The sequence below is a fragment of the Mytilus galloprovincialis genome, chromosome 4 (assembly GCF_965363235.1).
Source record: "Mytilus galloprovincialis chromosome 4, xbMytGall1.hap1.1, whole genome shotgun sequence".
NCBI lineage: Eukaryota > Metazoa > Mollusca > Bivalvia > Mytilida > Mytilidae > Mytilus > Mytilus galloprovincialis.
The window spans coordinates 18,933,014-18,993,961 of NC_134841.1; the positions used below are offsets into that span (position 1 = coordinate 18,933,014).

A 60,948-nucleotide genomic window follows, 5' to 3' on the forward strand; every position below is an offset into this window, starting at 1 on the left:
TGGAGAAGGATTTGGTTACCCTTCTTGCGGACGAAAGGTATAATACTACATTTTTATTCCTTGTAACACGAGCATGAAACAAGCTGAACGAGCTTTATATATAGTATTATCAATGTTATTATCAAATTGATTGGACAGTTGCAATACATTTTTATCTCCGTTTTTTTTATCGTTTGCTTTTTATTCTTATGTCTTAACTAATTCTTTAGAAGTATGTGACACGACGTAAAGTTAAAGTGAACAGATCGGAGGATAACATCGATTACCAGAAACCATGAAACTCATTTGTTAATATTTTTTTTAAATCAGTTACCTTTCCTTGGCGACCGAGATCAAATCCGGTATTTGGTTGGGTTCGTTTTACTAAGAACGTTTTTCACTATCTGGTATTATGTAGAATTTTGTCATTTTGTTGCCGTTTATCTTTTGACTTGTATTTTTTCTTTTATGTCCCTTTGATATCTTTTTAAAAAAACACAATGTACAAATTTTAAGTAATATCTAATTAAAGGTAACATCAGTATACCGATGTAATCAAATATAATTGAACATTAATAATTTGTGTTAAGTGTGTTTATTTATGACTATACATTGAAAGACGAAAACTACAAGTATTTGATGAACGTTTTATAACAAACGAAGTATAGATTAGCTGCTGCTTATTTTGTGTTTTCTATTTGTGTCATGACAGTCCTGTATTTACCAGTGGAAGTTGACAGGAAATTTATAACTAGATTTAAGCTAGCTCAGTATATTTGCATCTCATTTTCTAAACAGTTTTAAAGTGTTTGATTTCAGATTCTGGTTACGTCAATTTGTACTATATGTCATTTGTATTATAGATAAAATGAAGTAGGGCTATCAAAGTACATTTGAGTGCTTTAAAAAAAATTGACTGTTATTAAAAATGAAGAATACAGAGTCTTCATGTGAAAAACCACAACCTCTCATCATATCTTTTTATGGAAAAAAGCTTTTAAAATATAGAGAAATACTTGGAACAAAAAAAATCTTTATTGGTAGAAAAATTACAATCATAATGGAACAGGAAAAGACCAGCAACAGCCCATATAACATTCAAAGAATACTAAAAATTAAGTAGCATAAACTTAATTGAAATTCTGGAAACACTTGCGGTCATTAACATTTCAAGCACAATTTTTATACGCTAGCTCTGAATTCAAAATACTGGATTTGATGTTTCGAGCTCTAAATTCAAAATACTAACACTAATTTTGTACTCAAAGTACAGAGTTTTATGAGAGGGACAAGATGTTTCTGATTCACTAGAAAAGTAACCATTGTTGTTCAGATACTTCAAAAAGCCAATACGATTTAACACCGTTGCAGCATGATATGATAGTCTAGTCTTAAACAAAGTTATTGAAATTATTAGAATAGATGAATGGTCTTACCCTAACACATGTCAAGATGTAACATTTTGAAATAAAAACGCTCAAAGTATTAAGGTCAGTAAATAAAAAAGAGTTTCGACCTTTGTGAAATACACATTAGATAATAAATACAAAACACTGCAAACTTTTGTTTATGAATTCAACTGAAAAAGAATGATGATAATTTCCTGCTTCTTTATTTGTTCACGTCTAATTGCTTATGACAAGTAAATATTCAGTGATCAAAGACAAACAGACAAATATTATTTAGTAATTCTTAATCAATGTTCCTGCACTACCGTATGTCAATATTCCACTTACGCCCCTTCTTATTCTAGTTTTTTTTCAGTTTGCCCCAACTTACTCTATACGTTTTCGATGCTTTGCTATGCATATAATTTAGTTGATTGTTTAGGAACTCAGTAAGATGTTCAATGAGATCAACCCTTCGTCTATTTAAATTTGTTTTATCACTAGCTTGTTAAACTAATTGTTCTAATGCAGAAGCGATTTCCTTAAACTTATTGCATTTTAACGACGATGGTGAGTTAATTGATGCCATTATGCATATTATAATAATGTCATGACAACAAACAAATGAGGAAATGCTCTTTCATATCAATTCGTCAACACACAATAGAATATATAATTGTATTCCAATACGACAGTACTCGTAAGCTCGCAACACTTTTGTTCTAGGTTTCACAAATCTTTTCAAGTTGATGTGATTCTATTTTCTACAGAATGAAGACCCAAAACTCAATATCTGAAGAAATCGATGATTTAAACAAAAATCTCCGGGATTGAGAAATTCGAGAAATGTATTAGTATATATGAATTAAAGTAATAATAAACCCGAGAATAATCGGTAAATGGTGTTTGAAGGTACATCACTTGATTCAGAAAAGATTACTATAATTGACTTTTCATGACAATTTAAAATGTATTGATTTTGATTTCATTTTACTGTAGATGCGCACTTTTTTTTATTGAAAAAAAAAATAAAAGTGTTGTTTGGTGGTGAGGCAATAACATCAGAGGGGCACTAGTTACGAGATGTATAAAAAAAATGTAAAGTATGATTTATATCTATTTTATATATAAATATTTATGTTTATATCGCTATTTGACCATTGGAGGTTTGTGGATATAACCTCGATAGTTACATATAACTAGATGGCGTCAAGACTAAACCACACACAAAACAAAGCTACATATTATCGAGCCCATGCCCCTTTAAATAGTTTATTTTAGACTTTTTATAATTTGGATAAATGAATGTTTTATACGGTTTCAAAATCAAATATAAGAATTTTAGTCAAATCGGTGAACATGAATTTGAAGCTAGTGCCCCTTTAACAAGTTAAGGTTTGTACAAATTTGATATCATACTTTTAGTGTAATATTTATTTGTTATTCCAGCAGGAGTATTATTCAAGTGTTGCATCTTAATTCTTACTTCCGTAGTGAGTTTTTATATCAACGAAAAAAATGATGCATGACTCACTTTACCCAAACAATACTTTCATGAGTCTGTACGCCGTGATGACATTTGAATCTAGAAATGAATTGTGAATCAATTGAACTTAATCGGATTAGACAATATAAGACCAGTTGTCTGTCAAACCCTGACAACATTGTTGATGGTGTTTCGTCAAAAACAAATTGTGAATGCAGAAATTAAAACCAATTAGCTCATGGTCATTGTAATGAGAAAAATAAATAATCGAATAATTCAGGTATCGAAAAACATTCAAATCGTGACCATTGACACTTATAATAAACCAAAGCACTATGCGCATTCATGAACTATTGTGTTGTTTGATAACACGTTGAATAATTTTTCATAATTCTTCAATTAGTTATTTGTTTTTGTAAATACTTCATTATTGATATATGAATTAATAGGTTCGTGTTGCTTAGTCTTTTGTTTTCAATGTTGTGTCTTGTGTACTATTGTTTCTCTGTTTGTCTGTTTCTTTTTAGCCATGGCGTTGTCAGTTTATTCTCGATATATGTCTGTCCCTCTGCTATCTTTCGTCCCTCTTTTAAAACAACAACATTTCATTAAGCTGGAGACAGTACAACAAGCATTCTAAACCTTTCATATCTTTCTACAAAGAGTTTAAAGAGTATACAGATTTTAAGGAGAATCTCAAATAATTCTGATTTTATTTTCATTGAACTCTTCAGCATGTCAACGATTATATACAAGGGGTATATCATAAATTGTGTTGCAATCCATTTTAATCAGCCTGATTCCAATAGATTTCATTCCGTAAAGGTATTTTCGTGTTAAAAACATACCTTATTTAATTAAGCAATGGATGAATAGTTAAATTCGTGGTTAAGATTAATTTATAATGATACAATCTGTACACCTGATTTAAGTTCATCACTAGAGAAAAAACTTTCTCTATTTGAAGTAGACCCGATTATCTCGTCAGAAAATGGACACAGAGATGAACTTTTACAATAAAGTGTGTCAAAGGAGTCAAAATTAAAGTAGATAAAATGTTTGGCAATAGAAATCATGTGACATTGCGGATTAGAGCGATCGTCGCATTTGATAATTATATTTAATTTGTAATAAAGAAACCAGATTGAAATACAATATAATTTTTTTTCTAACTAAGAGTCATATAATGTAACGTAACGTAACACAGTTATGAAATTAAATTAATTTTAATCGAAATAAACTAATGTGTGCATTTAAATGAATAGTGAGAAGAAAAATAGTATAACAAAAATACCTAACTCCAAGGATAAATACCAAGGTCCTGAGGTATCGTATCTTTGAGAGAAAAAAACATATTTCTACGATAGATAACTCGAAAGCCATATTGGTTTACACAAATTAGGTACCAAATTAGAAATTATCATGGTATACATCAAGAAACTTTTGACTGTTAAGAACTAGTTTCAATCTCCTAATGAGGACAACACTTTTCAGAAAATATTAGAAGCAATGAAAAATCGGTATACAAGAACTTGACATATATTGGCAAAACCATTTTTATGAAAAAAAAATTTGGCTTTTCAACTTTTGCTAACAATACTTCAAAATTCTCCAGTTCAGGTTAATGAAATAAATACAAGCAATTGTCATCAAATGATTATGAAATAGAAAACCAGACGAAATAAAAAGCAAGGTTAGTATATCTACTTAGGATAAAATTGAGAATGGAGATGGACAACAACCCGATCACTGAGCAGATAACAGCCGAAGATAACCAATGCAACAAGAAATTTGGCACCAGGAGCTTTGCTAGCATGACGGAAATTTAAAATATTTCAATATATAAAGTCTGTGTTTGTCCTTTAAAATATCATGGCTTTAAAAAAAGCTTGATCCCATTAACTTTTCCTCTTGGAATATTCATAAAAAATATTATAGCAACTGACAATAGATATAATTAAAAATAATATTGAAAACAAATGAAAATGATACAAAAAAAATAAAAATACTTTTATCAATTATTCCTTGACAATATTTAAGAACATCAGAGGATTTATGTATCAAAATTTCAGATTTGGGGAAAATCTTCTACACTGCATTTCAAGCAATAAAATCACTAAATTTCAAAATTCTCTGAATTAGTCTTTATTCAAAAGAATAATATTTTAGGTTATCTCCCCTGAAAACTTATCAATAGCATATTGTTATTTCACACATATTTTACTGAATATATGATGTTTTATTTAAAATGATATCTGATTCTTATAAATATAGAATACTTTTAGAAAGAAAAACTATATGAAAGCTTAGTTTGGACAATTTTATAGCAATTCAAAATAAACAGTTCCTCTTCAGCATGGAAATGACTATAATATAACTATACAAACTGACAAACTAATTTTGTCACAACATCATTAAAGTGGAGTTAAAGTCTTATAGGAATGTGTGTATATTTTATTTTATCACCTTGCACTTTCACATTTTGACTGAAGAATTTGTTCAATATTCTGACCAGTTGAACAATTTGGTTTAATAAAATTTGAATGAGTTGCAATTGGTGGAGAGCAACACTAACAGTCAAGTCACTGTAACACAAAAATCATTAAGTATAAATACACAAACATTTTTCGATAATCGTCATACATTTGCTATTTAAAGACTTCAATTAAACATATTTACGTGTGAAAAAAATTAAAAGATATGACAGCATGAACCTCATAACTTGTAATTTAGGTGGCTTTGCATTAAGAGCAAACAATACATATTGTTTCACATCTAGAAATAAACAATGAGGGTCGGTTGAAAACAAAAGAAATACGAGAACAGTGATGATTTCACTTTCACAATTATGAACTTTCCATTTCTATGTAGCAACATGCCAGCAGCACCTGCATACGAAGTTCATATCTCCAAATTGTAAAGATTTTCAAACAATGTAAAAAAAAGCGGGGGTACAGAAATCGAAATGGTGTTAAACTCTTAACACTATAAAAACAAAATATGTATAGATGTCAGCAAAGAAAAAAAGGGCACATTAGCAAAAGCAAAAGACAATAATAATGAAATTTAACATAGCACAGTAACGGGATGCATTAGTACCGATCCACTTCAAATGGATATTTAACAAAATATACTAAACGGTAAAAGAAATAATTTACAAAGACAAGTTAACTTATAACTGGGATTGTCCAAATATGAGCTGTACAACGAGTGCCAAACGTTGAGTAAGATTTGGTTATCCTTCTTGCGCACCTGAGATCACCCCTATTTTTTTTGTGGGGTTTGTGAGGCTAAGTCTTTTGATTTTTATGTTATGTTAAAAAATTGAAAACAACACGTTTGATAATTTCTTGCGTCCGAAGCGCTTTTCTGGGTTTACCTTCATCAGGAACGCTCAAAGCCAAACATTTGAAATCAAAAGATGTATAAGTACCGAAACCGTTTTAAGAGCTATATGTCAAAAATACCTAAAATAAATAGCCAAATTCATCTAAAGCCAACTTTGCCTGAGGGAGTTGAAACCTTAGTTTAAGTGTGTTTTAGTTTGTACCCTCTCAGACATATTTTCAATTCTAAGTTAATATAGATAGATATCCCACCAAATTTGGAAAGTTCAGCGAAATTGCAGTTCTTTTTTATTGACACTCAAAATTTAATTTTAAAATGATGTACATTTGTTGGTAAAAAGTAAAATCACAAAAATACTGAACTCCGAGGAAAATTCAAATGGAAAGTCCCAAAATCAAATGGCAAAATCAAATGATAAACCTCATCAAACGAATGGACAACAACTGTCATTTTCCTGACTTGGTACTCACAGTTTTAATTGTAGAAAAAGGGTGATTGAATCTGGTTTTATAGTGCTAAACCTCTCACTTGTATGACAGTCGCATCATATTCCATTATATTTACAACGATGCGTGAACAAAACAGACATTATAGGTAAAATAATCAAAATAGGGGTACAGGTGTCATCACCGTTTCATAATTTCAATTAGAACAAAAACAAACAAAAATTTTACAAAGAAGTACAAAAAAACATATATCATATTTAACAACCGCATTCATTGCTTACTCATATATGTATTTTAAATCAACCCATAAAAGATTGAAATATTGATTGAATGCAAAGTTTACACCAACTCTAGTGTAGAGTCGCGTTTATGACGTCAGAATGTAAACGTCACACAGGAAGAGATAATATTTTGTCGTTCAAACAATCCTACCAAATACACCGTATAGAACGCCACATGCGGGGTGTCGGCTATGTTTGACACGGGTGGCAATTTCGAAGCAAAGAAAAACTAGCAAAGTAAGTTCAAGTATCAAAATCTGTTTTTTTTAGATTTCTTAGTACCATATAATGAATTGCACGGAAGGAACTGAAACACAATCTGTTTCCTGAAAACAGAAGCAGTCGATTTCAGTGCATTGTTTTCTCAAACACCTCTCCCTAGTTTTCCGTGTTGAAGATTTTGTGGCTTCATATGCAAATTTCTGGATAAAAAACTATTTTAGACGAATTTCACCCGTATCATTTATATAGAATTGAATTCACATCATAAAGTTAATCCAAATACCATCTTCTTACTTACAATTATTTGGCTTTAACACTAGTTTTCATAAAAATATAAAGTGTCGCTCGGGGTGTCAGATTTTGCATCTCAAGGGGTAGAGGCTTTTAATAGAAAATAGAATAGATTTGCATATAAACTGGTCTTTATCTGATACTTTTTAACTCAAAATCATCTACTATACTAGTATTATGATTACACATTAAAAACTGAAAGTACTTATTTTTGCCTTTTTTTCTAGTTTTATAAACATGTGCTTTTGATTTCACAAAGAGTAAAACATGACTCGAAATATTTTGTTTTTAAGCTGGGCTGGAAAATGATTTCTCTTCCCTTTCATTCACTATCATGGTTGAAAAAAGTCACGGCTGTGGCTCAATGCACCGTAACATAGAGGAAAATTACATAGACTTCTATATAAGATTTGGCCGAAGCTCCGTCATTAATATCAAATTTATTTAACAGGTTCCCCTCAAAAGCACTCGTGCACGCCGCAAAAGTAATCTCCAATATGAATTCGATTATTCTCTCCAATGAAACACTCACCGGCATCTTTATCATCATATGACAATACAGCTTTAAGGAGACCTGAAGACGACGACACTACTATTCTTAACGATTTCAAAACAGGGATTCAAAATCTTAAAACAACTTAATCAGGCTGTTGATTTTCTATTTTTTTTTTTATCTAATTGGTAAAAGAAAATAGATTTCCTTTAGACAATATTTCTCATCTCCTTTGCTGAAGACGGTCAGATTTATGTTAAGGATAATAACATCTGAGATGTGTGCTATCGGGAAACAACAAAAAGGTTTTTGAAAACTGGTTGCAGACTTTTCAAGGTAATTTTTTATATTTATTGGTGGACCAAAAAGTATTGTACACATAACAGAAAACTTGTGTGAGCGCAGAATAGCAGATCCCAATGACGCAGGAATTAATTTTGAAGTTCCAAGCCAAAAGATGATTTAAGACTTTATCGCCATGGAACTTGATTTGGGATATATATACTCCGTATGCAGGCGCTGCTAGAATGTTGCTACATAGATTAGAAATGGAAAGTTCATAATTAGGAAGCCGAAATCATCTCGTCTGTCGTAAAGATTTGTTTTCAACCAACCCTCATTGTCAAATTCTAGGTGTTAGTCAAGATATGAGGCCTCATAATAATTAAGAAACAAGCCGGACGGAAGAGAGGCACAATTGGTTTCTATTTGAATAGCGACAGTATGTTGAAAAACACGTCCTCCAAAAGTAAAAAAATATGGTGTCAATCAATAAAACAAGCATCTTGATAATTTCGATTTCAGAGATTTTATAAGCTGTATTGGCATTTGATGATAAAAATCGCGGTGAGTGTTTCATTGGAGAGAGTTATCGAATTCATTTTGGAGAGAGTGCTTTACGAGGCGTGCACGAGTGCTTTTGAGAGGATTCCTGGTGATGAACCTTGATGGAGTTTTACTGTTGGTGGCTTCGGCCAAATGTTATATGGAGGTCTGCACTGTGATTTCCCTGTATATTTCGGTGAATTGAGCCATGATAGTGATTGAAAGGGAAAAGAAATCATTTTCCAACTCCAAAACAAAATATTTTGGGCAATTTTTTACTTTTTATGAAATCAAAAGCACATGTCTTATAAAACTAAAAAGGCAAAAGAAGTACCTTCAGTTTGTAATGTGTAATCATAATATAGTAGATGTGTCTGAGTTAAAAAGTATCAGATAAAGACCAGTTTATATGCAAATCTATTCTATTTTCCAAAAGCCTCTATCCCTTGATATACACAATCTGACACACCGAGCGATACTTTATATTTTTATGAAAAACTAGTGTTAAAACCAACTTTAAGTAAGAAGCTGGTATTTGAATGAATTCCAATATATGAATTCAATTCTATATAAATGATACGGGGTATTCGTCTAAATTATTTTTATCCAGAAATTTGCATATGAAGCCTCAAAATCTTCAACACGGAAAACTAGGGAGAGGTGTTTGAGAAAACAGAGCACTGAAATCGACTGATTCTGCTGGCAGAAAATAGATTGTGTTTCAGTTCCTTCTGTGCAATACATTATATGGTACTAAGAGTTCTAAAGAAAGAGATTTTGATACTTGAACTAATTTGATAGTTTTTCATCGCTTCGAAATTGCCACACCGTGTCAAACATAGCCGACACCTCGCATGTGGCGTTCTACACGGTGAAATATATAAGCATTTTTTTCAAACTAAAACAGCTTCATAGAGTATGTGTTCACAATATATTATTAAGTAACAAAAGTCCGAAAAATGGTCAAAGTCCCATAACTTTTTTAAAACTTCAACTCAAGCTGTCGGTATAGTATGTCCAAAGAATAGGATATAACAAATAATCTATATATTAAATTCAAGCTTTCATTTCATCGTCTTGTATTCTTGTGATTCAGACTGACGGACGGAAAGTCTGATTAACGAGCGGAAGGACGGACTAAAGGTATAATACTAGATGTAAATTCCTTGCGAAACGAGCATGAAACAAGCTGAACAAGCTGAACAATCTTTATATATAGTATAATCAATATTATAATCACATTGATTGGAAATTTCTGATACATTTTTATCTCCGTTTTATGTTCGTTTACCTTTTACATTAATGTCTAGCCAGTTCTTCAGAAGTATGTGACATGGTGTAATATTAATATGAAAAGATCTTCGGATAACATCGATAACCCTAACCCATGAAACTCATTTGTCGATATTTTTTAAACAATCAGTTATCCTTCCTTGGCTAATGAGAACATCTCCGGTTTTTTTGGTTGTGTTCGTTTTACTCGGAACGTTTTTCACTATCTGAATTTGTTATTTTGTTGTCGTTTAACTTTTGCCTTGGCAGTTTTTAATACCCCTTTAATATCTTATAAAATAAAACCAATGTGCAAATTTTAAGTAATATGTAAATAAAAAACATCAGTTGTATATCGGTGTAAACAAATATATTAAACATGTTAAAACATAAATAATATTTGTTTAACGTGTTTATATATGACTATACGTTAAAAAATGAATGCTACAAATATTTGATGAATGTAGTCACTGTGTATCATCGCCACCGGAAATTTGGTACTAACGAAGCGGAGAGAAATAGAAAAAAAAGTAAATAAGTTAAGCATGTTCAGAATTCATTCAATTTAAAGCATTTCCACTCATTTGATGAGGGTGCCGCTTAATAAACGATGTTCTGATATATAATTCTTTAAATTATTACGCTGATAATTGCAAAATAAAGACAAGATTTTGTGTTATACTTCAAAACTTGCCACTTAGTACCGGAATATTTCTAGGTCGATCGTCCTCTGTCGCCCCATTCTCAAGATATTGAACTGTTTTTCATTATTTTTTCCAGACACGTTTTTAGATTATTATAGTGTGGCATCATATTTACTGATTTTTTTTGTCAAAAAGATGTTTTTTTACAGAATATAGACCATATAAAATAAAGTCTAGGGTACGGCAACTTGCTCGTGTTGACATATCTACTGTATGGCAACTTGTTTTCAACTGTATGCCAGTATGGCAACTTGCTAATTTTAGAATATTTATTTGCCGTCCTTTCAAAGAAAATAAAGTATAAAGTCCAAATATCAAATCATGCATTAGATAAAAATACCATCCGCTTCACAGAATTTAAGTTGTATACACAATCTAAGGTCAGCAGCGGACTTAGGCGGGGGCTTGGCGGGCGTGAGGCCCCCCCCCCCCTAAAATTTGCAAGGCATGGATTGTCTGAAACTTATTTGAGTATCAGAAGAGACCATTCCATCTTTTTTCACATTCAAAGAATAAAAAAAACAGCCAGTTAAACAGAATCAACGTGATTACTTATCAACTGACCTACGATTTATTAAAGTTCTATAAATATTATATACTTCAAAGGAAGGTGTCACACCCGGAGCTGTCACAGCGTTTGTTGAAAAAAAAAGGATTTTATTAGTTAAAGTACAAACAATTGTTACATTGTATTTGCAGTTTTTATAATCAATTTATTTGATAATCTAAGTTCCAAAACATCCCTAGAAAATAAATATAACTTCGTAAATGCATCTCATTCTGATTTCAGTGGTTTGTGCAACACCACAGTAATGTAAAGTCTGTTACGACCTCCGAAAATGAAAAAAAGTAGAAACAGATATTATGAAAGGACATTAAAAAATCACGGCAAAAAGTAGAAATTTTCGTTCGAAAAATCTAATACTAGTATTGGTCAGGTGAGCTGTTGTGATCTGTCTCGTCTCACCTTGCTTCCGTCGGTCCGCTCGTCTCTCTGTCAACTCTTCACATTTCCATCGTCTCAAGTTAACTGAGTTTGTCAGGGCTAGTGTGATGGTGTCTTAACGTAATTCTTAATCGAACCGGTTTCATGTCAAGTTATTGAAACCACGTACAATTGGGTTAGACACATTGAGGATCTGCAAACAAAGGTGTTTTTTTTTCGGTGACGTTTCTTTATGTATGTCACAACTACAAGCACCATGTCTTTAAAGATTTGGTTGAGATATTTATTACCTGATATTGCTATATAGATCATTTTGGTGTCTTGATTGTAGATTTGTTTGCTTAGGAACACAGAATCAAAATATTTTTTTCGCATGATCTTCATCTTCTGTTTTTTTGGGCTGCAGCTTTATAACTGTAGCTTAATAAACTCATATGTATGCAATATAAATCTCTAAGTGCGTAAGTTAGGGGTGTTAGGAGATTGTTGTAGATTTTTCTAATTTGTAGGAGACCTTGCGAATAACATTTTTACGCCCCCCCCCCCCCCCTATTCTGAAATCATGGATCCGCCCCTGAAGGCTTCAACACAGTCATATTACATCTTTAAAACCAGATGTATACAATTTGAATATACGACATATACAAACGCAGGTAAATGTTGTAACTTTCAAAAAGGGTGTCACTGTTTCACTGACATGTTTTATGCTCCGACGTAGCGTTAAGTGTAACCCATGTCCGTGCGACCCGTCAAATCAAGTAACATGAAATAAGGACTGGTTGAAATATTTTTCAATCCTGACGATGCATACTCATAATTTCTTTTGGAAAAATCCACGAAAATATAGCTGTTGATTTGATAACATTCATTTATTTATTTGCCCTCGAAAACAGTTTTTTTCTTAGTCGGGTACACCTTTTTACATCAAGGCGTGCTTAAGTTGCACTTTTTTCTTCTTATTAAGAACAATGATTTTAGCATCTATCTAAAGATAAGATTATTTACACACACACATACAAAATAGGGGATAACTGTTTATTTTGAAACACAATTAATTCACATTTGCATTCAACCAAACAGATCAGGGGCCGGCAACAAGAAGCGCTCTTAGTACTTATAAGTTAAGATCACCTAAAGACTGTCTTAGTGGCTAAGAGTGTAACAAGAATCAATCGTATATCAATCTTAAAATTATTGACAGCACTTAACACATTCGAATTTCTTATGGATTTAAGGAAATTCGTTGCATTCCCTTATCATAAACTTATCAATTCGGGTAACTCGAAAACATCTTATTTTTTGGGTCCTTTATTAAGAACTCTTTGCATCAACTTAAGCATTAACGAGCGTAACAAGAAACTTACTTAACACGTTTTAATGTAAGTGTGGTTGTATCCACCCTAAATTACTCTTTGGATGAAAATTGCACTAGTTTTATATATGAGGAATAACAGGCTAAGAAATCAAGACCGTTTTACAAGACGTTTATTCCGTGACCGCTTAAATCCTCTTGATTTTATGATGGATGGACAAATTGTCAAGAACTATCGGCTAGACAGAGCTAGCATATATGATATATGTGAAGAAATGCAAAATCTGAAAAAATCATGGCATAGATCTATAGTTCACTGTCTGTCTCACTTCAAGTCGTGATAGCCCTACGTTACTATGCCAGTGGACGTCATTGGTGATGCACATGGTGAATTTTTCTGATGCTCTAACCCCGCCCCCTGCTACTGCATTTTCTCTATCCTGCTAACATTTTCTTCCTTTTGTGATACTCGACCAGTCCTGCCATTTTTTCCTAACATCATCTGGGCTTCACTTTGTGTCCCCAACAGCACTTACTCTTCCAGAAATTTCACGTCATAATTTCTTCTTTCTATCATTGGTGGTTGTGTCCGTAAATTTCTCTAACAGTACATTTTTACGTTTTTTCATCTCATCCACAAGAATTTCTAACTCCTCTTGTTTGCAACTAGGTTTTCTAAGTCTTTTGCACTGTGCCATTATTTTTTATCTTATTTTTATTCTTAAATTTCCCACGTTGTAAACTTTATCAGGATCAATAATTAGGCAGACTATGTAAGCAAAAAATACTGTTACTACAAACTAACTAGAGATTTTTATTTGGCAATAACTAACTCAAAGAAAGAAAACGTTAACGGACAGGACGGAAAGTTAGTAATTGTACTTACATGTAGAATAAGATCGCCTTAAGGGTATTCTTACACGATGTTAAGAGAAAGAAAAGAACGAGGAAATAATGGTTCTAGTTACACTCTTAAAAAATTCTTAGCGCACTATTTGTGCTATCGTTAACTATGACTTGCAAGAAATTTAAGAGAAGTTTCTTGTTACCGGCCCCAGACCGAGATCCATACTTTATAAGTTTCAAAACAGAGAAGGTGACTTTTTTTGAAAACAAATAATCACGTGCTACTATATCTTTTAACGCAAATGCCAGTCTTAAATTAATTGGAAACACAATTCCGGATTTATTTCTCCTAACTTTTGATGAAAAAAAAGTATTTTCTTAAATTTTTACAAATGAATCATTTCAGAAATTAAAAAAATAAACAATTTAGCCGTTAGTTTTCACTCAATTTAGTAGTATAACGGTATATGAATGTATTTAGGATAATATGGTTAAAAATAACTTTTTGTACAAAGTCGAATAGCGGTACGCAACGACTTCTGGGCGGAATAAACGGCGTATATTTAATAATATTTGAAAAGTAATTTATTTTGTATATTTGTAAGCCTGTGGATCTTTGATATCGACAAAATATCGTCACTTGATATTATCTAAACAGTGATAAATTTCCTCTGAAAATTACAATATATTGCAACACGCCGTAAAGACAAAAGTTGGTATTTTGCAATTCGCCGTACAATAAGCAAACAATGCTTTTGTCCATATTTTATTAAAAACATCTTTTTGACAAAAAAATTCAGTAAATACGATGCCACACTATAATAATCTAAAAACGTGTCTTTAAAAATTATGAAAAACTATTCCATATCCTGAGAATGGGACGACAGAGGACGATCGACCTCGAAATTTTCCGGTACTAAGTGGCACGTTTTGAAGTATTATACAAAACCTTGTCTAAATTTTATACTTATTGTCCTTATAATTTAAAGAATTATATATCAGAAAATCGTTTCCTAAGCCCCTCATCAAATGAGTGGAAATGCTTTAAATTGAATGAATTCTTAACTTGTTTACTTTTTTCTCTCCGCTTCGTTAGTATCCAATTTCCGGTGGCGATGATACACAGTGGTAGTATAACAGACGAGGTATAGAATAAATTTTCTATTTGTGTAAGGAGAGACATGATGATTAACGGCGGAAGTTGACAGGAAATTCATAGCTAGCTTATTATATTTGCATCTCATTTTCTAAACAGTTTGAAAAGTATTTTCATTTCAGATTTTTAAAAATTACATCAATTCATACTATATATCATTTGTATTATTGATGAAAAGAAGTAGGACAACCAAAGAATATTAGAGTGGTATTTGTCTTCACGCGAAGATCAACACTATCTAGTTGTATATTTTACGGTCCTTAGCCATCTTTGGCACAGCTTTTTGGAATTTTGGGTCCTCAATGCTCTTCAACTTTGTACTTGCTTGGCTTTATAACTGTTTTGATCTGAGCGACACTGATTAGTCTTATGTAGACAAATCAAAACCAAGTACCCTTGATAACTTTTTACGGAAAAGAAGCTATTAAATTGGAGGGAAATACTTGGGACAAATCAGTCGTTATTTGAGGAAAATGACTAAGGTATTGAAATTATTAGAATAGATGAATGGTCTTACCCTAACACATGTCAAGATGCAATAATTTAAAATAAAAACGCTCAAAGGACAGTAAATAAAAAAGAATTTCGACCTTTGTGAAATACACATTAGATAATACAAAACACTGCAAACTTTTGTTTATGAATTCAATTGGTTAAGAATGGTGATAATTTACTGCTCCTTTATTCGTTCACGTCATGTTGCTTATGACAAGTAAATATTCAGTGATCAAATACAAACAGACGAATATCATTTAGTAATTCTTAATCAAAAATGTCTTGCACAACCGTATGTCAATATTCCACTTACTTATTTCTTATTCTAGTTTTTTTTCAGTTTTTTTCTCCAACATACTCTATACGTTTTCGATGCTTTGCTTTGCATACAATTTAGTTGATTGTTTAGGAATTCAGTAAGATTTTCAATGAGATCAATCCTTCATCTATTTAAATTTGTTTTATCACTAGCTTGTTAAACTATTTTTTCTAATGCAAAAGCGATTTCCTTAAAGTTATTGCATTTTTACGACGATGGTGAGTTAATCGATGCCTTTGTGCATATTATAATAATGTCACGACAACAGATAAATGAGGAACTGCTCTTTCATATCAATTCGTCAACACACAATAGAATATATAATTGTATTCCAATACGACAGTACTCGTAAGTTTGCAACAATTTTGTTCTGGGTTTCACAAATCTTTTCAAATTGATGTGATTTTATTTTCTACAGAATGAAGAGCCACAACTCAATATCTGAAGAAATCGATGATTTAAACAAAAATCTCCGGGATTGAGAAATTCGAGAAATGTATTAGTATATATGAATTAAAGCAATATATAGGAATTAAAAGTTCTCATTACCCGGATAAGGAAAGAGATTATGAATACTCAAAGAATGTATTCATGGTTGAAATTTAAAAAAAAAAGTTGTGCATCGTTGATAAGAGTGTTAATAAACCCGAAAATAATCGGTAAATGGTGTTGGAAGGTACATCACTTGATTCAGAAAAGATTGTACTATAATTGCCTTTTCATGTTCTGAACAATTTAAATTGTATTGATTTCGATTTCATTTTACTATAGATTAGCACTTTATTTGTTGGAAAAAGAATATAAAAGTGTTGTTCGGTGGTGAGGCAATAACATCAGAGGGGCACTAGTTACGAGATGTATAAAAAAATGTAAAGTATGATTTATATCTATTTTTATATAAATATTTATGTTTATATCGCTTATTTGATCATTGGAGGTTTGTTGATATAACCTCGATAGTTACATATATAACTAGATGGCGCCAAGACTAAACCACACACAAAACAAAGCTACATATTATCGAGCCCATGCCGTTTAAATAGTTTATTTTAGACTTTTAATAATTTGGATTAATGAATGTTTTACACGGTTTCAAAATCAAATAAAAGAATGTTAATCAAATCGGTGAACATGAGTTTAAAGCTAGTGCCCCTTTAACAAGTTAAGGTTTGTACAAGTTTGATATCATACTTTTAGTGTAACATTGATTTGTTATTTCAGCAGGGGTATAATTCAAGTGTTGCATCTTAAGTCTTATTTCCGTAGTTAGTTTTCATATCAACGAAAAAAATGATGCATGACTCACTTTACCCAAACAATACTTTCATGAGTCTATATGCCGTGATGACATTTGAATCTTGACATGAATTGTGAATCAATTAAACTCAATCGGATTAGACAATATAAGACCAGTTGTCTGTCAAGCCCTGAATACATTGTTGATGGTGTTTCGTCAAAAACAAATTGTGAATGCAGAAAATAAAATCAATTAGCTCATGGTAATTGTAATGAGAAGAATAAATAATCGAATAATTCAGGTATCGAAAAACATTCAAATCGTGACCGATTGACACTTATAATAAACCAAAGCACTATGCGCATTCATGAACTATTGTGTTGTTTGGTAACACGTTGAATAATTTTTCATAATTCTTCAATTAGTTATTTGTTTTTGTAAATACTTCATTATTGATATATGAATTGATAGGTTCATGTTGCTTAGTCTTTTGTTTTTAATGTTGTGTCTTGTGTACTATTGTTTCTCTGTTTGTCTGTTTCTTTTTAGCCATGGCGTTGTCAGTTTATTCTCGATATATGTCTGTCCCTCTGCTATCTTTCGTCCCTCTTTTAAAACAACAACATTTCATTAAGCTGGAGACAGTACAACAAGCATTCTAAACCTTTCATATCTTTCTACAAAGAGTTTGAAGAGTATACAGATTTTAAGGAAAATCTCAAATAATTCTGCTTTTATTTTCATTGAACTCTTCAGCATGTCAACGATTATATACAAGGGGTATATCATAAATTGTGTTGCAGTCCATTTTAATCAGCCTGATTCCAATAGATTTCATTCCGTAAAGGTATTTTCGTGTTAAAAACATACCTTCTTTAGTTAAGCAATGGATAAATAGTTAAATTCGTGGTTAAGATTAATTTATAATGATACAATCTGTACACCTGATTTAAGTTCATCACTAGAGAAAAAGCTTTCACTATTTGAAGTAGACCCGATTATCTCGTCAGAAAATGGACACAGAGATGAACTTTTACAATAAAGTGTGTCAAAGGAGTCAAAATTAAAGTAGATAAAATGTTTGGCAATGGAAATCATGTGACATTGCTGATTAGAGCGATCGTCTCATTTGATAATTATATAAAATTTGTAATAAAGAAACCAGATTGAAATACAATATAAATTTTTTTCTAACTAAGAGTCATATAATGTAATGTAACGTAACACAGTTATGAAATTAAATTAATTTTAATCGAAATAAACTAATGTGTGCATTTAAATGAATAATGAGAAGAAAAATAGTATAACAAAAATACCTAGCTCCAAGGATAAATACCAAGGTCCTGAGGTATCGTATCTTTGAGAGAAAAAACATATTTCTACGATGTATAACTCGAAAGCCATATTGGTTTACACAAAATTAGGTACCAAATTAGAAACTATCATGGTATACATCAGGAAACTTTTGACTGTTAAGAACTAGTTTCAATCTCCTAATGAGGACAACACTTTACAGAAAATATTAAAAGCAATGAAAAATCGGTATACAAGAACTTGACATATATTGGCAAAACCATTTTTATGAAAAAAAATTTTGGCTTTTCAACTTTTGCTAACAATACTTCAAAATTCTCCAGTTCAGGTTAATGAAATAAATACAATCAAATGAGTATGAAATAGAAAACCAGACGAAATAAAAAGCAAGGTTAGTATATCTACTTAGGATAAAATTGAGAATGGAGATGGACAACAACCCGACCACTGAGCAGATAACAGCCGAAGATAACCAATGGGTCTTCAATGCAACAAGAAAATTCGGCATCAGGAGCTTTGCTAGGATGACGGAAATTTGAAATATTTCAATATATAAAGTCTGTGTTTGTCCTTTAAAATATCATGGCTTTATAAAATGCTTGACCCCATTAACTTTTCCTCTTGGAATATTCATAAAAAATATTAAAGCAACTGACAAAATAGGGATTGGAAACTGGTGAAAAAATAATCCTTCTTGAAAAAAACAATTTGCTTAATCTGTCCAATTGAAGCCAGAAAAGATGAAACATGAAACATCCTGTATCAACCCATTTGGCTGAATATTAACATTAAAAGATTTCGAAAGACTTTTATCTGTGACAGTTATTGTTATGAGGGTTTATTTTTTAAATAAATGATCTATCAATATTGAGAAAAAAACTTACTGAAATTTAGAGAGTTTAAATCTCGGTATACAATTGAAATTAATTTTGTTGAATATAATGATTTTGTGATGACAAAAGGTAAATTGACAAAAATGTCGAACTCCGAGGATAACTCAAATCGGAAAGTATCTAATCAAATGGCAAAATCAAAAGCTCAAACACATAAAACAAGTGAATAGCAACTGTATTTAACTTGATCCAAGGTAGCTGAAGAATTTTTAAGATAAGTTAGAATAGATATAATTAAAAATAATATTGAAAACAAATGAAAATGATACAAAAAAATGTAAATATTTTTATCAATTATTCCTTGACAATATTTAAGAACATCAGAGGATTTATGTATCAAAATTTCAGATTTGGGGAAAATCTTCTACACTGCATTTCAAGCAATAAAATCACTAAAATTCAAAATTGTCCATCTAAGTTTTTAATGGATGTATAGATACAAACTCTTTTCTTTATACATGGGGTTTAACAGAAACAGAAATGTGCATGTTTTGCACTGAAATAAAAGAAATGTTATTGTATATTTACTGTTGAGAATATGCACACAGTAGACATATTAGGATTGCACTTCAAACTTCATTATAAAAATGTAGATTAATACAAAAACAGAGAGATGCAAGGGATTTTTTTTTGGTATTAGGGATATCCAATATATTATAGTTCAACCTATAGCTGTATTAATTGAGGAGAAATAGATCTTTCTGAAAGGTAGTACTGAATATCAAGTATATTATATAAGAATAGAAAAACATATGGTTAATGACTTTACTATGTATATAAAAAGAATAGTTGCCATTACAATCGGTCCTAGATGGTTTTAATATTGTAAAACTGGTACAAACATTAAAGTCATACCATTTTTATGATTGCTTTGTGGGGTTGATGTAATAATCATAGAATAGACTTAAAAGAAAATATCTGAAAGACTATACTTAAAATTGTACATATGTAAATCAATCTTCATGTATTCGATCTTCATGTATTCGATTTTTATGTTATTCATAAACAAATAACGAAACAAACTAAAAACCAAGGTTTTGCGATCAATTTAGCAGCCAATCTTTTCACATTAAGTATTTACACTAATGAGAGAACAGTATAATTGGAATACAGATCCTGTTCACGCTTCACATAAAAGGATCTCATAATATCTCATAATATTATCTACTTTTAAGACATTTGAGGTTTGTCGCAGTGATAAACATCGTTGAAAATGTATAGGCCTAAATTTCACTGGCTGGTGTAATAATTACCAGAACAGGAAGGGAAAAAAGAATTTTATTAATTATGAAAGCCCATCCTGTGCAAATGATATATATTATAATTATGTTGTAAGCAAAGCGTAGGCTAATAAACTATATCTTAATCAGCTTGTAAGCTTAGCTACGATACATGATCTATATTCTAATCATAAAACATCGTCTCTCAAGTCCTAATTTACTTTAAAATTTTGCTACTTATTCTTAACAACCATTTTACAAATAATTTGCAAATTCAACATGCTTCTGGTCTTGGTTACGACAATAGAAAAATATGGGTCATCATCTGTGAAAAACTAATTTTCATACTGGTTAAAAGGACGATTTCACACTTATCACTTGGAAACCTTGGTTCAATAACTTCATTATAGTTAATAAAACTCTATCAAAAAATGATTATAGGAAATGCTCTCGATTATCTAATCACTTTGGGGATGTATACTCTGAATGCAGATTGTGCTGTAATGGAAAATTCAAAATCGAAAAGCTGAACACATCTCTTTTGTCGCTAAGTATTGGTTTCAATAAACCCTCATTCTCTATGTCTTCATATAAGACAAGATAAAAGGCAATTTTTAACGGAAAGGAAAACCTGTTAAAGTGAAAAGGGAAGAAATGATGTCCGAACACAGTGATGGTGGTCTTAAGATGCCTAATATTTATTATATTTGCTATAGTGTAAAAATGTTTTGGCTGTATAAATTATAAGATCCCCCAAAATTACTCTCCCTGGAAGTCTTGCTGCTGAAATGTATACAAAAATCCGGGAAGGGAGAGGGGTGGGAGGCTATATTTTACACTTCAGTCAAGAAGGATTGCTTTTTTTAGCTGAAAAAGTCAATCCCTTTTGCCAAGATATGCTGATAAATTCCAAGTTCCAAGTTAGAAAATAAGCTTAAAGTTGAAAACAATACTGATATTCTGGCCAAGTCCATATGGCATAACCCAAATATCAAAATGGATGGCAAGATGATTTTGAATTTCAAATATATTGAAAATTGTATATTTTTATTACCGATCTGGTGTCAGATAAAAATACATTATTCTCATATGTTCAATTTAAAAAAAGTATTATATCAATTCTAATTTTGTAGAGTTTATGATATGTTAAGTCCTTAATGCTCTTCAACTTTGTACTTGTTTGGCTTTATAACTATTTTGATATGAGCGTCACTGATGAGTCTTATGTAAACGAAACTCGCGTCTAGCGTACTAAATAACAATCATGTTACCTTTGATAACTATTAAGTACGATTTTACATAGATGGAAAAGTATGAAAGAAAGTATTTCAAAACTGGATATTATTGAATATAAATTAATAGATAAAGTTTAAAAGTAACCAAAATCTTTTAAATTTTTCTATAAATAACTTTTGGAGGATAAGAAAGTGTTATCTTTATCACCCCACAATAAATGGGAAATAGATTTAAATATGCTGATTGAAGATTGGAATGCTATTTATTCCATGCCCTTCATTATAACCAGAAATTCAATTTTTGTTTACCTCTACCATGTAATTCATTTTTTATTGAAATGTAAATTAAAAGAAACTGAACTGAAATTAGAGAAAATATTTTTCACGTTTTGGGGGAATGCACCATTACACAAAATTTCTGGCTATCCATTATAGACTGGATTAATAATTATGGCATTCTCCTGCCTTTCAATGCAAAAGAAGTCATTTATGGTGTGTATGAGGATTTTGTCAACAGTAAAACAGTTAATAATATGTTATTCATATATTATATATACAAATACAGATGTAAGAACATATCCCTCACAAAATATGGTGGGAAAGTATATTTTAAATATTAGATTAATATAGAATTATATTGTGTGTGTTACTTAACCCCTGTACAAAAGTAAAAATGGATCAGAAATGGCATTTGTTAGAAGCAGCTTTTATTTAATTAATTAACAAAATCAATTGTAATATTTACATTTATATCTGTGTTTGTTACTTAAGGTGGTACCTAACACTTTCACTAAAATAATTTGGCTCTTTAAATTTTCATTAGATTTTGACAAAGTATTTACTTTTACCCTTTAACAAAAATATAAAAATTTCAAAAATTTTGAACCAACCGTTTTATCAGAAAAATTACACTGGTTATATAGCAGTTTGACAAACACCAACTTTGATCATTGAGAAGCCTAATATTCCATTAACACTTCAACGTAATTAAAACGTTTAGATGACTTTACAGAGTTATCTCCCTGTAGTGTTAGGTACCACCTTAACCCCTGTACAAAAAGTAAAAATGGATCAGAAATGGCATTTGTTAGAAGCAGCTTTTATTTAATTAATTAACAAAATCAATTGTAATATATACATTTATATCTTATTATCTCTTATTGACTTGATTGATCTTACAAGTGTTAATTTATTTTGTATGACGTGTTTCTAACACTGTAGTATGTAATTTAAAATGTTTTATCATGTCAAAAAAAAAATAATCACAAAATAAAATAAATAAATAAATAATAAATAGATATATATATATATACCAACCTTAACTGTATCTGTTGTATCCTCTGTTTCATGTTCGATTAAATAGATGTCATTAAACTTTAATCTATTAAGAAAGAGGACACCATCTTTATAGCACAAAGTGAGGTTAAAGGATAATGCTAATTTATAATTGTTTTTACTAGGAAGCTCCTTATGAAGCCAGACTCATATGAAAAAAGGAACAAGTCGGCAAGAATATGAGTAATTTGTGTTCCAAGGGTTAAACCGATTGTATGTTAAAAAGCACGTCCTCCAAACGTAACAAATATGTTGCGAATTAAGAAATCAAGTATCCTGATGTTGTTAGTTTCAGCTGAGTTTTTTGTTTTAATCAGATTGATTTTATCAAATAACGTCATTTTCCTCAGTAAGACAAAATACTTGCATCTTCGTTGGCCATTCTATTATATGAAACAAAGAAGGACCTGTACACACTCCATGTACAAAAAACACGAGGAAATGAAGTTATTGTAGGTAACTGGATTAAAAATGAGTACGCCAGACGCATGTTTTGCCTACAAATGGCTCAGAACTGTACACCTAATCTACAAATCCTCTCCAAAGACGGAGCCACTAGATGCTTATTATAAGATAATGATAAATGGTGTTTTTCTCATTTCTTTTTACAGTTTGATTTTAAAACTACACATTTGTTTAAAATATTTGAACTATGTCCAGTGCACGATGTTTTGTCGATATTGTCAACATCGCAATGTCAACTTTATAGTGTCGTTATTGTGTTTACATTGTATCCTATCAATATGTTCTATACCTTTCTGTTTACATCGTTCACATCGTATGCATCGGGATGTTAACAATATCGTGTCGACATCGTGTTTATATTGTATATATATATAAAGTCTATACCTTTCTGTTTACATCGTTCACATCGTATACATCGCGATGTTGACAATATCGTGTCAACATCGTGTTTATATTGTATATATATATATATATATATATATATAAAGTCTATACCTTTTTGTTTACATCGTTCACATCGTATACATCGCGATGTTGACAATATTGTGTCAACATCGTATTTATATTGTCTATATAGAGTCTATACCTTTCTGTTTACATCGTTCACATCGTATACATCGCGATGTTGACATAATTGTGTCAACATCGTATTTATATTGTATATATAGAGTCTATACCTTTCTGTTTACATCGTTCACATCGTATACATCGCGATGTTGACAATATTGTATCAACATCGTGTTTATATTGTATATATATATATATAAAGTCTATACCTTTCTGTTTACATCGTTCACATCGTATACATCGCGATGTTGACAATATTGTGTCAACATCGTGTTTATATTGTATATGTAGAGTCTATACCTTTCTGTATACATCGTTCACATCGTATACATCGCGATGTTGACAATATCGTGTCAACATCGTGTTTATATTGTATTTATATATATAAAGTCTATACCTTTCTGTTTACATCGTTCACATCGTATACATCGCGATGTTGACAATATTATGTCAACATCGTGTTTATATTGTATATATAGTGTCTACACCTTTCTGTTTACATCGTTCACATCGTATACATCGTAATGTTAACAATATAGTGTCAACATCTTGTTGTTGTTGTATATACATTTTTTTTTCGTTCTTTTTTTTAAAATAAGTTAACATGGTTAAGCAGTTAGTTAAATAGTTAAAATTGTTTTCCATTTTTCATGTCGGCGCCTTTTATTGTTAACTATGCCATATAAACTTTGCTCAATGTTAAAGGCCATACGGTTATCTATAGATGTGCCAGTTAGTATGTATGTACTGAAAATTTTACTTATTTGCAATCATACCACTTCTTTTTTTATAAATACCTTTCTGTTTAAATTGTTCACATAACAATGCTAACAATATTGTGTCAAAATCGTGTTTATATTTTATATTGAGTCTATGGTACGTATATAAACGTTAAACTAACTGCATTTGTTTGCACCTGTCCTTAGTCAGGAATCTGTCGTTCAGTAGTTGTCGTTTGTTGAATTGTTCATACGTGTTTCTGGTTTCATGTTTTTTTTACATTAGACCTTTATTTTTCCTGTTCAAATAGTTTTACACTAGTGTTTTTTTGTACCTTTCATAGCTTGCTACTCGATAAAAACCAAAACTCCGTATTAATGTCAAACCTATAGGGGTTTTACTTATAAAAGATGTAACTTAAATAAATAGTTGTCTCATTTGAACTTATACCGCATCTTCTTATATGTATACATCGCTATGTTAACGATGTCAACGATGTAAACAATATATAAGAGTTCAAACAATGATAACAAAGTTGACTAGATATCGGTTTAATATTGTGTACATCGCGATGTTAACGATGTCAACGATGTAAACAATATATAAGAGTTTAAACAATGTCAACGATGTTCACACGACATCGTTTGAACCTTGTTAACATCACGATGTTAACGATGTCAAAGATGTAAACAATATATAAAAGTTCAAACAATGTCAACAATGTTGACACGACATCGTATTTACATTGTATACCACGCAATATTAACGATGTCAACGATGTAAACAATAAATAAGGGATCAAACAATGTAAACGATGTTGACACGACATCGTGTTAACATTGTAAACATCGCGATGTTAACGATGTCAACGATGTAAACAATATATAAGAGTTCAAACAATGTCAACGTTGTTGACACGATATCGTGTTTACATTGTATACATAGCAATGTTAACGATGTCAACGATGTAAACAATATATAAGGGTTCAAACAATGTAAACGAGGTTAACACAACATCGTGTTAACATTGTATACATCGCGATGTCAACGATGTATACATATATAAGGGTTCAAACAATGTAAACAATGTTGACACTATATCGTGTTAACATTGTAGATATCGCGATGTCGACAATATTGAATAAACATCCTTCACTGGACATGAATGAAATATTTATTTACAAGATATTTTCTCTTTGTGAATTAGATATCTATTGTATTTACCTTATGTAAAACAATACCACCTTCTATAACGCCACATGCGGGGCTATGTTTGACACAGGGTTTCGTACATATCTTATAAGTCTGCTCAGTGATTTTGCTGCACATTTTGGTGCATTTAATGACTTGGTCTTGAACATGATAGTAACCGAAAAAGATGACAAATCATGTACAGGTGTAAAACTAAATACTTTGAGACCTTTTCACTATGATTTTTGAAATTAAAAATGTAGTTAAAGCTGTTATCAAATGGTCCGTTTCTTTGCACGAAGGAGTTTGATTTTGTAGCATTTCAGTGTTTCCATTGTTCTGTTGTTTTTCTTTATCTTATAGTTGATGTATTTCCCTCAAAAATTAATAGTAAAACTGAAGTCTTATAACAATACTTTACTAAAGGGTACTTTTTCAATGTTTAGTAGTTATTATTTTGCCCCGATGTGTTGAATGTTTTAGTAGATTGTCAGTTTTGGTTTGTGACCCGGATTTATTGATTGAACACAGGTATACTTTTATTGCCTTTACGTTACTTAAACAACTAAAATATGGGCTTAAGGTTTATGAACCCCTCTGCAGCCATGTGAATTACGAATTTTTAAACTGCAATAGTATCAAAACAGCAAAAAAAAATAATAATAGAGATGGGCAATTTTGTACATATAGCAGTAGGAAACTTCGTGCAAAGTATTATTAGGTCTTTCCACTTTTCTGTGGTGAGACCTATAGATTTCTTCTACTGATTATTTTTTTTTCTTCTTCTTCAGGTACTTTAATTTCTTACTTATAAATTTTGTTTCGCTGAATGTCACTTAGTTGTTTCGTATATGATATCGAACACTTAATGCGCCTTTGAAATTCAACCTGCTTAATCGAATACTTTTCTTTGTAGGAATGATTTCACCAAACACAGATTTCCTTGTGAGTGCATCTCATCCGTAACCGTAAAAGAAAGCGACAAATTTATTTGACCAAATTACTTGTTATATCCTCAGGATGTTTGTGTCCAATTTTGACCGAAGCAATACAAAGACTCCATTTAAGAGTTATTTCCCCTTCAATATTAAACATAAGGGATGTATACATGTATATCATGAATGGTAAGTAATGGAGACCTTAGATATATTGATTTGAGGTCCTTGGTTCATTGGAATAAAATTTATGCCAAGGTCAAAGGTCAAGGTTATATTATAAATTTTGAGTTTTCCTTATTTTATGATCTCCTCTGTCACTTTTAAAGATATTTCTATAATAGTGCTATGTTGATTATTTGCTTAAACAATTTTTGCTTTAGATATTGAAGCATAAACATTATGCCATCTTATGACGGTTGGTTTAGAAAGATTGTTTTAAAATGGTTTTACAAAAATGTACTTTACATTAGTTTTCGATGTTGTGTATTGTGTTCTTTTATTTGTCTGTTTGTCTTTTTCTATTTTACCCCAGGCGTTGTCAGTTTATTTACGGTCTATGAGTTTGGCTTTCGCTCTGGTATCTTTCGTTTCTATTTGACATATATTTATTTTGATATGCAAAAGTGATTTCGTCCTTATATCACATTATAACAATCTGGGAATGCTATTTGGTTCGGACCAGATGTCTGAAAGCATTCATTCATACTAAAACTGAAGTCTTATAACAATACTTTACTAAAGGATACTTTTTCAATGTTTAGTAGTTATTATTTTTTCCCAATGTGTTGTATGTTTTAGTAGATTGTCTGACACAATGTGTAGCTCATAATACTGTAGCAAAACTGACACAGTGAGTTTTAATGTTGAAAAGCTTTTGTATTCAGTATAAATATAAGTCCTTATATAACCGATATGTTACTAGGTATAAGTTATGCACGAATTATTATATTTTGAAAAGAATCTTGTTTCTTTTAATTTGGAAGCTTGTTCATTAATATGGTCATTCCTATTTATGAAGTTAATACATTGAACTCTCAAATTATAGTTTTGGTAGTAAATAATTTATATTTTATTCTGTTGATAAGGACGACCAAAGCTTCATAATTGTCTCAGGAGTCTATCATATAATTCCAGCACATAGCGACAAATGACATTTCGCGTCTGCTTAGCAATCTGTTATCGTTTTAAGTGCTGTTTTGATTATAAAGTAGATAAATAACTATATTTGTATTCCATCGATAATATTGCCTTTTATTGAACGCAAAACTGCATGGAATATATTTGCCTACGTATTTCAATTTTTAAAGTTTACAAGATATAACGTGACAGTACTGTTTTGAAATATTCTGTACCAAAAAATGAAATGGAAAACTTCAATATCGTATATTAAGCGGTTAAAAGGACAACTGAAAGGATGAGTTAAAATTTATTCCAAATTAGCACATGATTTTCTGTTTAATTTCATTACTGCATCGATTTACTAGGCGCCCTGATGATAAAGTGGTGTTGGTTTTGTATCTTTGTCATTTGGACACTGATTGTTATTGTTTATCCACGTAAGTTACGATTTAATATTACCATTCTTTATTTTTATTTAAAAATTACCAGACATAACAGGAGAAGTGATATGCTTAATAATCCTTCATTTTTTTTTAAATATTGATCATTAATTTAAAAGAGGGGCGAAAGATATCTGAGGGACAGTCGAAAATAAACTGACAACGCCATGGCTAAAAATTAAAAAGACAAATAGGTAACTTGATTACAAATAAAGAAAGTGTCACGTGAACTAATTGTTTCGTATAAAAATAAATTCAATTACATTGGAAAAAAATATGTTTGAACATTTCACCATCAAAACCGTCCGATTACAAGGAGGTCCGGCTCTTCAACTTTTGATATTATGAAGTAAAAACCGTCAGAATAAAAAGTCTGTGCCATATAGTCTATTACATTTTGATGTGTGATATATATCATTTATGCATTTTCCTATGTGTTTAAGTTACTTGTATACATGATCCTTTTAAGCAAAGATTGGTCCCAATAAAAAATAACGTTTTTCACATACATCAAACTAGAATTATTCGTTGAACATATGTTACTGGAGTCAAGCATTTTGTTTGTATTTATACACACATTAAATGCTAAAAAAATTAGGAAAAGGAGTGAAAATATGTGAATTTAATTTTCCTTTGACTATCATTATAAAATTTATGAGAGTCTGGGTGGTATTGTACATTTAAGATATAAGTAGTCTTAGTATATTATTTTTTTCAGCATAAACTGTATGATTTTACCCGGTTAATAAAATTAAAATTTAAATAGTTTACACTTCAGGTGTCTTTATACCTTTCATCTGGTATGGGTGACAATTTATAAAATAAAACAGTCCTTAATAAAGACATAAAAGAGGGGAAAGTAATAAAGCGTGATATCTAAAGACTCATGCAATCAAAACAAATATTTCCGGTCTATAATACAATAGACGGCAAAAATAGCAAATAAAGGCAACAGCAGTATACCGCTGTTCGAAAGTCATAAATTGATTTAGAGAAAACAAATCCGGGTTACCAACTAAAACCGACGGAAACACATTAACACTAGGAGGAAAACAAAGAACCAACAGGAACCATTAAGTTCAACAAAAACAAATACCAACATACATAGAAACGAACAACTACCATATTCCTCACTTGAAACAGGACATTTTAAGACGAATATTTATTCATGAATTTCATACAATAATTTTCACAATACCAGTCCAAACAATTATCATTTAAATGAAGGCACCAAAAGCTTTTTTTATAATTATTTGGACTACAAACATAACATATTATCCAACCGAAATCACAACAGAAACATCAAAAATAAATACATGTGTGAAATACCGAGACACGTCGTAAAGCAATGCAAATTTACAATCAGTGAAACCGTCATATTCGGGAATAGGTACGTTGGTACTCAGCAGACAGACGACATATATATCAAACCACAACTAAAATGCGGTAAATATTTTCAGTCTCCTCATAACTCTGTTTGAGCAGTTTCTGCGTGAGAATCATATTCTTGTATATGATGTCCGTATAGTGCGAACATGCACAAGCCCAGCATATCAAATTAGATATGTACACACCATAAACCGAATCAAAGGGTATGTTACTGCTGAGAAATGGGAAAGTGATAATTGGGAAGTTTAAGTCATCCCGTTTGTCATAGATTTAAGTGTAATGTCGTCCATCTGTCAATATTGATGAAAAGATCAAGGTATGAAGCAGTCAGTAGTATTTAAAACATTGTTATAAGATAAAATGTCTTCTCATGCTAATTGGTTAACTTAACACTCTAAATTAGTTAAACCAGTGAAAAAAAGTGAAATATTTACAAGAAATGCAAATGCCTAAGTGGAAAATCAATTACTATTCTCCAGGAAGGTAGTGAAAAATCCTTCATGTCATGTATATTTCTATTTAACATGGAAATATCTGGATAAACTATAAATATTTCTCGATAAAATTAGAATAGGATATCATACTATATCGGTTTTAACGCTTTTGTATGGTTACATGATACCTGTGAATATTTTTTTTATAAAGTTTTCCCTCATAAATTCGTCCGAATTTAAATCATTTCTACTCTATCAACATGGCTAAATAAGAGGCAAATCAAAATGGTCTCTTGGATTGCTCGCAGTAACTTATTTTTTTTATGTGCGATACAACATTTAATAAACATCATAAAACATTACCAACATCTTTAAACAAACATACATTTGTCTATTCTAAACTAAATCACCATGATATAATGCAACAAAATATACTATGCAGAACGTGCTGTACTTAGAAGTTACTGTGAACACCTTGATACTCCTTTACAAGTATCTGACTTGTATATTACTATGGGACCCCAACTGCAATACCGCGTAAGAAATGATCGTGTAGTACTAACCGACGACCTATATCTAGATATTAATCAAACTAGTTCTTAAACTTGTTTCACAAACAAGTAGAATAGAAATATATTGTATCAATGATTATCTGAGGAAAAAAATTGTCAGCATTTTGAGATAATGGATTGTAAACAACGCAAATCTGACACACTTTCTAGATTTGTTGCAGAAAAAAAATTTGTTTAATTAAATTTGTTAAATATAAACTATAGAAATATATATGAATGTTTATAATACAGAAATCATTAAAGCTTTTTACTTTGAATATGTTCTAAATCAGAATAGAATATCTATTAATTTTCCTACTTAGTAAATCGTATATCATGTACTAAAATGTACTTAATATGATAATGAAGTGTACCTAAATGTTAACGAAACTGGGATAAGGTACCGGTATGTGATAAATTATATCTATAACACAAGAAAAGTATAAATAAAATTATATGTTTATAATTCAATAAAAGATTTTGATTAATAATAAATCAACAGTTTTACCCTCCCCCTTTTTTTAATTGGCAAATGCCTGTACAGTTCACAAGAAATTTAGAAAAGATGTATAGAGCAAATGTTATAAATGCATCTGGGATGGTGAACCAGATTAGGTTAAAAGAAACAACATGATAAAGTCATACGAAGAAAGGGGGTTACAAATGATTGACATACAAAGTTATTTTATGTCTCTGAAATCGTCTTGGGTAGGTAAACTCATTCGTAATGATATTTCAAACTGGTAGTTAAAATATCTCAGTGTGGTTGGTATTAATTGGTTGTTTTTCTAAGATGAATTTTTAAAAGAAGAAAGGCCTAGATATATCAAACACATCCCTGAATTAGATAGGGAAGTATTTAAATGTAAATAATTGATATAATGGCGGTGGACAGACGAAAAAACCTACCAACTTCACAGAAATCAGAAAAAGAGGTTATTTGGGGAAGCAAACTGATTATTTTTTTTAAAATAGAACCATTGTTTTAAAAATTGAATTAAGTGTAACTTGATATTTGTCATAAAATTATAGATGACACTGGTAATATATCTCAACATCTTATTTTGCAAAAAGACTGGCTTCAGATGTTAAAGTCTGAAAGTTCTATTATAAGTATTATAAATATTCATAGACAGAAACTGATCTGAAAAGGTAATTACATTGAGGCTTCAAGCTTTTCAACAAGCATTATATATTATTCAATTTGTTAAGATAAAACTGAACCATCAATAGGTGTTAGCAAATGGATGAGTATTTTACAAATAAATGGGAATCTTAGTATGAACCACCTATATATTTTTAATTTTCATTATTTAGAAGAGAATAAAGAATTAAAGATATAAAGACGGAAACTTTTATAATTCATATTACCACCAAAACACTTATTGAAGAAGAATAACCGTATATGTAATGTATGTAACGAAGAAGAAAACTATAACTTTTTTTTTAATTCATTGTCGATTTTTAGAGAAAATTTGGAAATGAATAATTGGTAAAATAAAATTTAAATTTCAAAGTATCGTTAAAGCAATTTGTCATCGGATATAAAAATTTAAGATAAAAATTATTTTGGTCTGGATTATTTCCTAATAATTTCAGGTTTTTCTATATACAAATCATATGCATATTGTAATCAGAATTTAAGGAATATTTGATGGGGGGTATAATATATCGTGATTTTACCACGGGTGGGCCCTTGATGCTAAATATTTTACCCTGAGCAATAACGAGGGGTAAAATATCGGCATAAAGGGACAACCCGTGGTAAAATCACGATATATTCAAGCCCTATGAATTATTTCAATTCTAATAGGATAAATACGGCAATTCTTTTGTCTCGAAGCGCTCTAAATGGAGGCAAATATTAGCCGTTCCCATAAATAAACGCACTATTAAATTGGCGTAAAAGTACAGAGCAAACTGAATAAGTGACATCCTTAATCTATTTACAATAACTTATTCAGATAGTTGTGGATGAATTTACATGATTATTTACTAAATGTCTTAAATGTTTTAAAACAAAATATATGGCTTATTACACATTTAAGCATCGTTTGTTTAAGATTCCTTGTAGTGAAGATTTTCGGTTTCACAAGCGTGTAATTTCCTTTAAAATGCTTATATTCTTACGTCATCGTTCTATGACGTCGGGAAGCTTATTCAGAAAAAAAAAAAAACCAACATATGACATGAGAGTGCGATCGGAACAGCTCTGGCAAAATATTCATATTTTACCATAGGTGTGTACTCAAAGCGTTTGAAGAACGTCATGTTAGAATGACAAGTATAATTGTTTATCAAATTTTTGTTCAAGAATACATTAAAGGATATAACGAAAACAGAACAATGAAATTTAATCCGTTACTGAAGACAGTAAAATGAAGTTTAGACGATTGAATTGATTATAACAAAATGCAATGAAATGTTGTACAATTGTATTTCAAGAAACTTGTACATAATATATGGTTTATTCTGGCTATTCCTAAATTTGAATTTTATTGGTAAAACAGGAAAATTTTATGTAGGTGTTTCCAGAATTTTTATTTCAATGGGATTATGTAGTCACTGATAAGGTCTTTGCATCGGAACTAAACACATTTATTCTGAAAACAGTTGTTGGCATGACACGGGTTATGTTCTTCTCATGTATGTTATGATGGTATGATACTAAACCCCTAACGGGAAGGATTGTGCCTGATGTTCATATGATGAAATCATAATCTTTCAGTCAGTTTAGTTGAAGTCTGGAGCTGGCATGTCAGTTAACTGCTAGTAGTCTGTTGTTATTTATGTATTATTGTCATTTTGTTTATTTTCTTTGGTTACATCTTCTGACATCAGACTCGGATTTCTCTTGAACTGAATTTTAATGTGCGTATTGTTATGCGTTTACTTTACTACATTGGTTAGAGGTATAGGGGGAGGGTTGAGATCTCACAAACATGTTTAACCCCGCCGCATTTTTGCGCCTGTCCCAAGTCAGGAGCCTCTGGCCTTTGTTGGTCTTGTATTATTTTAATTTTAGTTTCTTGTGTACAATTTGGAAATTAGTATGGCGTTCATTATCACTGGACTAGTATATATTTGTTTAGGGGCCAGCTGATGGACGCCTCCGGGTGCGGGAATTTCTCGCTACATTGAAGACCTGTTGGTGACCCTCTGCTGTTGTTTTTTATTTGGGCGGGTTGTTGTCTCTTTGACACATTCCCCATTTCCATTCTCAATTTTATTATGTTGTAACAACACTAAACTAATGAATCAAGGTAAATTCAGGTAATTCTTGTGGAAATTAAAAAAATGTTTATATTACAATATTTTTTTTAATAATTTCAGAACACGTTTTGTGTAAGTAATATGCAAAAGCACACTAAGAATTCATAAGCATACTGTTTTATACCAGCAGTTGCTTATTAACCTGGGTAATCAGTGAAATATAACAGGATACATCAAGAAAAACTTAGTTTCTTTAAGTAACAATGTAACAACCATATTTGGTGAATAAATATATAATGTCGTTAAAAAAGGTTTTAGTTTCAATAATGTGTTATGTTGACTGCTGCTTGTCTTTTCGTCTTTTTTTTTTGTTTTTCTCCATGGCTGCGTCGGTTTGTTTTTGACCTTTGGGTCTGATTGTTCGTTTGATATGTTTTTCCTCTCTTTGTAAACGTAATCTAACTTATCTACATGGGAGATATTCGTGGAGTTAATTTTATGTACATTTGAAAAATAACAAAGGAAGTAATGGATGTTAATCGAATCTGCACACCCTCTTGCTGCCGGAGGGACACATATGTCCACACCGGCTGTGCCAGAGGGACACGTATGTCAATGGTTGAATTTATGCAAGCTTCTCATCAATGCTGTATCTCTTTCAATTAAAAGACCAAAGATTAAACAGTGTTACGTTTTTCAACCATGTTTCAAAATGTAACTGTCATTATGTCGTGACGTCATATATCAAATGATGCATTATTTGGCATGTTACATCACAGACGTTGAGCCGTCGTATTTTCCGGCATATGAAATGCAACCTTGAAAAACAGTTGCAGCAAGAGGGTTCATACAAACTTGTAGCAGGCATGTATATTCGTAAAGATCCGAGTAGAGATTAAAAAAAAGTAGTCGAATTTGGTCAAGTAGAGATCTGGTTGAGTTGGTCTGGAATAAAACTAGATGGCATTTACGAGAAACGATCAGATTGTGGAGGTTAAAAATATGATATTTTCGCTAATATAGACAAACACGTCTGTTCAGCCATAACTTTTAATAACAACTCAAACCCACGGCGACGTCACTGTAGTCGCCGACGTCGCCAATGGCAATGTACAAACTAAAGAACGTCGTTATCCCGCGATAATCTCGTCACGAGTATTGGTCGAGCAAAGCTCGAGATGATCGAGTACTAGTCGTTCAAATATTTGTATTCCGACCAAACTCGATCCCTACACGATCCTTTCTCGATAAACTCTATCGCTACTCGCCAAATTCTCTTTCCTTTCTCGAGTGAACGGTTTCTCGATCCTTACTCGAATGTTTTTGAAATGTCAAAAACACTAGGGTAGAAAGTTCGATCTATGAAGAGCAAGGTAGACCATCCCGAACATTCTTGTCGAACGAGCCAGACCAGTCTCCAAATGACTTAATCTGTTTTGATCGGGATTGATCTAGTTTGTCTGATCGGCAGTGTGAACCTAGCATAACAGTAAACTCATTCCTCGAGTATCATTTTAGTATTCGATACTCGGTAGTACCAAACGAGTGAATAAGATGGTCCGAGCTTATGCTTAGTCACAATATAAAACTACACAATGAACCAAGAAGGGAGCGAGTGCATACATGTACTTAAAATGATAATATATAATACTATATCGGTCATGTACTATTAGAGGGTTTTAAATGATACGAACAACTTAGTCAAATAAGGGAATAAACAGCAGGTGCAATAAGTGATATGGTCGTTTCGTTTAATAATTTGTATTTTAGTACATAAGTTACTAGTTAATTGTTGTATATCTAGTACAACAATTGAATGTAAATTTACTCCTTAATGACATCAAATATCAAGCAAGAAAAAAGCTCCGAGAATAATTCAAATAGGAAAGTCTCCAATCAATTGGCATTATCAAAAGCTCAAACACATCAAACGAATAGATAAGAAATGTCATATTCCTGACTTGGTACAGGCATTTTCTGATGTAGAAAATATTGGATAAAACCTTGTTTTATAGCTAACTAAACATCTCCCTTGTATGACAGTGTCATCAAATTGAATTATGTGGACAACGATTTCGAAACAAACTTTACTGGATAAAGAATTAAACAACCAAACATCTTTTAAATTGTGCATACATCGGAGCATGTCTGACTACATAACTTCAAAGAAAAAAAAACGTTCTTGTTTTAAACAATTGAAAAGAGATGGATAGAGTTTTTCAAAGTTATATCAAGTTTATTAAGTTTTTTAATTTGTAGCTTATACCAGCCCAGTAGTCAGCTCTTCGGTTTTCACATGAATATCAATTATATGGTCATTTTTATAAATTTCCTGGTTTGCAAAAGTATGATTTTTTTTAAATACTAAGGGTTTTTTAATCCCAGGCATAAATTACCTTTATGCAGTATTGTTTGGCTGTATAACTATTTTATAACGCGCGTCAGGCGTATGAAATCCCAAGCCTGGTACCTTTGATAACTATTATTCCACTTATATCATTGATAATTAAACTTTGTGTATCATTGCCAATAATGACCATTTTCAAAACTATTTATAGAACGTTACAATATTTTTAAATATCAGACAATAAGTATTTTAATCGTCCTATTCATTGAAATAGAATAAAACATGACACATTAAGTTAAAATTAATAATTGTTCTCTGATCTTGGTCAATATTTACCTTTTCTAGCTATGACGTAAAACGTGCTCAATGCAAAAGTTTTATTGGGATAACGAATAACCTGTAACAGACTTGATATATAAAATTTAGGAGATTTTATATGTTCAATACATTTGTCCAATATTTTTAAGAAACATAAGTGGAGATTCATTATCTATTATTTACACATTTAGATATTGACATTCGTTTTCAAATGTATATTTTTGTTATTAAAATGATACGATAGTCGGGAAGATCATTCATATTTGGTTACTGACTACCAGTGAAAATGAAGCTTTCAAATTTCAAAATATATCTTATTTACATTGACAATGCGAGTCGGATGAGAACAAAACTTTACGACGAAAGGGATGATTTCAGTTTTCTAATTATAAGCTTTTCAAATATATGAATTAAACTTTCGGCAGCGTCTGCAAACACAGTATAGATCTCCCAGTTGCTATGATATTTATGAGATGACACTTTTTGTCACGTTTTCTTTGATGCAGGCCAAGTGTTGCTTCTTCCACAGAAAGTATTAAACCTGAGCACAAATTATAAAGTTGAAATCATCCATTGGAAATTTTTAAGGACGCCATAACGAGTAGGTTGAACATTATGTTGACCATTATGGTTATTTGATAAAATTGAGAATGGAAATGGGGAATGTGTCAAAGAGACTTGTTTGTCTTTTTGTCGTATTTTGTCTTCAATTTTGAATTCCCCTTGATATCGTTCGTATCTTTTCCACTTTTAAACTTATATAGGTATTGGTTTTGTTTAAAACCCATTAGGTGTCAAATTGATGACCACTTAACTGATTCAAACTCTATCCTTAATAAGATATGATGATATATAAATATACATAGAATGACACAAGTTCATGAAAAAACCAATCAGCAATGCATGGACTGACAATACACTTTCTTATCCATGCTTGTCTAAAGACTATAAGACATGTAATTAATCATCGTGATGACATGAGAAATTTACAATGTATGTTCTAGTAAAGCTTATTTAAAGCAACAGTAATTAATTTACCCGATATTGAAATCCCAAAAATCGATACAAAAGATACATGGTTTTAAGATTATTGTATGAAAATAATTGAAAGATATTGAAATGCGATAACGTATGAAGATATTAATAAAACATTTAAAGTAGATAAAAGATAAATAAGAATAAAAATATTTTATTCCAAGGACATTTAGATTACGTTAGTTAAGGTCATTAAAAGGTAAAAAATATTGTTGAAGAAATCTACTAACAATTGTGTATTGAGATTGGGTGGTGAAAGTATATATCTGGTTATTTGCGCAGTGTTTGAGGGAAACAATAAATGCATGTACTTTTAATAAAAATTCAAAAGGGTTTATGAATTGTTTATCTGTTAAGCATAATTTAATAGAAGTGATTACCATATTTGCTATTTTTCAATCTGAACTATTAAATAAGGGGTCACTCGAATGTTAAAAGTGGCATTGTGTTCAGTGTAACAAAAATCATTAAAAGATAGAGACTTTTTTTTTGGATTTTTTTAGAAATTCAAATGTGGTCATTTGAACGCCGATCTCTTCGGCTAACACGACTGTGACTTTTTATGCACTGGTTTAGGATGTTTTGTGTATTCGTTTTTATTCTGTAGTTGGTCACCACTTCGGTGTTATCATATATATCTATTATATAGTAATTTTTATAAATTTATTGTTTGCAAAAGTATGAATTATTCTAAATAATCAGGATGTTCTTATCCAAGGTCTTCAACTTTGTGCTTGTTTAAGCTTTCGAATTTTTTTTATCTGACTCTGAGTGTCACTGGTTCATCTTGTGTGGACGAAACGCACATCTGGCGTATTAAATTATAAACCTGGTACCTTTTGATAGTTATAAATCGTGTTCTATATGTTCTCCCTTTTATTTGTATTGTAATCCTATCATGTAATGTTGTCATTTTAATGTTATAAAAGCTGGAGATGGGGCTAACCACAAAACCAGGTTCAACTCACTATGTTTTTCTTAAAATGTCCTGTACCAAGTCAGCAAAATGGCCATTGTATTATTATAGTTTGTTACTGTGTGTGTTACAGTTTAGTGTTGAGTTTCTGTTGTGTCGTAGTTCTCCTCATATATTTTATGTGTTTCCCTCAGTTTTAGTTTGTAGCCCGGATTTTTTTTTCTCTCAATCGATTTATGAACATGTTTTTATATAATGATTGATTAAACATTGAATTAAACGTACATTGTAATTATGGGTATATCTTTAACTTCAAAACTCTGTTTATGTCAATATACATAACACAACATAACAGTGATAAAAAGATATCCAATAAATTACATAGCGTCCAATTCCCAAATACCTATCCATTCCTAAAATTGGTTCTTTTATGGCACAGTACTTTCACAGGAATTTTTTTCCTGGGTTTCATTTCTTGTTGTATACGAGTATCATATTAGCAAGTATACCATTGAATTTACTATGGTTAACGTGAAAGCTTTAATTGTTTTTATCAAAACTGAAAGAGGCAGGAGATATCAATAGGATATTCAAAACTAATAGGTCGGAACAAAACTGACAAAGAACAAGAACTCCACCAAACACCGAGGTTGAGCTCGGGTGCTCTGGAAGGAAAAGCAAATCCTGCTCCATATATAGCTACTGTCGGTGATACCTTAAGCGAGGAAAGAAAGACAAGAGAGATTGTGTTAACGATAATTGAAACACATCCGTAAACAATTGTGGCACCGATATTCCACAGCGAAAAAAATAATATAATTTAAACGACAGAGCCTTCTCATGAAAAACAAATTTCAAGTAACTCGCCATGTTCAAATAACTTGTGATTGCATCAATAAAAATGCCAAAGATATTTCTCCAGCTTGAAATTCTTGGTTCAATAGCTTCCTTTGGATAATCCCTTGATTTTGTTGGGGTTTGTGTTGCTTAGTTTTGAAAGAGGTAAGCCTTACGATATATCTCTTAATTGATACGATACTCCCGGGGTTCATTTCCTTTATTGATTTCCTTCATAAAAGATTGTTACTCACAAGGAAGCTATTAAACCAAGAGTTCCAAATGATTATATTGAAATCATTTCTTTGTAAATTTTACGGACGCAATCTAGAGTTGCTTGACCTTTATAGAATATCCGTTTAACAGTTTATGTTCATTATGTCCCAGGCATGGAGTAATGAAAATTTGTAATTGTAATGCATGGTAGTGAAATACATTTTTCCAAGTAATTGCATGTAATGTGTCGTGTAGCAATTTTTGCATTACATGTAATTGTAATGTGTCGTGTAGCAATTTTTGCATTACATGTAATTGTAATGTGATGCATTGCTTTAGCAAGAAGTAGTGTAACGTCATCATTACATGGTATTACTTTTTTCAAATACTATATATCTTTAACAGAATGTTAGAGATTTAACAAAAACAGAAATTAAGATTTCTTGATTAACTAATAAAATAATCATTTGCATATTAATTTTCTATTTTAAATTTATTTTTCACACTTCACTTAAATCACTTGATGGAATAACACAACACTATATATCAGATTTAGTTCTTCGTGTTATTTCATTTTATTTTATACATTTTCCTTAAAACAAGAGTGATATTTGGAAAAATTACTGTAAAAGTGTTCCATTGTTGTCAAAAGATCAATAAAAACCTTGTCATGATGAAATAACAGATAAATGAACATTGTCATAAAACCTTAATTAGTTTGTTTTACAATTAATCTTTTCACCATTATGACACTCGGTCATAGATTCTGACATAAGCTCTATGTTTATAATATAATTAGGAAAGAAATTCTTCTAGGTAAATAATTTGGGTTTACTGCGGGTTTGGCCGCTTTTAATTCTACCAATTATCTATTTGTAAAGATAACAAAAAAGACAAAAGGTTTAATGAGCATATAATTGTATAGTCTGTTCCTACTTTAATAGAGTTTATCGGTGTTTTCTTACTACATTCAGATATTTTTTTATTTTGTAATTCCATTTGAATTTGTAAAATGAATAAAAAATTAATCAAATATTTTTTCTATCAATAATTTGATATCAATTCAATCTATTCATTTCATACATGTACGACTAAGGACAAAACATTTATTTATAGTGTGTGTAAACAATTCATTAGTGTTTGAATGCTTTTCATATTATAAATACTCCAATACAAATCCTATTTTATCATGTATTGTCGAAATGCGCATCTGGTGGAAGAAAATTTGTACCGTTAATTTTATTATTGCTATGTTTAAATGTACCAACAATTAAAACGTTTCATTGATAAATTGTAAAATAAATCGACATTTTTGTACACATCTTTGACTATTATTTTTTTATATTTGTCAAATTCAGTTCATTTTCCTACTTGTATTATATCAAATAAAAATATCTTTTCACAAAAATCAAATTGATAACCACCGAACTAAGTCAAACTGTTTCATTTATAAGATATAACAATGAATAACTATACATAGAATTACGCAAATTAAATAAACAAACAAAAACAATCATCAATGCATGAACTCATAATTAACTTTTTTCCCATGATTGTCTAAAGACTATAAGCCATGTAATTAATCATTGTGATCAAATGAGAAGATTGTAAATAGAAATAAAAAAAATCAATTTAAAACACAAATTAAATGGTATACATACAAAAACCTTGGTTTTTTAATGCATATCATTGATTTAAAGCATAAAGGAATTGATCTTACCAGTTCACACAGATAACGACAGGATTTTTTCTTACTGCCTTCCTTTTCCTTTTTTCACATTATTTTCTCTCAAATTACACATGACCTAACTCCAATTGAGGGTCATACCAAAGATTGCATGCACAATCAAGCAATGTGTAATTGTTGTCTTTGGAAAGAATAATCTATCAATGATGTCTTTAAATTATGTTTTAAAAATTGAACTAAACTGCCCGGTAATATCGAAGTATTAGCTCAATGTCCCACTCTTATTAATGTAAGGAAAAAACATTGTTATTTTTCTTCTTCAAATAACATAAGTTGGCATATCTAATGATGCTTTAATGTGACTTATCAAGTGTGCACTTGTCACGTGCTACACGAAAAGTATAATATATGGAGCCTGATAGTATATATGTTAGTGCGAGAACATCATATCGCCGTGAATTTTTAGTTGGTTCGTGTTGCTCAGACTTTAAAGCTCGATTATGTGTGTCGCCGACTGTCTCATGTCCATTAGTTGTTTTCTTCTTTTTTTTTAAATGGTTTTGTTGAATTTAGATAAGAAAACTAACAACGAAAGAGTAGCAATATATCGATTTCGAAAATGAATTTCTTGTTGTTATATAATAATTGAATATTCGCTGATTCATGGGTTCTACTTAACATATGCTTTAAAAATATTTAATTCATATTAAGCATCAATTGCAAACAATTTGATAAAAAATAAGGTTATAAATGGAAGTGTGTTCTAAAAGGTAAATCTTCTTAATTTAGAAATACAAATATAAAACATTAGTTAATGTACTAGTTAAGCTTATTTAAAGTAATTTATTTATCCGAAATTTAAGTCTCCAAGATCGATACAACAGATACGTGAATTTAAGATTATTGAATGGACATAATTGAATAAGATTGAAATGCAGAAACAAATGACTAAGATAAACATTGAAGTAGATAACAATTGAACAAGAATAAAAGTAATTGATTCCAAGGACGTAAAGATTACGTTAGTTAAGGTCATCAAAGGTTAAAACATATACTAGTAGTTAATGAATTCAATAATCGGAGCGTATTCTGATTTGGTGGTACAATTTATTAGTATATACATCTGCTTAATTAAAAACTTTTAATAAATAAAAATTTGTAAGGGTTCCGCGGAACCCAGTGTCTCGCCTATTTTTGCTGTAAATTGCAGACTCAACAACAATGAGGGAAAAAATCAATAAAAATATTCCTCTTGTTACATGTACTATTTTATGATTGCAAGAAAATCTAAGTCCATTTAAAAGTAAATTACAGAAAAAACTAAGTAATCTTTTTACAAACTTTACTTCTGGATACAATATTATGATCATAAATAAGCTTCTGTCCAAGTTTGGTACAAACCCAGGATAGTTTAAGAAAGTTATTAAAATTTTTAAAACTTTAACCACAGAGTGAATGTAATGGTTCCCTGGAGAAAAACTAAGTCCATTTAAAAGTAAAATATGGAAAAAATGGATTTATTTATTTACAAAATTTACTTCTGGATACTATCTTATGATCATAAACAAGCTTCTGTCCAAATTTGGTACAAACCCAGGATAGTTTAAGAAAGTTCTAAAAACTTTAACCACAGATGAATGTAATGTTTCTCCGCAGAAAAAACTAAGTCCATTTATAAGTAAAATATGGAAAAAATGGAATTTTATTTTTTCAAAATTTACTTCTGGATATTATCTTATGATCATAAACAAGCTTCTGTGCAAGTTTAGTACAAACCCAGGATAGTTTGAGAAAGTTATTAAAATTCTAAAAACTTTAACTACAGAGTGAATGTTTTGTTTCCTCGCAGAAAAAACTAAGTCCATTTATAGTAAAATACGGAAAAAATGGAATTTTATTTTTACAAAATTTACTTTTGGATACTACCTTATGATCATAAACAAGCTTCTGTCAAAGTTTGGTAGAAATCCAGTATAGTTTAAGAAAGTTATTAAAATTTCAAAAACTTTAACCACAGAGTGAATATTTGTTGACGCCGCCGACGACGCCGACGACGACGGAATGTAGGATCGCTTAGTCTCGCTTTTTCGACTAAAGTCGAAGGCTCGACAAAAATAAGTTGTACAGGAAAGAATTCAAGTTAATTCTATGATTATATCAATCTTTTTCGATGTCTTAAATGAAAATGAATATTCGAGTTTGTAAATAATTTGTTTCCACATATCTCTTGTAGGCCTAAACTATTATGTATACTAGTCAACAACAACAACAACAACAACAAAAAAAGATACACAAGTTTGAATTCCAATTTATCATCAATATAACAAATAAAGAAAAACTGTTAAATGATCAAATGAAACACATTCACTTACAAATCAAATGCATAGGATTAAAATAATCAAACCAAATTGGAAAGTTAGAATGTACCGAGTTATTGAACATAGGGGTCAAGTTTATTTTGCTGAAAATGATGATAAAAGTCTGCACTTTATTTCAAATATGAGAACTAAGTACTCAAATATCTGCAGAGGCATTTAAAATATTAAGCAGACCAGGTTTAAGTTTTGAATATAAAGTTCTAAAATCGATTTTTGAATATTGTGGTAAAAATACGATTTTTGAAATAACAAAAATTTGGAAAAAAATCGTGTTTTTGCTGTAATAAATGGTTTTGATAAGAAAATAACATTATGTAAAGATTAGACAATTAAGGCAATTATTTACCTTGGTACAGTATATCCAATTTCAATATATATGGAAAATACAATGCCTTGTATCGTTTCTTTTGTTGACTAGTAAAAAATGAATTTATTTATGTATTTATTTATGATAACTATGATAGTTCATGCAATTAATCGAGTATGCAGCTGTATTTGTCTTTAAATGATAATTAATATTTAATAATTTATCTTTCTATGTTGTGATGTTACATTCAGGTTAGAATGAAGGTTGGCGCCTGTTAAAATGTTAAAAGCCGCTGAATTTGTTTGCACCTGTCCTAAGTCAAGAAACTGTCGTTCAGTGGTTGTAATTTTGGTGATGTGGTTCATAAATGTTTCTCATTTCTTGGATTAGACTCTTGGTTTTCCTATTTAAATAGCCTGACAATATTTCTAACTAAATTTGATCATCGGTACAAGGAATATAAATCAACATGCAGAAATATTATACGTTCAGATATGTCACATCATATCTGCTGTGGTAATATTCTATACAAAGCACAAACTTTCGACATTCAACTCAAAACCTAACCAAGCCTCTAAACAGACTTATTCAGAAGATAACGATACTGTTGTCATGACATTTAATATATGGCATATATTGGTATTAATATTGGTTCACTCATCTGGTCTTTGCATTGGAAAAAAATACATATATTCAAAAACCTGTTGTTAGCATGATACGTTTTATGTTCTTCTCGTCCTTGTTAATTGATGAATCATTATGCATTATTTCTTCTGTTACCTATCATGACATCGGACTTCTATTGAACTGAGATTAAATGTAGGTATTGTTGTGATTTTTTTTTAATTCTATAATGGCTAGAGGTATAGGGGAAGGTTGAGATCTCACAAAACATGTTTAACCCCGCCGCATTTTGGCGCCTGTTCCTAGTCGGAAGCCTTTGACCTTTATTGGAAGCGTTTCTTTTAATTTTAGTTCATTAATATTTTTGGAGTTTGATGTTTTCATTTAATTAGTACATATCTTATTGATGGGTCAGCTGAAGCACGCACCAGGGTGCGGTATTTCTATCGCTGAGTTGAAGACCTGTGCTGTGTTCTCCTATTTGGTCGTGTTGTTATCTCTTTTCTTTGACACATTCCTCATTTCCATTCTCAATTTTATTTAAGTCTTTTTTCTGTTGCTTACATCAAAAATAAAATTGAAATCTTTGTTTGTACTTTGTCATCATAACACAGTATGTGGCACTGGTTAATATTCCATGATAGGAATTAAATTCTATAGAAATCATACAAAAAAATCGTCAAAAAACTTGCATATAAAGCCTCAAAATCTGAAACCCAGTAAACTAGGGAAAGGTGTTTGAGAAAAAAGAGCGCTGAAAACGAATGTGCTGCTTACTGGAAATAGATTATGTTTTGGTACCTTCCGTGCGATACATTTTTGGGTACTTTCAATTCTAAAAAAACTAGAAGCTCTAAAGAGCCTGTGTCGCTCACCTTGGTCTATGTGAATATTAAAGAAAGGACGCAGATGGATTCATGACAAAATTGTGTTTTGGTGATGGTGATGTGTTTGTACATCTTACTTTACTGAACATTCTTGCTTCTTGTTTCTATCTATATTGAACTTGGCCCAGTAGTTTCAGTGGAAAATGTTAGTAAAAATTTACAAATTTTATGAAAATTGTTAAAAATTGACTATAAAGGGCAATAACTCCTAAGGGGGTCAACTGATCATTTCGGTCATGTTGACTTATTTGTAAATCTTACTATGCTGAACATTATTGCTGTTTACAGTTTATCTATATCTATAATAATATTCAAGGTAATAACCAAAAACAGCAAAATTTTCCTAAAGTTACCAATTCAGCGGCAGCGACCCAACAACGGAATGTCCTATTCATCTGAAAATATCAAGGCAGATAGATGTTGACCTGATAAACAATTTTACTCCATGTCAGATTTGCTCTAAATGCTTTGGTTTTTGAGTTAGAAGCCAAAAACTGTATTTTACCCGTATGTTCTATTTTTAGCCATGGTGGCCATCTTGGTTGGTTGACCGGGTCAAGCCACACATTTTTAAAACTAGATACCCCAAAGATGATTGTGGCTAAGTTTGGATTAATTTGGCCCAGTCGTTTCAGAGGAGAAGATTTTTGTAAAAGATAACTAAGATTTACGAAAAATGGTTAAACATTGACTATAAAGGGCAATAACTCCTAAAGGGGTCAACTGACCATTTCAGTCATGTTGACTTATTTGTAAATCTTACTATGCTGAACATTATTGCAGTTTACAGTTTATCTCTATCTATAATAATATTCAAGGTAATAACCAAAAACAGCAAAATTTTCTTGAAAATTACCAATTCAGGGGCAGCAACCCAACAACGGGTTTTCCAATTCATCTGAAAATTTCAGGGCAGATAGATGTTGACCTGATAAACAATTTTACTCCATGTCAGATTTGCTCTAAATGCTTTGGTTTTTGAGTTATAAGCCAAAAAACTGCATTTAACTCCTATGTTCTATTTTTAGCCATGGCGGCCATCTTGGTTGGTTGGCCGGGTCAAACCACCCTTTCTTTAAATAGATACCCCAAAGATGATTGTGGCGAAGTTTGGATTAATTTGGTCCAGTAGTTTCAGAGGAGAAGATTTTTGTAAAAGATTACTAAGATTTACAAAAAATGGTTAAACATTGACTATAAAGGGCAATAACTCCTAAAGGAGTCAACTGACCATTTCGGTTATGTGACTTATTTGTAAATGTTACTTTGCTGAACATTATTGCAGTTTACAGTTTATCTCTATCTTTAATAATATTCAAGATAATAACCAAAAACAGCAAAATTTTCTTAAAATTACCAATTCAGGGGCAGCAACCCAACAACGGGTTGTCCGATTCATCTGAAAATTTCAGTGCAGATAAATCTTGACCTGATAAACAATTGTACCCCGTGTCAGATTTGCTCTAAATGCTTTGGTTTTTGAGTTATAAACCAAAAACTGCATTTTACCCCAATGTTCTATTTTAGCCATGGCGGCCATTTTAGTTGGTTGGCCGGGTCAAGCCACACAGTTTTTAAACTAGTTACCCCAATAATGATTGTGGCCAAGTTTGGTTTAATTTGACCCAGTAGTTTCAGAGGAGAAGATTCTTGTAAAAGTTAACAGACGACGGCGGACGACGACGACGACGGACGCAAAGTGATAAGAAAAACTCACTTGGCCCTTCGGGGCTGGGGGAGCTAAAAATGATACCTGAAATAACCTTGATCGTTCATCGCCGCTTCAAAACCGGCACCCCGTGTCAAACATATCCGATACCTGGCATGTGGCGTTCCACGCGGTGAATAAGCTTAACTCAATTGAAAAGTTTTGAAAGATGTTAAAATGTTCCATCTCACAATCAAAGAAAAGGAGTATGGTCAATATGTTTATGAATAAGTTGTGAGACGACAACAATTACTAAATTGAAGCAAATGATGTGTATAATACAATGCTATATAATATTTCAGTAGATCAAAAATATATCAAGCCAGTTGGTATTTGTATTTGGACTACATTTTTAAGATTAGAATACACATCACTAATGTAATTGACAAACAAATGGAAGTTTTTAACGACCTTGACTCGTTATACAACCCTTGCACGGTCGGTGTTATTTGAATATAAATTTTATACTGCCCATTATATAAGAATATGAAATTATAGTATTACTGACAAATTATCAAATTAAAGAACAAAATGACACTAGTAACTCTAGATTTTGAAAGTGTATTTATTCAAGATTGTGTACTTTTTTCATCGGACAGGTAACAAACAATTGATATTGATAACGTTTAGTTCTATATGATATTTGAAATCATATTATGTCCTTTTTCGAAATCAAACTAGTGTGATTAAAAAAAACACCATCAACGATAAAAACATATTTAGATTTTATTCGATGCGAACAATTCTAGGCGAGATAATAATGAAAATAGATTCATTTAAACATTACAACAAAGACAACAATTTCAAAATCAAATAAAAGAAATCTGAAAGATACCAAAGAGATATTCAAACACATAAGTCCAAATAAACTCATAAAGCCATGGCAAAAACGGAATACGGCGGAAAGGAAAACTGCAGTACACAAAACACAACAAAGAAAGCTAAAAGACTAAATGTGTTTAAATGTTTATTTAAAAGAAACATTTGCTGTAAAGATGTTTATGAAAATTTCATGATGTTTTAGATAAATTTCAAAATTAGGTGCGTAGTGCATCACAATTATTATTTTCGTGGTGTTGTTATTTACCGCATCTTCGGATACTAATGACTACTGCGTTAAGTTACTATACTCTGAAATCATGTTAGAATGGGTTTTATTCACAGTTCAGTACCTAAAATGTGAAGGCAAAAGTAGTCCATTACTTGAATGTAATGCTGGTCAAGTTATCATGGTCAGCGACGCCTCATACGGCAGAACAGATTCCTTGGTATGTCCACACCCTACTGTTGTTTCTTCCAGAACATATGATGGTACTGTGTCAACAACTACTGGGACGAAGAAGAATTGTGATTTAAAGCAATCATGCTTACCATCAAGAAATGGAGCAGTTGATCCTTTACCAAATGTATACAAATATATGAATGTGACTCATGAATGTCTAATCTCAGGTACGAATGTTTTGTTTTGTTTCGAATTTATGATTTCATTATTCATAATAATTGTATATTGTTTATATTTCTTACATTCTTAACAAATCTCTTCTGATTCAATTAGCAGTATATATCTGATGTCATTTCAAAATCCCTTAAAGTACAAGCGGTCTCTAAAAACAGAAAATAATATGCGATATTGTCTTATCATCACTATACTACATCGTGGTTTTTGCGTGTTAATAATTCTCTTTGTATTTAACAGGAGGATGGGGAGTTTGGGAACCATTTGGTGAATGCTCGGCTACATGTGGGAAGGGAATCAAGTCATTTCAGAGGAAATGTAATAACCCTGTTCCGGAAACTAATGAAACGTACTGTATTGGTGATCACATAAAGAACTTGGAATGTGACGCAATTCCATGTCAAGGTTAGAAAGATTAAACTAACAATAGAAAAGAAAGAAAACACACGTTTCTTGCTTAAGATTTATTTGCTTTTAAATTGTTTTCATGAGTAGGTTTGTAAATTTTCAAACTTTTTTTTAAATTAGCCAGTCAGATTTGTCACAACTTTTAATCAATGGATATTTCAAAATCACAAGGTTTCTTTGTGCAAAGATTAAAATATTGATGTCGCGGATAATTAAAGAGTAATCATGCATCGACTAACGAATTATATGCTACTGTAATTCAAGTTGTTGCTGGGTTTGGTTTTTTTTTGGTTTTCTTTTCGATCCGTGGATATTATAATTTTGAAACATTGAAGCATGCCATCTAACAAAAATATTCTCTGCACAGAATGTTTTATTTGAAATCAATACAATAAAAGTTCTTTTGTTTGTTTTAAGATATGTTCTCTAAAAAAATCTTTGAAAAGGGGCATTTTCACTTAAGATGACATTTGTTAGTAAATATAATTTGATACTTCGATACTGTCAGGAAAATACGTATATTGTTTTATTGATATTTGCAGTAATAAAATTTCTAAATAGTTTTTAATTAAAGAATATATGTTTCACTCCGTCGTAGCTCTGGTTTCTTGTCCGAGGTGGGTATAATTTTTGCGTTTTTTTTTTTATGTAAAAAAAATGAACGAAAAACAAATATGTAACACATAAACAAACGACAACCACTGAATTACAGGCTCCTGACTTGGGACAGGCACATACATAAATAATGTGGCGGGGTTAAACATGTTAGCGGGATCCCCCCTCCCCCTAACCTGGGACAGTGGTATAACAGTACAACATAAGAACGAACTATAAAAATCAGTTGAAAAAGGCTTAACTCATCAGATGGACAAAAATACAAGTGGACGTGGCCGGGTACTTATACATCCCGACACAAAAAGACACAATGAACAGATCTGAGAGTACTAGCAGTTATCTGACAGCTAGTTCAAAGCCACTAACAACTAATAAAAAAATCATGCATCTAAGACTAAACCATCAATCCGTACACATCCAACATCCAATGGATTTAGTGTAAAGACGTCATAACCAGCCAGAGAAAAACATGACCTTGTGCAATGCCAAGTTACAGGTATCGACAGATTGTAGATCCATGAATATGGATATGTATATAGCATATTAGTTATATTTAGTTAGCTTTTAATTTACTGATAACAAAATCAATATTTATACCAATAAAAACAATATTCAATGATCTTATTACAGTGTTGAATAGGTAACGCGACAAGTTTACATGGATCATTTCTAAATTTCCGGGCACGGTTAACAAAATTTCCGTAAAAATGAGGATGTGCTATCCCGTTTGATATAAGTTTTCTACAGGTACAATCAAACTTCAAAACCAAATCTTTATATCTATGGAAAAATTTAGTAAAGGTTTTAAGTAATTTATGGTAACGATATCCCTGGTTTAATAATTTACCAGTAATACATAGATGATTGTGTTGTTAAAATCAAAAACGTCACAACAGACACGGACATAGCGAACGAGCTGTGAAATATAAACACCGTAAGATGGTGCCAAAGGAACATCACCATCTAAAAATGAAAAATTAACAATAGGGAACGAAAAATCGTCTCTTTTGTCGTAAATTTTAGTGTGCAGTTTCCCGTTTAAAACCAAAATATCTAAATCCAGGAAAGGACAGTTATTACCGAATAAATTTGATTTATTTAAAGTAAGTTCCTTGGGGTAAATTTCACCAGTATATTGAGAAAATTCTTGATCACTATGATCACTGTCAGTCAGGTATAAACTCTTGCAGTAGTATTGTACATGGCAGTGTGCGGGAAATAAAGGTTTTGAATCGGGAACAATAATCTGAATGTGTAGGATCAAAAAAAAATTGGCATAGTCTCCATTGTATTACAATTATGAATAAACCGTTTACAAGACATCTAAATTTTGGGTCATCAATTTTCTTCAAATTGATTATAGATCGTTAGTGGTAAGTCTTTTGCGTCTGACATTCACATTTAAAACCGGGTATTACGCGTGGAATCGATGAAGGCTGTCCCTAAAAAAAAAATGGACAGGCGTGAAAAACAATTATTTTGTTCTTATTATACCTGGACTTAGTTTAAACAGTATTCAATAATGACAAATTACAACAATAAAGTATTAAAGTATTACAATGTTACACAAATATATATAGTGTCTTAAAATGCAGCTTTGTTATATAATTTGAGAAATTGACTTGCATTTCACTATGTATTTTAATCGTAGGAATAAAAATGATATGCGTGAAATAATTTATAAACATCTTTAATTTCGTCTTTTTTTCTTCTTTATTTTTTATTTGATTCCGGAGTTAGCTCCAACGTCATCAAAGTATTTTGGTCTTTCCTATTCTCCGAATGAAACACCAGCCAAAAGACTGTAATAATATCACTGAATATTGTTTTTATTGGTATACATTTTGATTTTGTTATCAGTAAATTAAAAGCAAACTAAATATTACTAGTATGTTATATACATATATACACATTCATGTTATCTACAATCTGTCGATACCTGTAACTGGCATTGCACAACGTCATGTTTTTCTCTGACTGTTTATGATGTCTTTACACTAAATCTATTGGATGTTGGATGTGTACGGATTGATATTTTAGTCTTAGATGAATAATTTTTTTTATTAGTTGTTAGTGGCTTTGAACTAGCTGTCAGATAACTGCTAGTACTCTCAGATCTGTTCATTGTGTCTTTTTGTGTCGGGATGTATAAGTACCCGGCCACGTCCACTTGTATTTTTGTCCATCTGATGAGTTAAGCCTTTTTCAACTGATTTTTATAGTTCGTTCTTATGTTGTACTGTTATACCACTGTCCCAGGTTAGGGGGGGTTGGGATCCCGCTAACATGTTTAACCCCGCCACATTATTTATGTATGTGCCTGTCCCAAGTCAGGAGCCTGTAATTCAGTGGTTGTCGTTTGTTTATGTGTTACAAATTTGTTTTTCGTTCATTTTTTTTATATAAATAAGGCCGTTAGTTTTCTCGTTTGAATTATTTGACATTGTCTTATCGGGCCCCTTTTATAGCTGACTATGCGGTATTGGCTTTGCTCATTGTTGAAGGCCGTACGGTGACCTATAGTTGTTAATGTCTGTGTCATTTTGGTCTCTTGTGGACAGTTGTCTCATTGGCAATCATACCACATCTTCTTTTTTATATACTGTAACATTTCATAACTTTCTCTGTTCAACTAATATGAGGAACCCTGTGACAAATTCGTATTAAAACCAAAAGAAACTAACACCTTTTATCTCGGATATTGCCCGTCACAGACTTTTCAGACTACTAGGTATTTGCAAAATTGTGTCGGTAACTCCTGTTTTACCCTACCTATGTCTAAATAAATCTTGTTGTCATCAATTTGGCATATATCCTTCATCTTAAATGCATTCAATTGAAAAGATCTACATGCTTTCAAGATCAGTCTGTTCTATCATCTCTTGTATCAAAATCAATTATATGGTCATTTTTATAAATTTTCTGTTTACAAAACTTTAAATTTTTCGAAAAACTAAGGATTTTCTTACCCCAGGAGTAGATTACCTTAGCCATATTTGGCACAACTTTTAGGAATTTTTGATCCTCAATGCTCTTCAACTTTGTATTTATTTGGCTTTTTAACTATTTTGATCTGAGCGTCACTGATGAGTCTTATGTAGACGAAACGCGCGTCTGGCGTATAAAATTATAATCCTGGTACTTTTGATAACTATTGACTTAAAGTATTCACAAAAATGTATTCGGGGCCTCGTTGGCCAAGTGGTCTAAGTAGTTCTACTACTGTAATCACTAGCCTGTCAACACTGAGGTTGGAGGTCGAACCCGGCTCGTGTGGGTGCACACGACTATAATCTTAGTTGACTAGGATTATCAGTTTTCCTATAGAAGGTCGGTGATTTTCTCCGGGCACTCCGGAATCCACCATCCGTAAAAACTAACTGCCAAAAAAAACCCCAAAAGTGCCGCTTAAATGTAGCGTTAAAACACTACCACCACTAACCACAACAGTAAACATGTCTTGTTGATCACAATAATGTTGACAATCAGTGGCTTTGGTTAATGCTCCTTTGGAATTTAAATAAATAAATGCAACAGTAGTATACCGCTGTTCAAAGAGAAGACGGATTGAAGTTTCTTTCACCGTTTTTGGATACTAGTACCTAAATTGCACAAGACTCGTACAAATAACGAACATTGCTGAGTCTGCTTCGTGTTAAAAGAAAACTATTGACTTCAATTACATCAAAGCTTCGCTACGTGGTCATTACAACCTACTATAATAACGGCTGGAATCACGTTCCGATACTAAAAGATTTGTAAGAGTACATCTGAGTGTTTTTCATCTTACAATAGCAAAAAGATTTAACTTTTCTACCATGTGCACTATTATTTTCTATTCTAAATTTTAAGACAGATTCAGAGAATTAGTCTTACTTTGATAGTAAAAAATGGCCAATATAGATTCATATGCCTAGTTAAAAAGGGATGGTTCACCCTTAAAAAAATATGTTCTGATAAAATCACAAAAATCACTTACACTAGTACTGGCAATTTCAAGATGCTAGATTTCTTAATAAGGTTTTTCAACAGACGATTGGCGTTTCATTGAAATTCGACTGTAATTCTGTTCTTACCTACTTGTTAATTTATTTTAATTAAACAGGATATATGCTAAAAAATCAATCCTCTGATCTCATCAAACATGTTTTTGATAACAAAAGTTCAACATATTGATCATATTATCATAATGGATGTATTTATGTTTGAATCAGTACGGTTTTTCATAAAGTGTCCCATTTCTGTAGAAAAAAAAACTTTGGTTAAGGGCATACGATACAGTTTGGATCCCATATTGAAATTTTGCTGACAATTTGCATATAGGCTATTTTTTGCCTGATTAAATCAAATATTGTAAAAAATATTGTACTATTTACGTTTTCATGAAAATTGGCACACTTGATCTTCTGACGTAATCAAATCAAATGACATTTTAAAAAAGAGGGGTCCATGAACTCGTTTTCAAGTTGAATAAGTTTGAATGATAAAAATCAGTCGAAAACTGCACCTTTTCTCAATAAGTCATAGTTTGACATCGCGAAAATAACAATTTACGTTAGCAACGTCATTACCTCCCCTGTAACTGTATCGTATGCCCTTAATAAGATAATTTATTGGATCTTAAAAATGAGCATAGGGAATAGTAATTTATTAAAGATACTATTGGTGTAAAAAATCAAAAATCTTTAGAACGACATTTCAAACGATTATGTTTGCATAAAAAGGCAAGTTATACCTGAATTTTAATGCATTCTTAATTTATGTTTAGGAAGCTGGGGATGTTGGCAAACAGCAGGACCTTGCTCTCATTCTTGTGGAAATGGCACCAGATTAAAGGTTAGAGAATGCAATAATCCTGTTCCAACAAATGATGATTTTTTTTGTGATGGCAAAAATACAACGTTGGAATGGTGTAATTTACGCGAATGCCCTGGTATGTGACAAATATTATTTATCGTATAATATCAAAAGTAAAACAAAGTTTAATGAAATGACAACTTAATAACAAGTTTTCTGAAAAATTAATGGCTGCAAAGTATCATAGTAAATACAGGAATACACCAAAGTCAATCGACACAATGGGAAATTGATAGCAGTGAGTATATGTTGCTTTTTTTTTTAGATAGTTATTAAAAAAGATGTCTAAAAAAAAGGACTGAACATTAACCCTGATTACCTGCATATATTCATTTTGTATTCAAGTTTTTCTTGTCTTTACAGTTTTTTTTTAGATTATTATTCTAATTAAGATACAAAGTAGAAAAACAACAGAGAATATCTTATGAGTAATATCACATAACGCCTTGAGATTTAACAGAGCTGGATTGGTATCATTTTTAAATCGAATGTGCAATGAACAGAAAAGGAAAATATTTCAAAAAGTATTTGAAATTCCCAGAGAAATTAATATCTTGTTCATTGATATCGAATATCCAGGTCGTATATGACAAATAAATAACAAAAGACGAAAACGGTCAATAATTGTTGAAATTGTTAGAATAAGCAAAACATACCAGAGTAAACTAAAATCTTTGAAAAAAAACATAAATCAAAAACATCCAAATAAAGATAAAAGATTGATAGTTAAAAAGCATTAGTTTTAATGTTTGCATCTTTGTCCTGATAAAAGTTTTATCGGGAAATAAATATCTTTTTTTAAAAGAGGCAGTTGGGTGCAGCTTATTATGTTCAGGCATGTTTTATAATGTTTCAGTTGAGTGGTTTTGTGTTGCAAATGTATAAAGTAAAATTATTTGATACACCATCTTGCTTCAATTCTACTAATCTATAAATTACGCCTATATGTTGATAAAATAACATTGAAAAATCCAACAATCAAAATAAAAAAAAATCATTACTTTATAAGTCAAGTGAAATACCTAAATAAGTCACAACAACAGAAAAGATGTATTAAAATACAAAAACATGTTCAAATGTAAAAAAAAAAAAAAAAGTACAAAGTTATAGAACATTTAACCAATATTTCCGAAAGGTTTTGCCAAATATTGCTACGATGGGTTAAACCAAGAATTTGAAATGTAAATTATCGAAGTGTTTAAGATATCGAGGTTATATTGTGATACAAAGGGGATATCTTATCAAATGACATAATATAAAATTTTAAGAATGATCGATTAAATTAGAAGTTTTTATTTTTGCCATTTGATAAGGGACTTTCCTTTTTTAATTTTCCTCGGAGTTCAGTATTTTTGTGATTTTACTTTTTGCATGTGTTCGTAACTTCTGAAGCTCGATATTTGTTTCAATTTCAATCCTCACTGGTCAGAAATAAAATATTTTCGAAACGTGTATATTTTAGATTTTGTTTATCGATATCATTGTTATTGAACTATCCGTCATACAACGAGTTTTATACATAAGAGATTGATTCTGAAAATGTTCAACTCGTAAAATCTCGTTAAGGTAGCAATTTTCTAAGAAAAAGTTGACCTTATTTGGTTTTAGTGGTTTGTTTAGGCACTTTTTGGTTTATCTGCTGTACAAATATATCTATACCTGTTTAGTAGATTAACCATTATTTTTTTTAAGGACTGAAGCGTTCATATTTCAATAGCACGTGTTTTAAACACGTTCCGTTTAATTGCCATTCGATTGATACCGCTACTGGTCACTTTATCAACAAGCATTCGGTTGTCATTATTCAATGATTAAGCACGCTTAATATAAGATATAAAATTTCATATAAAATAATCATGTGACTTTTGTTAAAGATTGTATGTCGACCTCAATGCTTGTATTGAGGCATATTCCAACATCATTATATAACAGCAATAGCGTCATAACAGTTGCATATTAGACCATGATGATGAATAACTACTTTTATCATAGTGAAGAAATTAATAAACTCGTGTAGAAAAAAAAACATTGCAATGCCAAAGGCAGAATTTTTTTCAAGTTTTGATTTTCGTCTTTTTGAGAAAAAAAAAAACGTTACGAAATATTTTTTATAATTCATTTCGAATAACTAACCATATATCGGCATTCTAAACAAAAAATATCGTTTAATATGTTTCCTTTCTTCTAGTTTACAAATGGGGGTACTTGAAGGATCTTAACCTAACTTTAGCGGAGCTAAAAGAAATTATGAAAGACGAAATAATTGAACTTAAAGGAAATTTGACTGTGGACAACAAAAACACATCATCCGCCATCAGACGAAGAATCTCAGCACGTGACGACAGACCTTCTGCTGCATCATTTGGATATGTTGGTGTAGTGATGTTGGCAACACCCATAGTCTTAATGGTATGCTTAGACTACAACCATCTGTGTCCAGAATGTATAAAGAGGAGAATTGCAAGGATACTTAAAAAAGTCAGTTCATCAACTGAAACGACGTAGGGATTTACATGTATAGCATGCAAGTGTGATTGACTTATCTATAACTGAAACGATCGATTTAACAATACTTGGAAAACATTTGTTATAGAAGTATTTTGTGATATTTGTAGTATTTTACGATTATGAACTTTGTTATTAAAATTACTAAAATAACCAGACAACATCGAACAGATTATGACAGTGTTTTGCTAAAAGTAAACAATAAATTTTTGTGTATATTTATAAAACGATGTTGTCGAAAGAAGTTTGGTCCTTTTTTTGCAAGTTTTAACTCGGATAAAGTGCTAATGTTGTGTATGTAAAAAAAATTATCGAGACTGTTATTGTCGAACAACATTTTGATATCTGAGTAACCATGATAGACAGAAATGAGGGGAAAAATCAAGACAAAATTGAGAGGGTTGTTTACCATCTGATAATTTTTTAAAAGGACAAATAGTATGGCACATTCTCGAAGAACCATTAACCGTCGACAAAGTTGTCAAAAGTTTGAATTTTTCGAAAAACTAAGGATTTTCTTATCCCAGGCATAGATTACCTTAGCCGTATTTGGCACAACTTTTTGGAATTTTGGATCCTCAATGTTCTTCAACTTTGTACTTGTTTGGCTTTATAAATATTTTGATATGAGCGTCACTGATGATTCTTATGTAGACGAAACGCGCGTCTGGCGTACTAAATTATAATCGTGGTACCTTTGATAACTATTGTCTCCATTGCAGTTAATTCTTGATAAAAATAAATCTGAATATCAAGTAACCACGCACTAAAGGACAAGGTTCAGTTATGGCACAAAATGGCCTAAAATATCAACTTTATTATAAAACACCAAAAAGGTCTCAAATTGCTTCGTAAATGGGTCTATTTCAAATGTCTAAATGCTAAATATATCAGTTCTTTTCATAAGAGTACATAATATTCTCCAAAGTAAGCCCATTTTGAACATTTTGTCAAAATATGATGATTTTTTTTGCATTTTTTCAGACCTAAAAGCTTTAGTAACACTTTGGCCGCCACCTACGATCCAAAATGTGTTGTAACCAAAAGATTCCAATTTTGATATAGATTTAATTAATATAAAACTTTTTGGATCGGAGATGGCGGCCAAAGTAAATTATGCCCAAAACAATTAGAATCATGGGGAAAAAGTACCAAAATTGACCTTTTATTACAAATTGTATTTATTTAAGGGGTCATAGCTCGATAATTTGTAAAGGAAAGTACCAGAAATAATAATCTTGTCTTAATAGTATTATCACAAGTATTTCTATATGCAATTTAGAATATTTTGGCCCAATTTAAAAAACTTAAAAAAATCAGGACCAATTTTAACCCTTCGTGAACTTTCGGAACCAACTACAGACACATTATTGAATGTGATTTTATTTTCTTTGTCTTTACCCATTAAAGTGTCGTCTTTACATATATCGGCGTCCTATATGTAAACTTTTTGAATAATCATAATTGGAAGAACACGTATGATTCATGTGTATCATTTTTTATTTACAAAGAAAGGCTAACGGGATCAATAAAAAATACTCAGCAGTAAAACGGACCACATCAATCATCAACACTCGATGCAAAAAATAGGAAACAACACAAAGACAAACAAAGACAAACACCACACGCAGTCTATATCTTGACTTGTTACAGGAAAGAAAGATGTAGAATGCGAACACTCCATTAATTATCTAGAACGAATCTCGTAAAACTAAAACACAATAAAAACCTGTATAAGCTACCAACTGGATCCGCACTAACCTGAACACGGATGTTGAAATTACCATAAAGCTTGGAAAGCAGTGTCAAAATGTTCTGGCTACTATAAAGGTCAGATCAGCGGTAGAAATTGTCTATTTTAACCGTATAACTAGTATGTATTGATTTCTATAACGCATGTAGCCGTTACTTTAGAAATATGTTAGAATTTTTATTGGATAGATGATTATTCGTCGTTTAAAAACTATTACAGTCTTTGATTGATATACACTCTTCATTTAAACCAATAAACAGCAAGAAACTACAACCACGAAATTACCGGCTCGTGACATGGGACAAATACATACAGAACGTGACGTAATTAAGCATGTTGCTGACACCAAACCCTCTCCCTTACATAGGACAGTGATGCAACAGAAAAACCTAAGTGCAAAGTATAGAAATGAGTTGAGAAAGACTTTATTCGTTAGATTGATAAAAAAAAAACCCAAAAGATAAAAAGGACAGGTCTGGGATCTGAGAAGTAACTGACAGCCAGCCTCAAGCCAACAATTACAATAAAAATTATTAGAAATTAAAAAAACTATTAGCTGTTTTCCGATGTTTAGATCTCGACAATCGATTAAAATGTAGACAATACAAGTTTAGGAACTGAAACTGATGGAATAACATACATTCTTATATGAACGAGACCAGCAAAGTCTGCTCAGCATAATTACCTATCGTGTTGAAATCACATTCAGGATACAATCAGTACAATTACATAACAGACGAATATTATAATAAATAAAAGCTCAGACCGCGAAACATGTCGATAGAGAGTTGAGATAAGACACATCGCGTGTTTCAACCTATTTATGATGGTGACAGAGAACTTATGTCGATTTCATCCGTTCTTCCACCTAACTCTGTAGGACCTTTTTTTCAAGAGGTTATCATTGGTAAAGAAGTCGGTTTAGCATGAATGAACCCGTTCTCAGGGGAACCTTACACAACGAAATACCTGTGCGAATTTCAAACGCGCACTTTTACACCAGTACTTAAAACCCTCCATCCTTTATGGGTGCATTTTACATAGATAAATAAAATCGTATAGTATAAGCAAAATGAGGATGTTAAATTTGATGTATGCCTTTTTTTGTGCTTCTTCGTTACATTTGTTGTTTTTATAGTGATTAAGATGATAACACAATGTTGATTGATGTACCCCTATTTTTGACATTTTTACCTATTATGTCTGTTTGTTTTGTTCACGCATCAGTGACAATATAATGGAATTTGATGTAACTGTCATACAAGTGAGAGGTTTAACTAGCTATAAAACCAGGTTTAAGCCACCATTTTCTACATTTGAAAATGCCTGTAACAAGTCAGAAATATGACCGTTCTTGTCCTTTCGTTTTTGATGCGTTTTGTTGTTTGATTTTGCCATGTGATTGTGGACTTTCCGAATTGATTTTCCTCTGAGTTCATTTTTTTTGTGATTTTACTTTATACTCAGTACTGAAATACTTCAGAAAAAATTATCAAAAGAAAACATCAGGACCTGATAAAAATATGACCAAGATTACAATTTAAAAGTAGCAAATAAACTCATCATAGATACCAGGATTGAAATTTTATATGAACGGCAGACGCGCGTTCTGTCTACACAAAAATCATCAGTGACGCTCGAATTAAAAAATGATAAAAAGGACAAATAAAGAACGAAGTTGAAGAGCATTGAGGACCAAAAATTCCAGAGATAGCTCCAAACCTTAGAGGCATTTTAAATATATGAATCAACACTGGGAATGTACCACATGCCAGGAGACCAATGTAAGCCCTGTCTTTCAAAATCAAGAGAGATAGAAAGTAAATACCCTTTCAGCCCATTTAAAATGACATTGACCATATCTATACCAATGAAGGTATCGCACGGTCGGTAATTTTCTCTGAATTGCATCTGTCTCAAATTGACACAGCACATTAACACATGCCATGTTATGAAACATGCAGATAAACACCACATTCTCTAGACGTTAAAAAATAGAGGCGAAAGATACCAAAGGGATTATC

General features: G+C 31.2%; 1 protein-coding gene across 1 annotated transcript; it reads left to right on the top strand.

Annotated features, from left to right (window-relative positions):
• The first annotated feature begins 28,295 nt into the window (after positions 1–28,295).
• On the top strand, positions 28,296–57,391 carry LOC143071548 (uncharacterized). Its single transcript, XM_076245915.1, has 5 exons — positions 28,296–28,480; positions 48,495–48,779; positions 49,027–49,191; positions 54,578–54,742; positions 56,855–57,391. Exons 1-5 carry the CDS (start codon positions 28,417–28,419, stop codon positions 57,169–57,171), a joined length of 996 nt encoding a protein of 331 aa, XP_076102030.1. The 5' UTR covers positions 28,296–28,416; the 3' UTR covers positions 57,172–57,391.
• The last annotated feature ends 3,557 nt before the right edge of the window (positions 57,392–60,948 follow it).

Excerpts from the sequence above, each read along its gene's own strand:
- LOC143071548 (XM_076245915.1), top strand. The coding sequence starts at position 28,417 with ATGATAAAGTGGTGTTGGTTTTGTATCTTTGTCATTTGGACACTGATT. Across the intron at positions 48,780-49,026 it reads TCATGAATGTCTAATCTCAG|GAGGATGGGGAGTTTGGGAA; the intron begins GTACGAATGTTT and ends TGTATTTAACAG. Across the intron at positions 49,192-54,577 it reads TGACGCAATTCCATGTCAAG|GAAGCTGGGGATGTTGGCAA; the intron begins GTTAGAAAGATT and ends ATTTATGTTTAG.